The sequence below is a fragment of the Pelophylax lessonae genome (assembly GCF_965119305.1).
Source record: "Pelophylax lessonae genome assembly, chromosome: 12".
In the NCBI taxonomy this organism is placed as follows: Eukaryota; Metazoa; Chordata; class Amphibia; order Anura; family Ranidae; genus Pelophylax; species Pelophylax lessonae.
In genome coordinates, this window is record NC_138779.1 from 128,750,682 (window position 1) to 128,821,431 (window position 70,750).

The following is a 70,750-nucleotide window of genomic DNA, read 5'->3' on the forward strand; positions in this document are numbered from 1 at the left end:
CTGCACCTTCACACCTCAGGTCACCCCAATTCCTGCACCTTCACACCTCAAAACAGCCCCTGGTAGGCTGGCACTGGCAGCAACAATTTTATTCAAATCAGGATTTCTTCTGCAAATAGGCTGGCATCAGAGTCAGACAATTACCAAAACCAATGTCATCATGACACATGATCAAAAAAATGAGGAAAAATAAGGATTTCTTCTGCAAATAGCCTGGCAGTGACATCATCAGATCAGACAAGGCACTGGCAGGCATTGTACTAGACTAGTACTATGCCTGGCTGCCAGTGCCAGGCCAGCCTATTTGCAAAAGAAATCCTGATTTGAATTAAATTGTTGCTGCCAGTGCCAGTATATTTGCAGAAGAAATCCTGATTTCTTTGAATAAAATTGTTGCTGCCAGTGCCAGCCCAGCCTATTTGCAAAATAAATCCCTAAGTAGAAGTCACTCCTCTCTCCAGTCCTCCACTTACCTTGGGTGTGCTGTGCGGTGTGGCTGCAGAGTGTTCCCGCTGGACATAGTACAGGAGATGGTCAGAGACTGCAAACATGATACAAGAGATGGTCAGAGACTACGGACCTGATACAAGAGATGGTCAGAGACTGAGGACATGATACAGGAGATGGTCAGAGACTGAGGACATGATACAGGAGATGGTCAGAGACTGAGGACATGATACAGGAGATGGTCAGAGACTGAGGACATGATACAGGAGATGGTCAGAGACTGAAGACATGATACAGGAGATGGTCAGAGACTGAAGACATGATACAGGAGATGGTCAGAGACTGAGGACATGATACAGGAGATGGTCAGAGACTGAGGACATGATACAGGAGATGGTCAGAGACTGAGGACATGATACAGGAGATGGTCAGAGACTGAGGGCATGATACAGGAGATGGTCAGAGACTGAGGGCATGATACAGGAGATGGTCAGAGACCGAGGGCATGATACAGGAGATGGTCAGAGACCGAGGGCATGATACAGGAGATGGTCAGAGACTGAGGGCATGATACAGGAGATGGTCAGAGACTGAGGGCATGATACAGGAGATGGTCAGAGACCGAGGGCATGATACAGGAGATGGTCAGAGACCGAGGGCATGATACAGGAGATGGTCAGAGACCGAGGGCATGATACAGGAGATGGTCAGAGACCGAGGGCATGATACAGGAGATGGTCAGAGACCGAGGGCATGATACAGGAGATGGTCAGAGACCGAGGGCATGATACAGGAGATGGTCAGAGACCGAGGGCATGATACAGGAGATGGTCAGAGACTGAGGGCATGATACAGGAGATGGTCAGAGACTGAGGGCATGATACAGGAGATGGCCAGAGACTGAGGGCATGATACAGGAGAAGGCCAGAGACTGAGGGCATGATACAGGAGATGGTCAGAGACTGAGGGCATGATACAGGAGATGGTCAGAGACTGAGGGCATGATACAGGAGATGGTCAGAGACTGAGGGCATGATACAGGAGATGGTCAGAGACTGAGGGCATGATACAGGAGATGGTCAGAGACTGAGGGCATGATACAGGAGATGGTCAGAGACTGAGGGCATGATACAGGAGATGGTCAGAGACTGAGGGCATGATACAGGAGATGGTCAGAGACTGAGGGCATGATACAGGAGATGGTCAGAGACTGAGGGCATGATACAGGAGATGGTCAGAGACTGAGGGCATGATACAGGAGATGGTCAGAGACTGAGGACACGATACAGGAGATGGTCAGAGACTGAGGGCACGATACAGGAGATGGTCAGAGACTGAGGGCACGATACAGTAGATGGTCAGAGAGTGCAGACGTGATACAAGAGATGGTCAGAGACTGCAGACGTGATACAGTAGATGGTCAGAGAGTGCAGACGTGATACAGTAGATGGTCAGAGAGTGCAGACGTGATACAGTAGATGGTCAGAGACTGCAGACGTGATACAAGAACTGGTCAGAGACTGCAGACATAGTACAGGAGATGGTCAGAGACTGAGGGCATGATACAGGAGATGGTCAGAGACTGAGGGCATGATACAGGAGATGGTCAGAGACTGAGGGCATGATACAGGAGATGGTCAGAGACTGAGGACACGATACAGGAGATGGTCAGAGACTGAGGGCACGATACAGGAGATGGTCAGAGACTGAGGGCACGATACAGTAGATGGTCAGAGAGTGCAGACGTGATACAAGAGATGGTCAGAGACTGCAGACGTGATACAGTAGATGGTCAGAGAGTGCAGACGTGATACAGTAGATGGTCAGAGACTGCAGACGTGATACAAGAACTGGTCAGAGACTGCAGACATAGTACAGGAGATGGTCCAGAGACTGCGGATGTGATACAAGAGAAGGTCAGAGACTGCAGACATGATAGAATATAGAAGGACACTAGGGGGGCTGGAGAGCACAGGGAAAGCAGATAGCACTGGAGGAGCTGAAGGGCAAGGGGGGGGGGAACTGGAGAGAATTAAGGGGGGGTTTGGAAAGCATTGCAGGGGGGTTGGAAGGCGCAGGGTGTGGATAGCACTGGGGGGGGGGGTTGGTGGGCAGGGAAAACCAGGGGGATGGAAAGCATGGGGGGGGGGGCTGGAAATCACTTAGGGGGGAGCCAGGGAGCACAGGGGGGTGGAGAGCACTGGGGGAGCCAGAGAGCATAGGGGGAGATGAAAAGCACTGTGGGGACTTGAAGAGCACGGGGGGGCTAAAGAGTACAGGGGGTTTAAGAGCACTGGGGAGGGGGGCTACGATCACTTGGGACGGGGGCTACGATCACTGGGGAGGGGGGCTACGATCACTGGGGACGGGGGCTACGATCACTGGGGAGGGGGGCTACGATCACTGGGGAGGGGGGCTACGATCACTGGGGACGGGGGCTACGATCACTGGGGACGGGGGCTACGATCACTGGGGAGGGGGGCTACGATCACTGGGGACGGGGGCTACGATCACTGGGGACGGGGGCTACGATCACTGGGGACGGGGGCTACGATCACTGGGGACGGGGGCTACGATCACTGGGGAGGGGGGCTACGATCACTGGGGAGGGGGGCTACGATCACTGGGGAGGGGGGCTACGATCACAACACTGGGGGGGGGCTAAGAACACGGGGGGGGCTAAGATCACTGTGGGGGGCAGTAAAAGAAGTTGAATAGGAGGGGGACGGGACAGCTCAGCTGCATATAGAGAAATTGATATTTCCATATCTCTCCTGCAGCCGCAGAATGCCTGCAGAAGGGAGGAGAAGAATCCATCCATCCAGCGGCATAAGGAGACATCAAATCCTCTCTATATGCAGCCGAGCCGCCCCACCCCCCTCCTATTCAGCACAGGCTGCAGTGGCAGTCACTTACCTTCTCTCCCCGCAGCCGCCCCCCCGCGAGCAGCCCGAAGTCGGGCTGAAGGAGCTCCCATCTACGGCGGCTTCAGTGATCATCGGCGGCCGCGCGGGAAGGAACACACAGACACACACTGACTACTTGACTTCCGGACCGGCTCCGCGGCCAATCAGCCTTCTGCTCAGGGGGGGGTGTGACCCACACCCCCCCTGAACAGAAGGCTGATTGGCCGCGGAGTCGGTGTAGCTGGCAAGTACACCGGGAATGTCTTCTAGTGTCTGTGAGTGAATCTGATGACTCTGAGCGCTGTCATCAGATTCTGCCCGGTCCGGCCCTGGCTGACAGTGACACGGGGCCCCTGGACATTCGGGGGCCCTGGGCATTTGCCCAGTTTGCCCCCCCCTAACGCCGGCCCTGATTGCAGCCACAATGCGAGCTTATCCCATCACATGGAGCCCACACATCCTTCATACAGAGGGGGTCTGCTGGCTGTACAGTCCCCTCACATCACCTGTACTGATATTGGAGGAGTCCTCCCCTCACTACAGAGGATGGGGGGCATGTGTAGTACTATACATACTCGGAGAGTACTATACCTGTGGGGGGGGGGGGGGGGGTGTATACAAAAAAAAAAATGTTATTTTTTTAACTTTCTGCTATAGAACATTGCCAAAAAAAATAAAATAATTGTTTTCATCCTTTTAGGCCAATGTGTTTTCTGCTGCATATTTTTGGTAAATAAAATCCCAGTTTGCGCAGAAGTTATCGCATCTACAAACCAGGGGAAAGATTATGGCCCCTTTCACACAAACGATCCGATCCGCCTGTCAGTTTTTCGAGCGGATCTGAAAGGATGCCCCATGCATCTCTATGGGGCAGCGGATGTCAGCAGAGACATGTTCGCTGCCATCCCCATCCGATCCTGTCTGTGAAATCTGGACGGATGGAAACCCTATTTTCCATCCGTCCAGGGGATCGGATCTGATGAGAATGGACAGGCGGTACGCTCTCATCCGATTCCCCCACAGAGAGCAGCGGGGCTCTGACACCTCCCCCTCTGCACACAGAGCGGAGAGGGAGATGTCACCTGCCTGCTCAGCGGGGATCGGCGGATCCATCCCCCGCTGAGCAGCACGGAGTCCACCAACGGAGGCAGACCGTGTGAAAGAGCCCTTATGTAACTTTTTTTTTTTTTTACTAGTAATGGCGGCTATCAGCAGGACTGCGACATTGCGGCGGACAGTTCGGACCCCTAACTGACATTTCTGACACTTTTGGGGGGACCAGTGACATTACTACAGTAATCAGAGCTAAAAATATGCATTGTTACTGTACTAATGACACTGGCAGAGAAGGGGTTAACCTAGGGGTCAAATTAATTGTGAGCCTAGGGGGTGTTTTCTAACTGGGGGAGGGACTTGTGAAATGACCATAGGGACCTGTGTTCCTATATAGAAGGATCACAGGCGCTCTGTGATCATTGCAGAGAGAACAACCGTCAGCTGTGTTTACAACAGCCGACTGTCCTTCTCTCTCAGCGGGAAGCGATCGCAGTTGTCCGGTGACAATCGGTGGCGCTGGTCCCATGGGTCGGTATCCCCGCTGCCTAGTGGGGGTGGAAGCGCAATTGCCCCCAAGAGCGCTTCCGCGGATCGCCATACAGGTTCAGCGATTCGCGAAGCTGAGCCAGCCTGCCGCAGTATATATGCGGCGGGCAGTCAGCAACTGGTTAAAACCAAACACATAATAATTACACAGCTGATTAAGGTGGCTGTGGCTGATTAAGGTGGTAATAAACTCACTTGGTGACTAGGGATGCCTCCTCATCCCTTTAATCCAGGACACATATCAATTACACAGGTTCTGAGGCTGATATAACGCATTTAAGGCACCAAGTGAGTTTACCACCTTAATCAGCAGTGGCGGCCGGTGTGTTGGGGGCGCCCCCCCCCTATCCGGACGCATGAAGTTCAATGGGGCTTTATTTTTTTTTTTGCATCACCTGATTAGAACCAGAGGCTCTAATAGGGCGATGCAAAGGGTGGACCCAGGGCGCAGAGTAGTGCGCCCCGACTCCACCCATTGTGTGACAATAGCGAATTAAAATTCGCTATTGTCACACGGATCCTCCTCCTGGCCAATCAGGGAGAGGGTCTAATTCCTGATTGGCCGCAAGGCCAACCCCATGCCATTGGCCGAGGAGGAGGCGGGAGCGGGAGGACCCGAGGAGATGCGCCGGGGGACTGAGGAAAAGCCGCGCCCCTGCTGCTGCTGATGATGATCCAGGTAAGTGCACTGGATTGAAGGGGGCACGCACGCTGGTCTCTGCATTGAAGGGGGCACGCACGCTGGTCTCTGCATTGAAGGGGGCATGCACGCTGGTCACTGCATTGAAGGAGGCATGTATGCTGGTCACTTCATTGAAGGGGGCATGTACGCTGGTCTCTGCATTGAAGGGGGCATGTACGCTGGTCTCTGCATTGAAGGGGGGCATGTACGCTGGTCTCTTCATTGAAGGGGGGCATGTACGCTGGTCTCTGCATTGAAGGGGGGCATGTACGCTGGTCTCTGCATTGAAGGGGGCATGTACGCTGGTCTCTGCATTGAAGGGGGGCATGTACGCTGGTCTCTGCATTGAAGGGGGGCATGTACGCTGGTCTCTTCATTGAAGGGGGGCATGTACGCTGGTCTCTGCATTGAAGGGGGGCATGTACGCTGGTCTCTGCATTGAAGGGGGCATGTACGCTGGTCTCTGCATTGAAGGGGGCATGTACGCTGGTCTCTGCATTGAAGGGGGGCATGTACGCTGGTCTCTGCATTGAAGGGGGGCATGTACGCTGGTCTCTGCATTGAAGGGGGCAGGTACGCTGGTCTCTGCATTGAAGGGGGGCATGTACGCTGGTCTCTGCATTGAAGGGGGGCATGTACGCTGGTCTCTGCATTGAAGGGGGGCATGTACGCTGGTCTCTGCATTGAAGGGGGGCATGTATGCTGGTCTCTGCATTGAAGGGGGGCATGTATGCTGGTCATTGCATTGAAGGGACATGTACGCTGGTCACTGCATTGAAGGGGGCATGTACGCTGGTCACTGCATTGAAGGGGGCATGTATGCTGGTCACTGCATTGAAGGGGGCATGTACGCTGGTCTCTGCATTGAAGGGGGCATGTATGCTGGTCACTGCATTGAAGGGGGCATGTATGCTGGTCACTGCATTGAAGGGGGCATGTACGCTGGTCTCTACATTGAAGGGGGCATGTACGCTGGTCACTGCATTGAAGGGGGCATGTACGCTGGTCTCTGCATTGAAGGGGGCATGTATGCTGGTCTCTGCATTGAAGGGGGCACGCTGGTCAGGGTTTTGAAGGGGGCACGCTGGTCACTGTGCATTGAAAGGGGGGCACGCTGGTCACTGTGCATTGAAAGGGGGCACGCTGGTCTCTCTGCATTGAAAGGGGGCACGCTGGTCTCTCTGCATTGAAAGGGAGCACACTATACCTTAATTACTGGAGGCCCCTTTTGCGACCTCAAAGTCACGCAATTTTTTACAGCGTTTTTTGCCGCAAATCAATGCCTATTAAATTTTTCTGTTGGCGCCCCCCCAAAAATTTTGAGCACCGGCCGCCACTGTTAATCAGTCACAGAACCTGTGTAATAATGCGTGTCCTGGTTTAAAGGGATGAGGTGGCAACCCTATTGGTGTCTTATCTGTAATAAATTAGCCTCAGAACCTGTGTAATGCATATGTGTTTGGGTTTAGCAAGGGATGGGGTAGCAACCCTAAGCAGTGAATGACGTGTCCTCTGACAACTGCCAGCATCCGATCCGGTCTGCTAATAACAGAAGAATGGGGATCTGTTCCCTAATCATCCATCAGATCAGATGACAGTCGAATGAAAACAGACATGCAGTCCGTATCCATCCGACCACCCATAGAGGAGAGCAGGCTGTGTCTGTGTCCGCTCTGCATAGTGAGGCAGACACGGACCTGTCATTGGCCTGCTCAATGGAGAACAGCTGACAGATCCCTTGCTGAGCAGGCAGATCCCGTTGGCGGAGTCCGCCCCGTCTGCGAAGGCGCCAGCGCTCTAAGTTTGAATCCCGAGTAGTCGTAGAGCACGTGGTGGTAAAAGGCAGTAATAATAAATGCTAAGTAAGGTACTTGCAGTGGAACTTTACTCATCACAATTTGATAAAGAAAAATGTTCTTTAGCAAGGAACATACACTCCACATTAATATTTATGCTACCAAAATTAGCTGTGCTGTAAATTGCCTTCAGCATTGCTCCTGTTTCTTCTTACTGGAGGCTGCCATTTTGCTGAAGCCCCAGCAGTAAGTCATAAAGCGGAGCTAAACCCAGCGAATTATTGGTTTCAAAAAAGTTACATTCCTGGAATGCCGGGATTGCTAACTGTCACATTTGCTTGTGTCCTCAACCAAACAGTAATCAAATAGCTGGTGTCATAACTGATCACATGTGCAGCACCATGGCAGTTGAAGATCAAACAGAAGCAGCTTCCTTGGCTGTGAAGGATGGGAGGGTTTAATTCTGTGGTCAGCGGATCGGCCTCTACAAACCCAGCAGTGCCTAAAAATAGAGAGTAACTGAGCATGTGCAAAGCAGGGTTAGACGCTGTATTACTTTATTTTAAACAGTACAGTAATCCCCCGCTACATCGCGGTTCAGTTTTTGCGGTCCCGGTAATTCACGGTTTTTTTTGTAATGTTATTTTACTATATAAATCATTAAAAATGAAAGATTTTTGTGTTTTTCATAGCTCTTGCTCTGTCTCTAAGTATCTTTTATGTGTTTAAATGAGTTTCTATTGTTTTAAAAGTGTGTTTAAAGACCTTAAAATGCTTCTACACGTACAGTGACAGTAAAAAAAATCATGCCTACAATGCATTTTAATAGGGTTTTTCTATTTCGCGGAATTTCACTTTTCGCGGCTGGGTCCGGAACGTAACCCCCGCAATGGAGGGGGGTTTACTGTATAGACACTTATTTTTATTGTTTTACCTTTATCTTCTTCCATAACTCACCACCAGAACGGTCCACCAAACACCCACTGTCTGTCCTCAGTCCTCCTGTCACTACTGTGTCTGCCACCGCCCTAGAAGATCCAGCCTTCCCTGCGTGAGATGGAGTGCGCTGATGTCTGACATCATTGCGCACACCACGATCACGAGAGGGACGTTCGCTGGAGGAGACACTCCACCTCCTCATACTCATCTGCTTGCACCACAGTTGGCAGTATAAAATGGGGAAATGCCGCCTGTATCGCGTCGCAAACTGATGACACACAATACTGCTGGAAAAAAAAACTCCAGAGTCAATTTGCTGCCCCTCTCCATGTTCTGCCTGGGACCAATGGACCCAGTGGGACCCATGGTAGGGCTGGTTAAGGATAAATACAATGCTGTTTTGAATCACACTGTTGGTGAGTGAGACTCTGACACGGAGTGGCACCTGAATCTTTACAAGAAAGAATCACCAACACTAGCACTTTGCTTGGACTGATGGACTTTTTTACTGTTTAATGATTGCACTTTTTTACTTATTATTGATAGCACTAGCACTTTATATATATATATATATATTCTTTAGCACATGTGTTTAGTATGTGGAAGCAGCGCTAAGTTTAAATTCTTCTGTACTGTATTCACTTTTAATGTATGTATGGGAGATAATGGATGATGAAGGCTTGGTTGGCCACTGCCTTACCTCCTCTGTGCCTTCTGGCTGCTGGTCTCTTTATAGCTGCACAGGAACAATTTCTGCCTCTTCCTTTGAGTCTCCTAGACATAATGTCAATGCGGGGGCTTATTCCCAACTTTCCTTATCAGCTATGGCAAGAGCTGGATGTGGGGGATTTTGTGTTTGGGTGCACTGGGAACTGTTTTGTTTCTATGGGCTAAACTGCATCACAGTAGTGATATAAAGGGATATTAAACCCGCGCTAAACTAAAAAAGGGTGTAGTGATAAATAAATAAGTGAATATTGCAGCTGCTGCTCACCAAGTAAAAAACTCAGAAAACATATATAACCAAATTAACACAGCGCTTGCATAAAAACATAATAAATCAACCGTGAATAAAGAGTTGACAAATAAAGTGCAAATAGTCCCTTCCTAACCCTGGCCAGCAAGTCTAGGCTGCAGGCTCAGATAAAAGAGAAGTATGGCCAAAACTTTTTATCTATACTTCTCTTTTGGGTCACAGGCCCTTCACATGGCATCTTAATGCGTTCTTGTCAGGTAACCCTGAAATAGTTATAACTAGAAGAGAACTTACACTTGCGCTAACAACATTCCCCCAGAAACTATGCAGCTTAGCTATTTAGCTTTCTCATATGACTTTATATACATGGCATCATGATCCCACTAATCTCCCCCAGACTAAGAATGAATGAGCCACAATGGTTGACTGGTCTTTAAATCCCAAGTCTGAACACATCTGTTTTTTTTTCTCATTTTAATCCTCACAAAAAGCTCCTATGTTTATTATTTCCTCAGAAGCCGTGCTGAGAGCTCTTGATATGTACAGCAGGGAGCCACACTTCTGGCTCCCCAATACATTGGAACATTGCCCATGATCAAGACATTTCTGGTGTTGTGCCTCCGCCCGCCATTCTGCTGTGCCATTCACAAAGCACAGTACAGTGATGTTTGCGCTGCACTTTGTGAATGGCGCAACGTGTTTGCAGGTGTTAGTGTCCCTGATTTAAATCCCCCTCCTGTGGTAATGTAGTTGGTGGATATATAGGATATGTGGTTCCTGCGCTATCGTGGATTCTCTCCCAACCACCCTAATGCTGCATCACAGAGACTGGTACTATGAAACAGTTACAGATATCGATTTTAGGGGGGGTTGTGATGCGCTTCGGGGTGTTTTGAGTATATAAAATGCTTCTATGTGATTTTCAAATAATCAATTATCTATGTAAATTAATTTCTATATTCCTTTTGCATATGTTTCATTCCCAAATTCATAAATGCATCATTGATTCATATAAATATAAATATAAAGTGCAGGGAACCCGGAAGTGACGTGCGGTACGGGACAGAGCTCCCACTGCGTTTTTCTAACACTAGAAAAGGCGGTTTTAAATGTAAGTCTGCTATGCTTTATTTAAAAAAATATTGGAATACTGCACAATGATGACCCCATCATTTTTATGAGCCCTAAGGAGGTGACATACACCCAAAGAGATCGTACACAAGGGAAGGCACTAAAAGGTCCCCACAGACAGCACAAGATCGGGAAGGAACAAAGGAACCCCTGGGAGGAGAGTGCAGCCACCAGACACCACGCTGGAATATAGGAGGAAGAGGAACCACCGTCCACCCAGGCTAAATAATACAGGCGTATTATCCTCTGTTTTGAGGTGAGATCAGTGGCGTAGCGTGGGGGGTGCAGGGGGGGCCGGCCGCACCGGGCGCAACATCTGGGGGGGCGCATCCTCAGTGTCACTCTGTCTGACTCTGACATACACAGTTCACACACTGTCTGCGGCTGCCTCCATTTTTAGGCTGGGAGATGTCCAGCGCGATCGCCCTATGGCTGAAAATGGCGGGTCGGGGTGGGGCTGGACTGTGCCTCATCTGTGCATTGGTGTAGGGTGGGGTGACGTTGAAAGCCAAGCCCCGCCTATGCCGCCTCTCTTCACTGCTCAGTCAGTTTAGCAGCGAGTTAGTCAGCAGCCTGGCTGCCTGGTCCGAGACCCACTTCCTGATTGGCCGAAAGGCAAACGCATGTCATTGAAAGGGGGCACGCTGGTCTCTCTGCATTGAAAGGGGGCACGATGGTCATTCTGCATTGAAAGGGGGCACGCTGGTCATTCTGCATTGAAAGGGGGAACGCTGGTCATTCTGCATTGAAAGGGGGCACGCTGGTCTCTCTGCATTGAAAGGGGGCACACTGGTCATTCTGCATTGAAAGGGGCACACTGGTCTCTCTGCATTGAAAGGGGGCATGCTGGTCATTCTGGATTGAAAGGGGGCATGCTGGTCATTCTGGATTGAAAGGGGGCACGCTGGTCATTCTGCATTGAAAGAGGGCACACTGGTCATTCTGCATTGAAAGGGGGCACGCTGGTCATTCTGCATTGAAAGAGGGCACGCTGGTCATTCTGCATTGAAAGGGGGCACGCTGGTCTCTCTGCATTGAAAGAGGGCACGCTGGTCATTCTGCATTGAAAGGGGGCATGCTGGTCATTCTGCATTGAAAGGGGGCACGCTGGTCATTCAAACTTGTATTTAGATGCATTTTACTTTAATTACATCAGTATTTTCATAACAAACAATACATGTGGTTAGGGGGTAAGGGTTACTTTACTAATCTAGTGGAAGAGACTCGAGTGCTAAAATTCCGCGGGTTAGGGGGCAAAAATTACTTGCCTTGCCCCGGGTGCTGACAACCCACGCTACGCCACTGGGTGAGATATAGCACACCTAGAAGTGGAATCACAGCAGAAGTTGGAGGAAAAGAAATTGCACGACCCAATCACCGTTATTTAATAGTTTTTCTGTATATCAAGCTATCTGGCGCAGCCAGTCAATATTGAGAACTGTTTGGTGCACTATTTGGATCGGACACTCATTGATATGTGTATTTGCTCATTTGCACGTATGTGATATATTAGTTTTTACCGTTGAAATTTAGATTTATATTTATTTATATTGGCACTGGAAGCACAGAGCACTTTTTTACAAGAAGCACTTATAAGAAGCACTTATTCACTTTTAGTAATATTATTGGAATAAGATATTCACACATGCACTTTATATTTACAGTGCCTTGCAAAAGTATTCGGCCCCCTTGAACTTTTTGACCTTTTGCCACATTTCAGGCTTCAAACATAAAGATATAAAACTGTAATTTTTTGTGAAGAATCAACAACAAGTGGGACACAATCAAGAAGTGAAACGAAATGTATTGGATATTTCAAACTTTGTTAACAAATAAAAAACTGAAAAATTGGGCGTGCAAAATTATTCAGCCCCTTTACTTTCTGTGCAGCAAACTCTCTCCAGAAGTTCAGTGAGGATCTCTGAATGATCCAATGTTGACCTAAATGACTAATGATGATAAATAGAATCCACCTGTGTGTAATCAAGTCTCCGTATAAATGCACCTACACTGTGATAGTTTCAGAGGTCCGTTTAAAGCGCAGAGAGCATCATGAAGAACAAGGAACACACCAGGCAGGTCCGAGATACTGTTGTGGAGAAGTTTAAAGCTTGATTTGGATACAAAAAGATGTCCCAAGCTTTAAACATCCCAAGGAGCACTGTGCAAGCGATAATATTGAAATGGAAGGAGGATCAGACCACTGCAAATCTACGAAGACCTGGCCGTCCCTCTAAACTTTCAGCTCATACAAGGAGAAGACTTATCAGGGATGCAGCCAAGAGGCCCATGAGCACTCTGGATGAACTGCAGAGATCTACAGCTGAGGTGGGAGACTCTGTCCATAGGACAACAATCAGTCGTATACTGCACAAATCTGGCCTTTATGGAAGAGTGGCAAGAAGAAAGCCATTTCTTAAAGATATCCATAAAAAGTGTTGTTTAAAGTTTGCCACAAGCCACCTGGGAGACACACCAAACATGTGGAAGAAGGTGCTCTGGTCAGATGAAACCAAAATCACACCATCCCCACTGTCAAACATGGTGGTGGCAGCATCATGGTTTGGGCCTGCTTTTCTTCAGCAGGGACAGGGAAGATGGTTAAAATTGATGTAAAGATGGATGGAGCCAAATACAGGACCATTCTGGAAGAAAACTTGATGGAATCTGCAAAACACCTGAGACTGGGACGGAGATTTGTCTTCCAACAAGACAATGATCCAAAACATAAAGCAAAATCTACAATGGAATGGTTCACAAATAAACATATCCAGGTGTTAGAATGGCCGAGTCTACTACCGCGGCTACGAAGTCTACTCGTAGCTTTAGTAGGAGGAGACTAAAGCCCCGTACACACATACCGATCGTCGGCCGAACGATTGGCTGTCCTTTGTCCGAGGGCTGTCTTGTCTGTTGAAAAGTGCAAAAGACTGCACACGAATTTTGTCGGCCAACAACAGCCGACTGCACAAGTGATGTCATGTGATGGTTAACTTTCCTTGTCTTTTTTCTTTTCTGAGCATTCCCAGTCTTGCTAATCTGCTGTCTGTCGGCCGAAATCTGTACTGACTGGCGAACAATCGGCCGTTCGGGTGTTGGCCAACAAAAATTTTAATGCCTGCACGACAGATTCTGTTCGGCCGAAAATGCGCTGTCGGCTGTCGGAAGCATCATACTAACAAGCCTACAATCGGCCGAGCGGTCTTCGGCCAAATTTTTACGGCCGACAATCGGTACGTGTGTACGGGCCTTTACTGAACAAGCTGAAGTTAGAAGCTGCCATGCACAGCTGCACCAGATTCTGAGTGCTAGTTTAGTAACCCCCCCCCCCCCCCCGATAGTAACTAGCCTGGAAGCAGTTTATTTACATCTTCTCTTACATGTAGCAGTTTAGCAGTTGCTCCAAACCACCACTAAAGAAAACAATCACTTTGCAAAAAATACCAGATGACCAATAAGGCACTTTGCAGCACATGTACAGTGGGTATAGAAAAGAATCGCCCCCTTTAACCACTTGCCGACTGCCGTCAGTAGATTTACTGCGGCAGTCAGCCCCTCACAGGCAAAGTGACGTAAATTAACGTCACTAGCCTGCTAGGCTCCCGGTCACTCGCAATCGGCGGGGGAGAGGGAGAAAGGCAGGCAGCTTGTGTAAACAAGCTGCCTGTCAGTTCTCCCTGTGTAGAAACACTGATCATACAGTTCTACTATGTAGAATCGTTGATCAGTGTAACTACAGCTCAACAGACAGCCAATCACAGTTAGAATCACGCCCCTAGGGACACACACCACCCCTCCCTCTCAAATAAAGTTAACCCCTTCACTACTAGTGTATTTTTACAGTAACAGTGCATATATATAGCACTGATTACTGTAGAAATGTCACTGGTAACCCCAAAAGTGTCAAAAATGTCAGTTAAGGGTCCGATCTGTCCACCCCAATGTCGCAGTACCGCAAAAAAAATCGCAGATCGCCGCCATTACGCGTTAAAAAAAAAAGCAACAAAAATGAGAAAAATCTTTCCCTTTGTTAGTAAACGCAATAACTTTTGTGCAAACCAATCAAAATACGCTTTTTGCGATTTTTTTTACCAAACATATGTAGCAGAAAACAAATTGGCCGAAAATGTTAAAAAATTTTGATTTTTACTTTTTTTTTTGGGGAATTTCATATAAAAAAATTTGAAAAATATTGTTATTTTTGCAAAATTTTAGCTCTTTTTTTGTTTATAGCGCGTGATCAAAAAATCGCACAGGTGATCAAATACCACCAAAAGAAAGCTCTGTTTGTGGGAAAAAAAGGACGTCAAATTCGTTTAGGTACAGCGTCGCACGACCGCGCAATTGTCCGTTAAAGTCACGCATGTGCCGAATCGCAAAATACCCCCTGGTCTTTTAGCAGCCAAATCCTCCGGGGCTTAAGTGGTTAACCACTTGCTTACTGGGCACTTTCACCCCCTTCCTGCCCAGGCCAGTTTTCAGCTTTCAAGGCTGTAGCGCTTTGAATGACAATTGGGTGATCATGCAACACTGTACCCAAATGAAATTTTTTATCATTTTTTCACACAAACAGAGCTTTTGATGGTATTTAATCACCACTGGGTTTTGTATTTTTTGCTAAACAAACAAAAAAAGTTTGAAAAAAAAACCCCCCAAAAAACATATTTCATAGTTTGTTATACAATTTTTCAAACAGGTAATTTTTCTCCTTTACTGATGTGCATTATTAGGCTGCAATGAGGGGCACTGATATACTGCACTGATGGGTACTGATGAGGTGGCACTGGTGGGCACTGATAGAGTTCCAGGTTTGCTGTTTTAGGTCTAAGCTGCCCTAGGGAATGGGCGCCAACCTCTCAGGAAACAGGGCCCCAATACTTAAAAAAAAAAACTCAGAGATGGGATCCTTTTTTTTTTTTTTTTTTGTTGTATTAGGACATCTAATCCTCACAGTGCTGGTTTACTATATAGGCAGAGTAGGCACTGGCCTATGGGCCCCAAGCCATTTAAGGGCCCCATGACAACGAATCAAAATAATATTGATTTGATCTTAAAAGAAAATTACAATTAAGCATACTTAAATTGTTTACCAAAGATAGAAAAAATGAATCAACTAAATGAAACAAAAACTTTTTATTATAAAAAGATGCTAATTTCCCTTAAAGAAGCTCAGCATTAGCAGCGCTGAAAAATAAATGATTAAAATAAAAAGTCCATTTAAGAAAAGTCCATAACATGAGCCAAGAAAGAGGAAGATGAATAGTCTCTAAATGGTGAAATCAACCACAGGTGCAGGAAGCTGAAACTGAATGTAAAGCTGTGACCTCACCTAGTGAATTCCTCTCCCCTTAAGAGTCGGTTCACACTATGGCGACACGACTCTGTACTACTTCGGGGCGACTTGTGAAGTCCCGTGCACTGCGACTTGCACGGACTTCATATTATGAATGTCTATGCAAGTCGCTCCGAGGTTGCCCCGAAGTAGTACAGGACCCTTTTTCTAAGTCGGAGCGACTTGTGTCGCACCTATTAGAACGGGTCCTGTAGCAGTCAATGGACCGCAAGGGAATCGAGAGTGAATCAAGTTTTAGAGTTGCACGCACCAGAAATCAAATTGTCACAAGCCCATCAACATGATAATGATATCAAGCCTGGATGAATCACCAATAAGGACACCTTCCTCACATATAGCCCTGGTACTCAGAGATGGCAGCTCGAACAGGATTACTCCAGATGGATGTATATTAGCCAATCAAAACGAGCCATAGAAGAAAGGGAAGGATCGCACATAGTGTAAAGCAGGCCATAGACGATTCGAATTTCGTTCGAAAATCGTAAATGGCAGTGTTATCGAACGATTTTCGTATCGTTAGTGTGGTATGTAAAACGTTCGATTTTCGTACGACAGCAAAAATTCACATATCCAACATGTTGGGTTTTTTTGCGAAAATCGGCCGAATTTCGTATCATTAATGGGGGAGTTGTATGATTTTGCCTAACAAAACACAGAACAGTAGGGAGTGTGTCCGGTAGAGATGTGGTTAAAAGGCACAAAAAATAGTGTTTTGTCGTACGATTTTCGGCTCACATTGATGGTACACTCGATGATGTGCACGAGTGCCGCTTTCGTTTATCGAACGATAAATCGTACGAAATTCGAATCGTCTATGGCCTGCTTAACTCTGTAAACTTTTATTGATCCCTTAAACAGAAAACCCCCCTTCATACAATGCACTCACATGGCATAAATAAAAGAATTGCATAACAAATGGTCATCAGCAAAACCTCCTGATCACCTGCCTCTCCCAATCGGCTTCACCGACCTGCAGCGTGTCCTCTTTCCTGGCTCATGTTATGGACTTTTCTTACATGGACTTTTTATTTTAATCGTTTATTTTTCAGCACTGCTAATGCTGAGTTTCTTTAGGGGAAATTAGCATCTTTTTATAATTGTGCGATTCTTTATATAGTGGCCGCTGTTATGTCTTTTATGACTGTTACACCATTGATTGATTCACTATAGCGCTGAGTGGAAGCATTCACTTTTGGTGTTTTTGCTCCCCTATTTCTTACAAAAACTTTTTATTAATAGAGAAAATACTATATTGGGCTCGGTTCCCACTGGGGCGACTCGTCACTTGACAAGTCGCACTCCATTCAGTGCAATGGAACCGTACCATAGAGATCATTGGGGACCTTCAAGTTCTTCATGATCCGGCTACATCTAGCCTAGCTGCCTACATTTGCTTTAATTAAACAAAGAAGTATACTACAAATGTTTTGCTTCCCAGATCAAGTTCTCCTGCGTTTAAATGTACATGCGTTTCATGTGTTTAGACTCAATCACAGTATCTAATCTGCCCCTGGAGATACAGAATTCATCTGAAATCGCACAATTTCAAAGCTGCATGTCAGTGCGACTTCAGGTGCAACTTTGAAGACATCTGTGCGGCTTCATGCACAGATGTCTATGCAAGTCACACCCGAATTTGCCAAAAGTAGAGCAGGAACAACTTTTTCAAATCAATGCCGCACCACAAAGTCGGTGTCACATGGATTTAAACATGGCCATAGCCAACAATAGGGTGCGACTTGTCATGCGTTTTGACCTGTCAAATGTGAACCAGGACTTAGGCCCCTTTCACACTATCTGTCCGTTGAACGGACTCCGTTTTTCTCAGCGGGGGATCGATCTGCCGATCCCCCGCTGAGCAGGAGAATGACAGCTGTTCTCCGCGCTGTGTGTGGAGACACAGCTGTCAGTTCCCTATACATCTCTATGGGGGAATTGGATGGGAACGGACCTCCTGTCCATTCTCATCCGATCCGATCCGCTGGATGGATGGAAAATAGGGTTTCCATCTGTTCAGATTTGACGGATCGGATGTCAGAGGACATGTCTCCGCTGACATCCGATGCCCCATAGGGATGCATGGGGGGACCGTTCAGATCCGTCAAAAAAACTGACAGGCGGATCTGAACGGTCAGCCTGTGTGAAAGGGGCCTAAGGCTGGCCATACATGTTCAACTTTTGTTGTACAATTTTCTGTTAGATCTACCACAAACCACATAATGTGAGGTCAAAGCTAAACAACACATTCACTTGTATCTAATTAGGCAGGCCTTCTTACTACATACTTGAAGGTAAATTTCAAGAAAATTGGACAGAATATTGTAAGAAAATTGTATCATGTATGGCCAGCCTAAGGCTGGCCATACACTATACAGTTTTCTTGTTCAACTTTCCTTTAGATTTACCAAAACCATGTAATATAGGGTCAAACCTAAACACTTTCAATTTGTATGCAGTCAGGCAGGCCCTTGCACTACATAGTTTAAGGTAAATCTAAAGGAAATTGAATAAGAAAATTGTATAGTGTATGGCCAGCCTAAGACATCTCAGGCTTTGTCATTTTGGCATTTTAGACCAGGTGAGTGTAATCAGGTGTGGATTAGTTTATACTTGCTGTAGTGTAAAGTGGCTCCTACACCTTTTTTTACCACCAGTAAGCCTTGTGTGTTTTAGCCATATTCATTATCGCGCAAGTGCTACCCGCATTTGGAGTGCCATTAAGAAATAAGCGCGTTGCACGTTTTTCACGCATTTGCAGGAGCTTGCAGAAACATGCGTTTCTGCTCATGTTTACAGAATGCTAAGGTGAAGTGAATGCAGCCTTAGGGGTCCACTGTAAATATGCCAAACATTTAAGGATTTTTATTACATCAAAAGTTTTGGGGAACTGTCACATTCCTTTTTATTGTTTTACTGTTATTTAAAAAGGAGAAATATTCATTATATTATCTTATATAGCAAAACCAAATGCTACGTAATTCCTGAATAACAGTTATCATTTTTAAAAAGAATTACAGTATATTCAGATTTCATGCCGACATCCAACTGACAGTTGAATTCAGACTGACCCTTTAAGTGTGAAGGGGAGGGATCTACATGTGACCATTAAAACACCTGGTCATCAAAGGCTGCTGACAATCTTTAGACTCCTCTCAGAATAATGATGCTACACTTAGCTAACAGAAGCAAGTATGAACATCTTCATTTATCAACTGCTTTAGAAGACTGGGACATGATGGAAGAACTGAATCAGTGCATTACTATAGATCAGTACTTTGCTGGTAAGCACGCTTTACTCCTAAAAATGTTTGAGCATCAATGGTCTGCATAACCTGAGATTAGGGTCCTAGTCATATGGGTGGAAATAGCAGGGATTTAGGAAGCATACTGAAGCTTGTTAGCATCTTTGTGATAGCATTCCTATTGAGACCTGTGCTTAAACTGAAGCATAAGATTCTATTTTTAAAAATGGTTTATATTATAACTAACCGCATGAGAGAGCTTTACACCCAATAACATTTGGGTTAGGGTTCTAACCATTTGCCTACTGGGCACTTCACCCACTTCCTGCCAAGGGCAATTTTTAGCTTTCAATGCTGTCGCACTTTGAACGACAATTGTGCTCATATAAAATGTTATTCTCTCCACCCCCCCCCCCCCTTTTAAATAGAGCTTTCTTATTATAGTATGTAATCCCCACTATGTTTTTATTTTTTGTTAAACCAAAAAATACCAAAAGACTTCAGGAGGGGGGGGGGGTTTCTTTATTTCTGTTATAAAATTTTGCAAATAGGTAACTTGCCATCTTCTTCACTGATGGGGGGCTGATTGACAGCACTAATGAGAACTGCTGAGGTTGCCCTGATAATCAGGATACTGATGATCAATGCCCTAATATATCCATGTAGATGTCTCCTTTCACACTTGACAGCCAGAGGAAAGGAATGCCGATAACCGGCAACAGTTTTTTTTACATTGTGATCAGTTGTAAAGACACAGCGATCACAGAGGGGGCGTGTCAATAGACCCCCCCTCCCAGAACTGGATGACTGCGCTGTTGCGGCCATTCGGCTATAGCGCGGTTGGCAAGTGGTTAAAAGCTAAGTCCACCTTTTGCAAAATATTAATAATTCATGTATATTTGCAGAAAGATTGAATGTTATTTATTTCTTTTTTGCAAATAAGCTTTCAAAACATTGTAACCATGATCAGTAGATTATGGGCTCTTTTATCCGCTGCGGGACTTTCACTTTTTTTCACAGAGCGGATGACACTTGTGTCATCCGCTCCGTAAGTCCGCATATCATCCCATCCGTTTGCGGATGATATGCGGACATAATGTATGTCTATGGGCATTGCGGATGTCAGCGGATGACACCGCTGACATCCGATTTTCCTTCCTTTCCGTTTTTTACACGGAGGAAAAATAGGGTTCTGTTCCGTTACAAAAAACGGAACAGAACTGAAAGGAAGAAAATCGGATGTCAGCGGATGGTATTCCGCTGACATCCGCAATGCCATTGACTTACATTATGTCCGCAAATCATCCACAAAAAAATAGGATAATTTGCGGACAAGCGGAGCGGGAGTGTGAAAGAGCCCTATGGGTGCAATGCCAAGCTCCTGCAGACCCTTCTCCAGCTCTGTTTCTACCGAGTTATGGACTTTTCAGATAAAGTGTTAATGAACTATGAGGTCAGTGATTTGTGTTCCATTGTGAGCTGCAAGTCCCCCTGCCATAGGACTTGTAGCTTATTCATTCAATGATCTCTGTGAATGAGTGCTGCGGGTATAGTCATGCCGCTTTTTCAAGTTTGACAGAGAAGAGTAAAGCCCCGTACACACGTACTGATCGTCGGCCGAACGATCGGCCGTCTTTTGTCCAGGGCTGTCGTGTCTGTTGAAAACTGCAAAAGACTGCACACGAATTTTGTCGGCCAACAACAGCCGACTGCAGAAGTGATGTCATGTGATGGTTAACTTTCCTTGTCTTTTTTTCTTCTCTGAGCATGCCCAGTCTTGCAAATCTGCTGTCTGTCGGCCGAAATCTGTACTGACTGGCGAACAATCGGCCGTTCTGGTGTTGGCCAACAAAAATTTTAATGCCTGCACGACAGATTCTGTTAGGCCGAAAATGCGCTGTCGGCTGTCGGAAGCATCATACTAACAAGCCTACAATCGGTCGTCGGACGAATATTTACGGCCGACAATCGGTACGTGTGTACGGGGCTTAAGGCCATGTTCTGTATGGCCTTAAAAATGGTGATAGCCTTTAAGGTTGTTTTTTTTTTTTTTCTCTTTCTATGGCTTTGGGATCAAGTTAGGGGGTGTGAGATTTTTTTTTTTTTTTTTTTTTTAGACAGATGAGGTTCTCTATGTAGTGTAGTCCTATCTGGGCTGTAGATAAAATTCTGTACCTCTGCTGTGTGTGCTCACTTCTAAATGTAGTAATAATGTGACTTCCTCTTACATGCTCTGCCTTGTAGCTCTGACAATCTGCGTTGCAGTCTTTGAGTTGTAATGTAGACCCCTTTCATTTGTACCTCGCTGCTGACTCCTGATCCGCTGTGTATTGTGTTATCAGCATGGGCTGGCCAGCGATTAGCAAACATTCAGGAGGCAATACGCTGCCTCCTGCACACCTGTTTGATTTTAGCATAAAATCCCTCTTTACCATGACACAATCGCATCCCTTAGATGTGGTTGCATCATATTTGCCGTGCATCCCCATTAACCTCAACAATTAACATTGAGTTCCTGAGTTTTCTTTTGGCGGGGTTCAACCACTGGTTCAGTGTGGTATAAAAGGAGCAGGGGGTTTGAGCTTGGAGGGGACCTAGGAAAAAACCTAACCTGCTGTTCTGCCAGAGTCTGATAATCCAGTGATGTGTGGAAGTCGGGTGTTCCCACTGCCCAGGAGGATTGCTGGGGCTTGAAGTCCCTCCTGAACACACCAACCATTAACTTTGCCAAGAATGGACTCTTGCCTGTGCAGGTATGCTGGGGCAGCCACAAGCCTGAGTTAGGGATTAGGAAAGTAAAGGAAATGTCAGCACTTTATTTTGGACTGTGTTTGTCATCGTGTTCATTATTTAACCTCCCTGGCGGTCTGATTATGTCAGGATTTCTGTGCTAAAAGCATGACCTTGTTTTGCATGGAAATCTGTTGTTCATCAGAATCGTTGCGGTCATCACTTTCCATACCTGATGACGCTGGTGTTTGATTGGCTGTTTGAGTGCAGGTGTTCGATGTGTGAGATGGAGACCCTAACCTAAGTGCCTAGCGTAGCCCAGAAGAACCCACCCGGGGGTAGGCCTCTCATTTGACCCTTGCTTGGCACCTAATGAGGAGGGAAACATGCAGCACATGACCCCCTACACCACATATCCTTTTTTTACCATGTTGCAGAGCACGGCTCTGCGGCTGCAACAGTGTGTATGGGGCTTTTTACAGATGACTGAGTCGAGTTAAATCCACTCCTGAACTACCAGAATTGATTGCACCGATATGCCAGTGTGAAAGGGCCCTCGCTGCAGTGGTTATTTAGGTTAGTGGATGGTAAGGTTGGAAACTGTACCCAAGGAAACTACTTGATCACCTACGAAAATGATCCATCTCTGTATTCTCCTCTGTACTAAGGTGAGCTGTGCTTGCCATGTTATATGCTACTAGGCATACAAAAGGATCAAAAATTTGTGGGGAATTTAACCACTTGCCTACAGGGCACTTTCACCCCCTTCCTGCCCAGGCCAATTTTCATCGCTCTCACGCTTTGAATGACAATTGTGCGGTCATGCTACACTGTACCCATATGAAATTTTTATCATTTTTTTCACACAAATAGAGCTTTCTTTTGGTGGTATTTAATCACCTCCGGGTTTTTTATTTCTTACAAAAAAAAAAAAAGACAACATTTTGAAGAAAAAAACTTTTTCTTATTTTCTGCGAGTAAATTTTGAAAATAAATACATTTTTCTCCTTCACTGATGAGGCGGCACCGATAGGCTGCACTGATGAGGTGGCACTGATGAGGAGGTACTAATATGCCGCACTGCTGGGCACAGAGGTGGCACTGACGGGTGGACACTGACGGGCAGCACCATCAGTGCCCACACTCAGTGCCTATAGTGCTGCTAGTCAGTGCCTATATGAGCAGGCACTGACTGGCAGCACTATGGGCACTGGGGGGCACTGATGGAGGATGGATTTACTGATGGATTTACCTCTTGTGTAATCAGGGCACTGGTGATCAGTGCCCTGATTACATTTTTCTGTGTCCCCTAACTGCTGATCGGCTTTGCTCTTCCTCACACGCAGTTTCTGTATGAGGAAGGAGAGCTGGCAATGAGAGATGATCTCATATGTTTACATTTGAGATCATCTCTCATTGGACGTTCCGATCAGGTGGTAAATGGCCGCTGTTATTGGCCATTCACCACGATCTGTGATTGGCTGTGTCCAAGGGACACGGCCGACACAGATTTTCCCCGATGCGCGATCGCGGGAGCGCGCGGGGAGCCTGTCACGGAGGCCGTTTAAGACTGCCTCCCGGAAATTAGAGCCCGCGCTGTAGCCGTATTTCGGCTATAGCGCGGGCGGGTAGAAATTAAAATATGTTTTAGCCAAGATCTGTGATTGTGTAGCTTTGCGTGCCCGTTCACATACGAGCGACGCTACTTCGCACCGCGACCTCGGAGGTCGCAGTGCGAGCAGCGCGCCGCGACCTCGGAGCGGCCGCCACGGACTTCATAACATTGAAGTCTATGGCGGTCGCCTCCTGGTCTCCCCAAAGAAGCTCCGGACCCTTTTTGTCGCTCCTATTAGAACGTCGCTCCTATTAGAACGGGTCCGCAGCTTCCCTATGGGAGGCGACCTGTGAGGCGACCAGGTCGCCTCACAGGTCGCCTCAGTGTGAACCGGGACTGATCAGCTGGACTGCATTACACATGACCAAATTTGAATACATGTGGCTGCTGGGAAAAGACCTGATTGTAAAATATATATTTTACAAACATCAGAAAATACCAGATTCCAAAGAGTATCCCTCATTATTTGGACATGCCTGATTAGAGACGATCGAAATTTGACATTGATTATAAAGAGTACGTTTTTTTTTTTTTCCTTGGAAATGATGGATTATAAAGTGTATATCTTATAGGTGCTGAAGAGAAGATGGAACGTTGCTCAGGAAATTGTCCACAAAGCCTGGGAGTGGCTTCCTGTAAGTCCAAAGAGGCAATACCACAGGGTGAGTAAATTTTTTATTGTTCCCAACAGTAAGGCCCCTTTCACACTTGCGCGACTTGTCATGCGATTTGTGACTGCAAAATGGCGTGACAGGTCGTTCTCCATTATTTCCAGTGAGTACCATTGATATCTGTGTTACTTGAAGTCGCACCGACTTCAAAGTAGTCCCTGCACTACTTTGGCATGATTTTGATGCATTTTGAGGTCCAAAGACATTCGCCCAGTCATACTAATGGTAAAATCGTGCGACTTTTAAGTCACACAAGTGTGAAAGGGGCCTTAACCTTCTTTAGGTTAGGCATACATCCAGGATTTATTTTGTTTGCAGTTAGGATGTCATTTACAACTTTTTTAAAGGTTGTGATCTGGGCTGAAACCAGATTGAACGTGATCAAAAATAAGTGCAGAGAGTTTAGTCATTCATGTAGTTTGGCTGCCCAAATGAGCGCAGAGTCAATAGAAAGGGAAAGGTTAATGAAATTTACTATAGTCAAAATGTGCCAAAAAAAAAATTATAATCTGAAAAACACCCAGTATCCATCAAATTACCTTTTTTTTTTTTTTTTTTATTTTAAAGCTTTTTGTCTGAGTATAGATTTGTTTATCCCCAGTATGTTTAAATTCACTTAATATGGACTGATTCACTACCTCTGCTGGAAGATTGTTCCAAGCATCAACAGCAAAAAACAAATTACTGTATTTTCTGGCGTATAAGACTACTTTTGAACCTCAAAAAAATCCCCCATAAATGGGGGGTCGTCTTATACGCCGAGTACAATATCTCCAAGGTAACCTAAGTATAAGTATTACCGGTAGATGAAAATTAGGGGGGTCGTCTTATACGCCGGAAAATACGGTACTTTTATGGAATATAAATTACTCTTGGTCCTGGTTACTTCCTCTATTAGGGTGACAATGTTAACCACTTCTGGACCGGGCCTTTTTCCTGACACTTGTAGTTTACAAGTTAAAATCAGGTTTTTTTTATTTATTTTTTGCTAGAAAATTACTTGGAACCCCCAAACAGTTTTTATGTATGCATCACCCTACAGGTAGGTGCTAGGTATATGTATAGTGGGCTTTGTCTGCTTAACAGCAGGGCCATGATTTCTTTTAGTAGGGTGTCATGGTTTTCAGGTGTGTCTGCTGAAGGGGGGAGTCTCCCCACTGGCTCTGAGAGGCTTCTCATAGGGCAGTGGAGGAAACCCAATCAGGGATACATTCAGGCTTGTAACTACCCCAGAAGGGAGATTCTGCCACAAAGGATTCTGGGAGTGGTCATAAGTTTGATGGAGAGCATGACTCATTGTCTTTGGCGGGAAGCAGAGTCCCAGGAGGGAGAGGACGGCTGTCTCTCCTCCTGTCCGGGGAAGCAGATGTCTTGGGTGCTGCCTGAGAATCCAGAGAGTACTGAGTTGAGCTGACGGGATCCGGTGTGCCGAGAACCAGCGGAGAGAGAGAGGGGTCCAGTCCCAGAAAAGCCTACACAGGTCGTGAGTACTGCGGATTGCCCCTGGGGGTCTGCCTAGAGTCAGTAGGGACCACTCCGGAGAAGGTTCTAGGGAACCTAGGTTGAGGACCCTGAAGCAGTAAAGGGGGCACCTGCAGTTTGGGCCCTGAAAAGTTAATGCACAGTGTGAGTGCATCAGTTGAGAGTTGCAGCCATACAGGAATACACAGCAAGCTACCTCAAGCCAGGGCAAGGCAGGAGGGAGTAGTCAGTGACTTTAGCAGCGCAAGCAGTGTCAGATGTTCAAGGTTCTACAGTCCTGGATCTGCTAGACTTAAGTCCGGGTTCCAGCACAGCTTTCAGAGATGCAGTGTGTTCAAAGAGTTAGTAAGCGTTGGCTGGTGTCAAGATAGCGCTAACGGGCATTTTTGCTACAAAAGTCCCAGAATTGTACATGGTCAAGCCAAAGGAGTATCCCACTCATTCCCTTCTCCCATCCCCTATAACTTCAATAAAACAACCAAACTAAGATGCCGGAGTTGTCAATGTGTCAGTTCTCACACCCAGGGCCGCAGCTCACATGGGCTGGAGAGGTAACCAATATCAATGGCAGACCCACCTCAGGCCACAGGCCTGGAAACCTTGAGATATATATATATATTCTTTTTGCAGAGACTCTAGAGAATAAAATGGAGATCGTTGCAACTACTATTCCTTTACATTGGCTTTTGGAATTTACAAATGTAGCAATTTAGAAAATGGATAAAAGGTTTAGTCCTGGGAAACACTTTTTTTATAGATCTGTAGTGCATTTTATGTACAACTATATAGAGAAGACCAAATTGAGGGACAAATGAGAGAGGAAAGGGGGACAGAGGGACTTTGTTCCAAATCAGGGACAGTTGGGAGCTATGAGGGTGATCCCATGGCGAATCCGCTGCCGGGACCACCCGTCGTTTAAAAGTCCGGGGCTATCAATCTATCTGCTGCCATAACCCCGATATTTAACGTCAAAAGTACCAAAGTAAAACTGCTGCGGGCGGTCCGTAAGTGGTTAAACGCCTTTCAGTTAAATCACTGAAGGCAATATGACTACAAGACTGACTACACATTGAGGAGAAAGTTTATCAATGTTGTCACAGTTGATAACCCTCCTCCTCAATTCGACTTGACACAGGACCCACCCAGCTTCATGCTCAGACATCCTGATTGACTACAAAATGTTGCCTCCTCACTATGAAGAGGAGCAATTGAGGTGTCCAGCATTAGTGGGAAGTGACAAACTATACACACTCTTATTCTACTTCTAGCCCCAGTACTCTAAAGAGATCTACGGAGCAAAGAACAGGAATTCCATGTTCAGCACAAGGTTAGTTGGGGCAAAAAATTGTTGCCATGCATATACAGGGAGGAGCAGTGCTGTATCCTGGCCTAGGGCGGCACTTTGCAGGGGGGCAGCAAAAAAAAAAAAAAAAAAAAAATTTCATTATTTGTATAATGACTATGGACTTCCTATTTATTATACAAATAAGTGAAATAATCATGTAACTACAATCAGTGGCAGCAAACACAAGTCCAAATATCCTAAAAGAGTAATCTTACTAATCCCATGACATAAGGCTGTACTAATGGGCACTGATGGCCACTGATGGGGCTGCACTGGTGACCACTGATTAGGCCACACTGATATGCTGCACTGATGGGCAGTAAAGAGACAGCACTGATAAGGCTGCACCGATGAGGCTGAACTTATGGGAACTGATGAAGCTATGCTGATAGGCACTGACAGACTGTGGTTATGGTCTGTGGTTTACAGATGACAGGGTGGGTCATAAACAGGAAAGGGTGTGACCTTTACAGAAAGGGGTGGGTCATATTTAAATTAGGGGGTGCAGAAGTTTAGTCAGGCCTAGGGCAGCACAAAACCTAAATACACCACTGGGGAGGAGCGGAGCTTGTAAGGTATTTCAAAGGAAAAAAGGACATTTTGTTAAATAAGATGGGAAGAATAGGATCCAGTAAAAAGGTGGTAAGGTAGGAATCAATTTAGGACAAAACACAGCCTCGTTCAGTATTGACCATTCTCCTTTTTCTTCCTCTTCTTCCTTTTTTTTTTTTTCCCTTTTAGAACTTTCTTTTAAGCCCACGCTGTGGCTTGTTGTGGATCCCAACCTAGTGATTCCATGCCCTGATTTATCAACTTTGACTTCTAAGTCTTCTGTCTCAAATTCCTTCAAGCCCCCCACACCAGAGAAGCCACCAAAGTTTGCTCCAGACTGTTTGAATACGGAAGATTCTAAAGGGGAACCTGTGACATCAGTCAGCGAACTGGTAAAGGGTGAAACTTTCTGTATAGCGAGAGAGGGAATACTGTTCATCTCAATGAAGGTGCTCAATATGAAACCAAACTCAACTTTAATACACCTTTTGTTGAATATAAAGTTGTATAGATTGAAACCTGTGATATCTTAACCCCTTTGGTAGACCAGGTGTTGGGAAAGTGATATTTTAACCTATAAAACGTTTTCAATTTTACCAACAGCTAGGTATTGTGTTGTACTTGTTCAAAAAAACTAATATTTGTGTATTTTAAAGAGGCAGACATTAAAGGGTCATTCAAAAACAAAAAACAAACAATAAACGTGCCATACTTACCTGCTCTATGCGATGGTTTTGCACAGAGCAGCCTTGATCTTTTTCTTTTCAGGTACCCTGCTGGCGCTTCTGGTTAAGCCAGTGGCAACCCAATTTCTCGGGGGGCACTGGTGCATGCTCACTCCTGAGCCCCACTCTATGCATTTATAAGACACACAGAGATGTGGCTCAGCCCCACCCCCCCACTCTCCTTATTGGCTCACTGGCTGTGATTGACAGTAGCAGGAGCGAATGGTTCCCGCTACTGAAGAATGAGAGACCCAGGAGAAGCTTTTTAAACTTCATGATCCTTTAAAACCACTTTAAATATTTGATCCTGGAAAATATGAATTTTGAATTGAAATAAACGAGCAAATATCGTGTAACATAGAAAACTGCAGCTGCCACAGTTTTATTTCCAAGGGCTTTGCTTTCAGAAAAATATATAATTGTTTGGGGATTTAAAGTAATCTTATAGCAGAAAAATGCAAATTTTAACTTTTGCGCAAAAATAAATAAAAATCCAGAGTCCAACTTTTGAGTTGCTTATGAAGCAAATAGAACTTTTCAAAGTATAAAACTTTGTTAGTAATTGGCATGGAAATAATGTGCATTAGCAAGTTTTAACGCCAGAATGGAACAAAATATTAGCCTTGGCAAAGAAAACCATTCCACTTCTTTATACACTATATTGCGAAAAGTATTGGGATGCCTGCCTTTACATGCACATGAACTTTAATGGCATCCCAGCCGTCCATAGGGTTCAATATTGAGTTGGCCCACCCTTTGCAGCTATAACAGCTTCAGCTCTTCTTAGAAGGCTGTCCACAATGTTTAGAAGTGTGTCTATGGGAATGTTTGACCATTCTTCCAGAAGCGCATTTATGAGGTCAGGCATTGATATTGAAGTAAATTCCTGGCTCCCCGTCTCCACTCAAATTAATCCTAAAGGTGTTCTACCGGGTTGAGGTCTGGACTCTGTGCAGGCTGGCCAGTCAAATTCTTTCACCCCAAACTCGCTCATCAATGTCTATATGGACCTTGCTTTGTGCACTGGTACAAATCATTTAGTGGAGGGGGGATTATGGTGTGGGGTTGTTTTTCAGGTGTTGGGCTTGGCCCCTTAGTTCCAGTGAAGGGAACGCATTGCCCATCCAATGCCACCTCGCCAGTGTCCATCCAATGCAGCCTGGTGAGGTGAGAGCCAATGGATTACACAGTGGGGATCTCTCGCTTAGCCAGCGTGGTCGCTGTCATATGAAGTCCCACCTCCTGGACTGGCTCCTATAATGGACAGCACACTGGTGACGGCATAGGAGCCAGTCCAGGAGATGGAAATTCATATGATAGCGGCCACGCTGGCTAAGCGGGAGATCCCCGCTCTATGTAATCCATCAGCTCTCCTCTCTCTGCATTGCAGGCGGTATTGGATGAACACTGGTGAGGTGGCATTGGATGGACACTGATCAGGTTGTATTGGATAAGCACTGATCAGGCTGCATTCAGGGGAGGGCTGGCAGCCTTAGGCCTGGGTGGGCAAGTCCAGTCAAGTGGCCCAATAAACCACCGAATTGGCTCATCCATGCCCACCTGGTTTTCTAACAGATATATATTGATGTTATGAAGCAAGACAAATATGATACAATGTTTTAACATAATTTTAATGTTAAAGCAACAAAGGAGGTTTAACAAAAAATAATGCATCCGTGCAGCCTCACCAGTGCCCATCCATGCAGCCTGATTACTACCATCAATGCAGCCTCACCAGTGCCCATCCAATGCAGCCTGCAAAGCGGAGCAAGGAGAGCTGCTCGATTACACAGAGCGGTGATCTCCTGCTTAGCTAGCGTGGCCGCTGTCGTACGAAGCCCCACCTCCTGGACTGGCTCCTATGATAGACGTCACCAGTGTGATGTCTATCATAGGAGCCAGTCCAGGAGGCGGGACTTCATATGACAACGGCCGCTGGGAAAGAGGGAGATCCCCCCCCCCCCCCTCCGAGGCTGCCCAGCAGGACTCATGGTAAATTTAGCCATGCCCCCCCCCCCCCTCTACAGTTGGCAGCCGTGCCCCCGACCCGACTTTCTTCACAAAAAAATTTTTAGCGGGAGGCGGCCGCTGGCCGTTTTGAATATGTTAGGGCAGTCTGGGGGGAAATTTCCACCCCGCCCCTGGCTGCACTGGATGGGCTCTGGTTAGGGGGCATTGAGCATTATTTTTGTTTAAACCTCCTTTGTTGCTGTTCACAATAATTTATGTTACCACGTTGTATCATATGTGTCTTGCTTCCAGGGGCGTACCTAGAGCATTTGGCACCTGGGGCGGATCCGTGTCACGTGTAGCGCCTCCACGCACTGCAGCCCGGAACCCAAAAGGATCCTCCTCCCCCTGCTTCCCCCCCCCCCCCCGGCGACCAGGCCCCTCCTCCTCTGCAAAAATGGCATGACTGCCCCCCCATTGAACCCTTTACATTACACAGTTCCCCCCCCCCCCCAATGAAACCCTTTACATTACACAGCCCCCCATAGAACCCTTTACATTATACAGCCCCCCAATAGAAACCCTTTACAATACAAAGCCCCCGCCAATAGAATCCCTTTACAATACAACCCCCCCCCAATAGAACCCCTTTACAACACCAAGCCCCCCCAATAGAAACCCCTTGCAATGCAGACCCTACCAATAGAACCTCTTTACAATGCAGATCCCCCGCTAATAGAACTCCTTTAAAATGAACCCCTTTACAATACAAACGCCCCCAATAGAACCCCCTTGTAATGCATGCGCCCCTCCCCCTCCTACCTTAGAGCAGAGGAGGATGAAGTTTTTAAAGCAGAGAATGGGAGAGAGACTTAACGTCACTCACGAGCCCTGAATACACAGCTGTAAGTGGGAACTGCCGAAGTTAACTGCTAGTTAATGAGCAGGTGATTGGTTGGTTGATAGGCGGTCCTAGCAACCAATCGCCTTCTCATTAACCAGCACAGTTAAGTCCGGCAGCGCCCGCTGTGTATTCAGGGCTCGTGAGTGACGGTGAGTCTCTCTCCCATTCTCTGCTTTAAACAGTTCATCCTCCTCCGCGCTCCTGTGTCAGCAAGCGGCGGAGGTAGTCCTGCGGCCGGCCCTGGGTGTCACCCTGGGGCTCCCTGACACCCTCCTAATGTGTGGAACCCGGGGCGGACCCCCCCCCCCCCCCCCCTGTTGGTACGCCACTGCTTGCTTCATAACATCAATATCTGTTTATAAAACTAGGTGGGCATGGATGATGAGCGTTTTCGGTGGTTTAATGCAGTGGTCCTCAACTCCGGTCCTCGGGGCCCACCAACAGGCCAGATTTTAAGTATTACATTGGGGAGATGCAGACTAGAATACTGCAATCACTGAGCAGCAAATTAGATCACTTGTGATGTAATTTAGTTATCTTGCAAACCTGGCCTGTTAGTGGGCCCCGAGGACCGGAGTTGAGGACCACTGGTTTAATGGGCCACTTGACTGGACTTGCTCCCCCAGGCCTAAGGCTGCCAGCCCTCTCCTGTACATTGGCAAACCACCCTGCAAAAGAATGCTATTGCAGTACCAAAATTGGTAGCCCCAATGCTAGGAGAAACTTGGAAAGAAGGCATATAAAATTGCAATCAGAGTGAAATTTGATTTTTAACTGAATAATATATTTGTGCACCGCTTTGAAATGTTTTCTCCCTACTACAGAATGCTGACGATGACTCCCCCTATACACCCATATCGTCTCCACTCCATGTCTCAAGGTGTCATGGCAGGAAGGTCCGTGTACGGAGAAGTCTATCTCCATATGAAAAGTGGCCCCGGCCTCCAATCAATTATTGCAACTTAATATCCCTGGCACTAAGGAACAGTGAGGATGGAAGTCTAAATGTGCAACAGATTTACAGCTTTGTTAGGTGAGCTGATAATAGGACGTGTTGTGTTTTTTTTTTTTTTTTTTTTTTTGTTTTGTTTTTTCTCCCTCTTGTTACTGAAGCTCTGTTTCCAGTTAGGATACCAATATGGTTAACCACTTGACGACCATCCGCCGTAGTTATACTGATGCAGGTCGGCTCTGTTACGCAAATGACGTACCTGTACATCGTTTCGTGTAGCGGTTCATGTGGGTTTAACGCGCCGATTTGGAGGGGGATCCAATCAGCGGGTTTGGCAGACGTGATTGCTCCCCATGGATACAGAACAGTGGACTGCCAAAGTAAACACGGCACACCTCTGTTTTGTCAGTGATTAAACACAGGGATCCTGTGTTCCTCCTATTTAGAAACACAGGTCTCGGTGTACATCCCCTAGGCACACATTTAACCCTTTGATCGCCCCTGGTGTTAACCCCTTCCCTGCCAGGGTCAGTACAGTAACAGTGCATATTTTTAATACTGATTACTGTATTAGTGTCACTAATCCCCTCAGAAGTGTCAGGTGTGCAATCGGTTTGTCGCAGTACCGCTAAAAATCGCTGATCGCCACCATTACTGGTAAAAAAAAAAAAAATTCCATAAATGTAGCACTGCCCCCACAGGAACTGCTGGATACTATCTTTTTGGGCTCCCCTAGTTACCAGTACATATTTACTTAGGAAAGTCTCTGAATCCTTCCTGCTTCTCAAAGGCTCGACACACAAATGGAACAGTCTAGGGTGTTGGTTGTTTTGTTGTTTATATTGTTAATTTGGGATGGGAGAAGGGAATGATGGGATACTCCAATTGAACTATTCACATCGTTTGAGGACTTCTATCTTCTGATCTCTGTTGGTGGATCTGAAACAGCCAGGCTGTTGGTTCACCCTGCCACTAGGGTGAAGGGATTAAGTCTCTTGTTCTGCTGGCTCTCTGACAAGATGACTTGATAGACAATCTATCCTCAGGACACTCTCACTAGCATCCTCTTCCTGCTGACACCCGTACACTGACCATCCTAAGAGCAGGGGTGGCCCCCCCAGGTCAGGCCCCTTGACACAAGTTCCTGTAATCACGATACTGTAGAAACGGGTCCTCCAGGGTCTCCCCTCTGAGTCAGCTTCCCTGGACCTCCTGGGTTCAGCTCCTTACTGCTACTCTTCCGGCCCTCAGGACAACCTCCTGAGACCGCATGGCACCTCTACAGAGGAGGAGGCAGCTGCCCCCTCCCTCCAGGACTCCGTTCTCCGAAGAAAGACAACGAGCACATGTGCTCCTGGCTTTTATACAGTATACCAACATGCACTGAGGCAACTTGCCCTCTGCCAATCATCAGAACTGTATCAAAAGCCTATGCACCCATTCGTCAGGTTTCCTTCCACTGTCAAACATGCCTTCCTATAGGGTCAGCGTGAAACCCTCTCTAGATTGAATGAACTGCATACTGAGCACAATGAGCAGACCTCCTGCTCTCTGGTAGGCAGAGAATTACCTGCAGCCCCTCCTGGTAACAGACAAAGCTCAAAACTATACTTCTCACTATCACCTACCTAGGAGGGTGCTACATAAATCTTTCCCCTAGTTTGTAGATGCAATAACTTTTGTGCAAACCAATAAATATACACTTGATGGGATTTTTTTTTAAGCGCAAGAAAAAAAACCTGCAGAGGTGATCAAATACCACCAAAAGAAAGCTCTATTTGGGGGGGGGGGGGGGTGGGGGGAAAGGACATCCATTTTATTTTGGATACAGTGTTGCAATTGTCAGTTAAAATAACGCAGTGCCATATCGCAAAAAATGGCCTGGTCATTAAGGGGATAAAACTTTCCGGTCCTTAAGTGGTTAAACAAAGCTTTACAATATTTTTATATTTGATCCATGTAAGTATGTATCACAATATAGAGCCTAATGAACTCTGGTTCTAAAACAAAAATTGAGGCATTACCCTTCAGTGGACAATATAATAGCCTATTTGTACTCGCTGTAAATTTCTTGGAGTCCATTGAACGATATAGGAAGTCTTTTAACCTTTGGGCTAAAATAAAAAACAAAACCCAGGATAACCGCCTTCTACAAAACTTTTGAATACTATTCTCACCAAATGGTAAACGCTAATAAAGCACATAAGGGACGTAAATGGCATTCTAAGATGCTGCCAGTCTCCATAGAGAAATGGTTTAAAAATGTGTTGGAAAGATAATGTCTTTGTTGCCATAAGAGTTAAATAACTCCAAGACTGGAAACCACACTGGTAGAAGAAAGTGGCCAACCCGCTAGTTTTAGAGTAGTGCGTACTTCATCAATTAGTGCCGACACGTTCTTCTATAATTTAGGAGCAGCAAGGGCAGTAGACTGCGACTGACCCCATCAGTTAAGGACTAGAGCAATTTAGAATGAAATCCTATCCATCTCTGAGGCCCATGTCTCCAAATTCACTAAGGCCATGGGCGAATCGTGTATATTCCAGGGCTGCAGATGTTGGCAAATCTGAACACTGCCAGTAGCTGTCAGTGTAAGTTGGGGCCTCCAGTACAGGAGGACTATCCCTTTCTCCCCATGTCTAGAATCAGACCTGTTGCAACCATATGGCAGTAAGGCTCAGGGTAAGAGGTGAGGCCTTGACAGCTGGTAGAAAGTGAAGATCAGATAGCCAAAGATGACTAAAGTCACTGTAAGGGGGCAGCAGATTGGATTAAAGTTCCACTTCGCTTTTTTGCAACAGAAATGAGATGGTTCCTCAACAGTGTATTATGGGAAAGAGATCATAGATCGCACCCAAAACTTCACCCAGCTGATGACATGCGCCTCAACCGCACAGTGTTAACCCCTTTCTTAGCAAAGCCCTATAGAGCATAATCTTTGAAATAAATCGAAGAAAAACTATGCTAGTGTAGCACTACTCCCAAAGGAGCTGCTGATTACGAGTCCCTCTAGGTTACCATTAGCAACAGTAGAACAATCTGACATTTTCCAAGTGTTTTTACCTCAGACAAGAATCAGTCCAGTTTCTTTTGGTTTTTGTTTTATTAGGAACTTGGATAGGAGAAGGGATGAGTGGGATACTCCAACTTAACCACTTGCCTACTGGGCACTTATACCCCCTTCCTGCCCCAGCCAATTTTCAGCTTTCAGTGCTGTCACGCTTTGAATGACAATTGCGCGGTCATGCTACACTGTACCCATATGAAATTTTTATCATTTTTTTTTTTTTCACACAAATCGAGCTTTATTTTGGTGGTATTTAATCACCTCTGGCTTTTTTATTTCTTACAAAAAAAGACAGAAAATTTTGAAAAAAAAAAAGTTTTTCTTATTTTCTCCTTCACTGATGTGCGCTGATGAGGCGGCACTGATGGGCACTGATAGGCTGCACTGATGGGCACTGATGAGGTGGCACTTATGGGCACTGATGAGGAAGTACTAATATGCTGCACTGCTGGGTACTGAGAGGTGGCACTGAGAGGTGGCACTGATGGGTGACACTGATGGATACTGACGGGTGGCACTGATCAGCACTGATGGGCAGCACCATCACTGCCCACACTCGGTGCCCATAGTGCTGCTAGTCAGTGCCTAGATGAGCAGGCACTGATGGGCACTGACTGGCAGCACTATGGGCACTGATGGCGGGCACTGCGGGCAGTTGTGGCATTTTTTCCCCTCTTCTGTAATCAGGGCACTGGTGATCAGTGCCCTGATTACATTGATTTGTGTCAGCTTACTGCTGATCGGGCTCTCCTCTTCCTCACACTGCAGTCTCCGTGTGAGGAAGGAGAGCTGGCGATGAGAGCTGATCTCCCATGTTTACATATGAGATCATCTCTCATTGCACGGCCCGATCACGTGGTAAATGGCCGCTGTGATTGGCCATTTACCACGATCTGTGATTGGCTGTGTCCAAGGGACACGGCCAACACAGATTTTCCCCGATGCGGGAGCGCGCGGGGAGCCTGTTACTGGGAGGCCGTTTAAAGACGGCCTCCCGGAGATTCGAGTCCGCGCTGTAGCCATAATTCGGCTATAGCGCGGACCGGAAGTAGTTAACAAAACTATGCACAATAGGCAGGGACGACTTGAATAAATGCCGGTTAACACTGAAAAAATTGAGCTAGTCACGGCTAGGGTGCTGGTTTCAGTCTGTCACTAGCTGTGACGCAGAACTGAAGTAATTCTGAGGTAATCTGTACTCTGAAGCAATCTTTACTCTGAAGCAACTGAACTGTACTGTTGAACAACGTCAGGGCCCTTCCTGGCACCCCCTTTGTTCCTAATCTTCAGGGTTCACTACACAGCACCCCCTTTACTGTAACACTCTTGAGTGAGCTGGCTCCTTGATCCTCTGACTTCTCTGGAGTGGTCCCCTCTCTTAGGCAGATGCCTTGGTACTCGCGATACTGTTTTTCCCAAAGTCCTCTGCCCAGCAGCTCGACTGGTCAGCACACTGGATCCCCTGCAGCCCAGCTCCACTCCTGGTCCCTAGGCCGACCGCCTGGACATTTTTCCTCGCTCTGCAGGAGGAGAGACAGCCGTCCACCTCCTCCTGGGACTTTGCTCCCGCCAAAAAACGCCCTGTCACATGCTCCCCGCCCAATTAATCGCCAATCCCAGGATGCATTGCCACATGCCCTCCCACTGGGACTGCTATGAAACAGGATGTGTCACTGGCTGGGTTTCCTCCACTGTCAAACAAGCTCCCTCATTGGATACAGTGGGGACACTCCCTCAGACCCTGTAAATCACACCTGGAAACTCAGTTTAATTGGGCAACTATGTGGCAGATAAAGTTTAATGTTGAATGTAAAGGTATGCACTGGGGGGGGCTGAAAATGTGCATACATCTTGCATACTAGGTGGCGTACAACTGCAGAAATTAATGGTGGAGAAGGATCTGGGGATTTTGGTAGATCCTAAGCTTAATAATAGCACGCACCAAGCTGTGGCTTCCGAAGCAAGCAAAATCCTTTCCTGAAAGACTCTATGGCAGAATGCGTATGGGTTATTCTCGCCTCCCCTATAGGACCTCACTCCCATAAATCTTTGCTCTGAGCCAGAGGCCGCGTTCCTTTTTTGTCCTCCTAAGGACCAGAATGGTTGAAGTCTTACCTTGGATGAAGTGTCCACGATCCAGGTCTCGTTCGGCAAGCTGTGCCCCGGAAGATGGAGTCTCCAGCTATTAGCAGGGTGGAGAAGGGCAATGGATATGGTGCCATGAAGAGCTTAAGCCTGGCTATTGGCAGGCAAAGCGGCAGTGTGGTCTAAGAGCCTTGCTATTAGCAGGTGGCCATAAATGCCCTGGGCCCGTGCAGCAGCGTCTTCCTGATCAAGGCATGGTCGTTGGGGGTGCCGGGTGCAGTTATGTATACTTTTATATTGCATATTCCATGGCAGCAGTTGTGTGTTGTCTGTTTTTCTTCCCTGGCTCTAGTGTCTTCCAGCCCATGGCGGCTGGAGCGCATTTGCATTCCACGCTGCTGCTCTCTTCTGGCCTGCAGTCCCTGGGTTACTCCTGCCCAGGGACTCGGCGCATGCACGCTGTGGGGGGCAGTGGTTTCATTACAGTGGAGAAATTCAATCAGCGGTCAGTACTGTTGATATTGTTTTTTCTTGGTGGGAAGCTTGCCGCAGTTTACCTAAATGCTGTATGCAATCATCAGATATATTCTCTGCAAGAACACTCTTGTGTGATCCTGATGGTTCGAACACCTGTGCAGGTTGGCTGTCTGTGCAGTTTCCACACTACGGGCGTAACGCCGCCCCCCCCCCCCCCCTTCTGGCCAGCCCTTGTGTAGCAGGGATGAGATGGTGTGTTTAACCCTTTCCTCGCTTGCCTGGTTACTCCTTTTGGGTTTTTAACCCTTTCCTGTCTACCCTGTTTTTGTTTTTCTTTTTAGGCTTTGAAGCCCTTCTAGGTCAGATTGACAATACACGTCACGAGATGATATAGACCTCGTTATGTCACTACATCAGCAGTCTTCTTCCAGACTTATGCCTCGTACACACGCAACGATTATTGGCCGACCGATCGTCCGACTTTTGTCCAGAGTGGTGTTTTGTTGGTTGGAATGTGCCTAGACTGCACACGAATTTTCTCGGCCAATAAAAATCTACTTCAGAAGTGATGTCATGTGCTGGTTTACTTTCCGTGTGTTTTTTCTTCTCTGAGCATGCCCAGTCTTGCTCATCAGATTTTTGTCTGCCGAAATCTGTACTGACTGACGGAAAATCAGCCGTTGTGTTTTGACAGCCAACAAAAATTTTATAGCCTGCACACCAGATTTTTTTTCGGTCGGAGTCGGTTGTCGGAAGCATCATACTAACAAGCCGAAAATCGGCCGATCGGACGTTGGCCGAAAATTCACGGCCAATTATCGGCGCGTGTGTACGGGGCTTTAGTCGTCATTGGTGACCGTCAAGGCCCAGCCTTCATTGCAGAAGCTCTGAATCCTCCTTTAGGCATCACATCCACAGCCATGTCAGCTGCTGAAGGAGCCTGCAGGGGATGCAGGATTTAGGTCCCAGAGGCAAGTCTGTGTGAGTCATACTAAGCCCACGTGGTTGGAAAAGGGGATGGTGAATTCCAGCAAATGGAATCTCTGAGGCGTGTAGTACAGAAAACCCTTAGAGTGGGGTACAAGCCACACGCAAAGTTTAACAGCTGTTACGGCATGTTCTCCCACTAGGGACGGCCAGGAAGAACTGTCTTGAAGAAGAAGAGTCTCCTGCAAAGCCAGAGGAAGTTCTTTAAGCACTTTACGACCGCCCGCCGCAGTTGCACTGCGGCAGGCAGCCGCTCCTGGGCAAACCGACGTAGCTTTTTTTTTTTTTGTGTTTAGCGCTTTAAAATGGCACAGGTGATCAAATACCACCAAAAGAAAGCTCTATTTGTGGGGAAAAAAAGGACATCAATTTTATTTAGGTACAGCGTCGCACGACTGTGCAATTGTCCGTTTAAAGTAACGCAGTGCTGAATCGCAAAATATCGCCTGGTCATTAATGGGGCAAATCGTTCGTTTTGAAGTGGTTAAGCACCTCCAAAAGCGTTCTAATTTCCCATTCCTAACGGATTTAAGGGACATCATTTCGGATGAGTGGAGCAAGGTCGTGAGATATACCTCCCTTCTGAGCAGGATGGCCAAGCTCTATCCATTCAGACATAAGGATGTGAAGCATCTATAGGTTGCCTCTCTAGTTAAGGCATTGATGAGGCAAACAAGCATGTCGCTCTTCCTTGGAAGATGCATTGAATGGCCTGAAAGTTGGCCTGGGCTCTCGTGGCCATGTTTAAAGTGATGGAAACATGGAAGGAGAATGTGGATGCAGTATTCAAGAGCGTTTTCAGAAACTCTGTAGCTCAGGAGCTGGAGTCAGTTTCCGTGGTGAGGCTCCAATGGCATCATCCGCATAGTGGCTCGGTTTTTCTCCCGTCAGTTACGGCAAAGTGAATGCTATGGCTGGGGCCTGCGCTTGCTGATCCCGCCTCTAACATGCCTAGTGTAAGATTCCTTTAGGGAGCTTCATCTTTTGGCAAGCTGGACAGCACTGTAACCCGGGTCACAGTTGACAAGTTGGGGTCTTGCCTCAGGACCAGTGCCTGCTAGGCCGAAAGACGACAGTCTAGAGGACAAAGTTCAGAGCAGGTCTGGATTTTAGGAAGAGTTGGCCAAGAGGCCAGATATCCCCTCAAAAGTATACTAAAAGTTTGACCTCCGGTATCCAAGAAGCGGAGTTTGCACCTCAGACTATTGGAACGTCTTTTCAGGACACGCATAGTCCATCAGAAGTCCTCCTCATCTTGGATTCGTTTCCACGGATTTTGCCTCACTCTATGATAAAATGAGACCTATACTCTTGTATTATGTAAAGTCACTGGTGTCGTAAAGTGCTGCTGTGCCAGTCCCAGGGTGCGAGCGATTTCAGGGCATGTACTCACGTCTCTGGTTATGAAGAGGAGCAGCTTGCAGGGCCAATTTTTTTTTTTTTTTTTTTTTTTTTTTTTTTTTTTTTTTTAGACCTCGCGCACCTAAACCAATTTTTCATCAAAAGAGTTCAAGATTTTAACCATTGTCTCTGATTCACAGGGGGTCCAGCCAGGTGACTAGCTTGTTTCCAATAGACCTTAAGAGGCTTACTTTCATGTGCCTATTGTAGAAGACTTCCCGCAAGTTCCCTTGGTTCGCCATAGGTCAAGACCATCTCCAGCTTGCTTGATCACCATTTGGCTTTCAACATCACCCTGTGTATTTAAAGGATCTTATTGGTTGTTAAGGGCTTTATCAAAGGAAGGAGCATACGCCTGCATAGTTACTTGTGTAGCACCCTCCTAGTCAGGTGCTAGATAGAAGATATAGTTTTGGCATTTTCTGCTTAACAGGAAAACCATAATTGCTTCATCTGCTTATCAGAGCAGCTTGATCTTTTAGTTAGGCCTGCTCAGTGTGTATTCATCTGGTCTGAGGGAGTTTCCCCGCTGTGTCCAATGGGGGGAGGGGGGGCTGTTGGACAGTGGAGGAAGCCTGGCCAGTGATACACAGGCTTTTGTAACCGTCCCAGTGGGTTGGTACCTGGAGAGGTGCATCGTAGGATTGGAAATAAGTGGATAGAATCTGAGGCAGAGGGTCTTTTGGGGGGGAGGTGGACGGCTGTCTCTCATCCTCCTGAAGTGAGGAAGGCGGTCCAGGCAGTCGGCCTAGGGACCAGGGGTTCAGCTGTGCTGCAGAGGATCCAATGTGTTGACAAGTGGAGCTGCTGGGCAGAAGACTTCAGGAAAAACAGTATTGTGAGTACTCAAGGATCTGCCCAGGGGTCTGCCTAAGAGAGGGGACCACTCCAGAGATGTCAGGAGATCAAGGAGCCAGTGAACCCAGAGTGTTACAGTAAAGGGAGTGCCAAGTAGTTAAGCCCTGAAGGTTAGGGATAAAGGGGGCTCCAGGAAGGGCCCTGAAGTTGTTGAGCAGTACAGTCTACTTCAAGTTTCAGCTTGCCTTAGGAAAGGATTACCTCTGGCTTAATGACTCTTTCACAGCCAAGGGCCAAGTGAAACAGCAGCAAAGCTATGACTAGCTAACCAGCGTAAATCAGCATTTTTCAGATCGTCCCTGCCTATTGTGTATAGTTCAATTCAGATGGACTATCCCACTCTCCTATACAAGTTCCTAATAAAACCTAAAAACCAAAGAAACTGGACTGATCCTTGTCTCTGAGGTAAAACACTTGAAAACATGCCAGATTGTTCCACTGTTGCTAATGGTAACCCAGGGGAACCCGTCTTCAGCAGCTCCCACTTGAATTTCTCCTACTGTCCCAAGAAAGAGGGCAGCTGCTACTCAAATTTAGGCTGGCGGCTGATTCTGGAATAAACACCTGGAGCCCACTTAGTCTCATGTGTCCCTTGAGGCTCCGTTCGATATAATCAAGAGGACCATTGCTTAGTCTCTGGATCCCGATGTTCTGGAACAGAATACTCCTTGGCCCTGTCGTCTTCCCACCTGCACGCCTTTTAGTGTCTAAAATGATCAACCCTATGGTGTTTACCGATCTGATGGTCAAATGGATGCTCCAGAGAAGGCTGCCCTTCCAGAAGGGGTTTCTCCAGCAGTGGGAGCCAGGAAGCAGAATTCAGGTCCTCTACATAACCTCAGTCATGAGTGAGTGCCCTGGTGGCTTCAATGGAGAAACTGGCTCATTTGCCATTCCATTGCCCCATTTCCCAGTTCACAATCGCGTCTGATACCACCAACATGGGATGGGGGCCTTGCTGCCTGTCAGGGATAGCTCAAGGAAGGCAGGCAGGGCTGTCAATTTCACAAGGTTGTGTTGAACATTCTGAAACTACGGGCAGCATACTGCACCCTACAGGCCTTTCACCATATAACGAAGAGAGCGTCCGTGCTCTTAGGCTAGTCGACAGTACGGCGGTCTCCTACGTTAAAAGGCAAGGGGGGGGGGGGACTCGCAGCCTGTTCTCTCTACTGGGGAAGCGGAGCCAATTATATCTTGGCTCAGCCTATATCTTAGAGCAGTGATCTTCAAACTGCGGCCCAGGGGCCGGATGTGGCCCTTTTGCCTGTGTTATCTGGCCCTTGAGGCACTATTTCATTAATTGACACCAACAATGGGGCACAATTCCTCCCAATGACACCAACGATGGGGCACAATTCCTAGCAATGACACCAATGCTGGGGCTCAATGACAGCAATGATGGGACACAATTCCTACCAATGACACCAATGATGGGGCATTGTTTACTCCAACTGATGCTGGGACATTTTCTACTCCCGTTGGCCACAGCCTGGCCCCCCTAAACTCTGAAGGACAGTAACCTGGCCCTTTTGTTTAGAAAGTTTGGAGACCCCTGTCTTAGAGGCTTATTTCCCCCAGAGTCAAGAATATTCGAACAGACTTCCTTTCCAGTGTCCAGTTGGACAACGAATGGTCTCTACATGTGGAGGGTTTTTTTTTTTTTTAGGTGCAGATGCCCTGATGGATCATTGGAAACCGGGTCCTGTGTAAACCCTGAACAGAAGTTGTGCCGGTAGTGGCAGTGGAAGCCTTATTGGCCAATTAGGCCATGGTTCCCCTTGCTAGCACTGTTCAGCTACCGGAGCCCAGTGCCCCTTCTCATCAGGCCAGACCTTCTTTCACTGGGGGCATTTCTACATCCATGTCCAGCACGGTTATGTCTGATGGTCAGGACTTGACCCTGGGGGAGCAGCTGAGGACCTCCAATCCCATCTCTCTTGAATGCTAGGAGAGTGAACACAAAGTTTATGGGAGAATCTAGTCAAAGTCTGTGCAATACATGTCTGCTCCTGACAGATCATGTACTGATCTAGAAGTTCTAAATATTCTGGGCTTCCTCCAGTCAGATTCAGATCTGGCTCTATCGATCAGCTGCCTCAGAGTACAAGTGTCAGCTTTATCGGCCTTTACAGGTGTTTCCAGGTCTAGGCATCTTTTACCGTCCAACAATTCTTCAAGGGAGCAACTAGGCTCAGACCTCAGAGTAAGCAGAGGCTTTCAAAATGAAATCTCCCCCTCGTTCTCAACCACCTCTCAGGAATTGGAGTTGAGTGTTCTAGGGCAGTCTCCATTAAAGGCCATTCTGTCATGTTCGCCTTTCTCCTGGCTATCAAGTCGGCATAAAAAGTCTGAGATTGATTCACCAGTCCTGGAGAATTTTTTCTTAATGTTCTTTCAGTTTGAGCAGTGCTTTTACCTATGCTTGACTCAATTTCCAAGGGTACGTCAGTCTTTCATGGGAACTAAGAAATTATTCTACCAACCTTTTTGGAGTAGTAACTTGCATCCTTTAGACGTGGGAGAGGTCGCGCTGTGGCTTAGTTGGTTAAAGTGCATGCCTAGTAAACGGGAAATCCTGAGTTTGACTCTCAGCAGGTGGTTCCCAATGTAGGGTAGGGCGGCCTTGTGGTTCCCGATCAATACATTTATGGCTCATTGTGTAGTGCCGGCCTCTTTATCTTCTGTTAATGTTTTGGTTTACAAATCCTGTCGGTTGAGTGTCAATTAAACCCTTTTTTCTTTTGTTCTGCAATTGCCCATCTGGGTGTGTACGGCTAGTTATTTCCCATATGTATGCTGCCATGGAGTCTAAAACTGAAAATTTCCCATCAAATACTTACCATAATTTTTTCCTTTTGATTGACTTTATGGCAGCAGGAGTTCCCTCCGAGTCATGAGTAGGCTAGTTACGGAAGGTGACCTCTTGGCTCAGAGCAAAGATTTATAGGAGTGGGGTCCTATAGGGGAGGAATGGTTAACCCATACATATGTTGCCATGGAGTCCATCAGGAAAGGAAAATTACGGTAAGTATTAGGAAATTATCAGTTTTTATGCATTAGGAGAGGCATAGACTCCAGAGAGAGAGAGAGAGAGAGAGATGATTTTTACCCCTGTAAAAATAATTATTAAGACCTCATCTGGAATATGCAGTTTAGTTTTTGGGCATCAGTTCTCAAAAAATGATATTGGAGAACTGGAGAGTGCAGCAAAGGGCAAAAAAGTTAATGGGCATGGAGGAGCTCACCTATGAGGAAAGATTTGGGAAAAATTATATGATAAAATAAAATGTATAATGGCTGCGCTCAACCAATTAAATTAATTAAATATGTGATATAAATCAAATATAGTGACGAGTAATGTAAATTTAGTAATTGATGTCAAATGCTATAGATATGATTAATTCAATTATGTGATATAAATAAATAATGGGATATAATGACAAATAATAAATAGATTAGCAAAACCCAAGTAAATGGTGTCAAATACTAAAAATAACAAGTGCAATAACTCTCATATGATTAAATGTGCACATAAATCTAGGTAATATATTATTAACCGCTTACTACCCGCCGTCAAATGACGGCAGAGCGGTGTACCGATTATCCTGGGGCGCCGTCATATGACGGCGCACCAGAACAACCGCGCCATGTTGCTAGGACACGGCGCGATCCCGGTAAAGAGTCAATGACATGACTCTTTACCCATGTGATCGGCTGTGTCCAATCACAGCCGGTCACATGTAAATGAGGAAGTGCCGTTATTCGGCTCACACTGTCAGCGGCTCCTCCTCATAAGGAACACAGAGAAATGTAATCAGGGCACTGATCACCAGTGCCCTGATTACACAAGAGGGAAATAAACTGCTATAACTGCCCCCCCATCAGTGCCCACAATCAGTGCTCATAGTGCTGCCAGTCAGTGCCTGCTCATCTAGGCACTGATGAGCACTGACTGGCAGCACTTTGGGCACTGATGGTGCTGCTCGTCAGTGCCACCCGTCAGTGTCCATCAGTGCTCATCAGTGCGGCATATTAGTACCTCCTCATCAGTGCCACCTCATCAGTGCCCATAAGTGCCACCTCATCAGTGCAGCCTATCAGTGCCCATCAGTGCTGCCTCATCAGCGCACATCAGTGAAGGAGAAAAATGTATTTATTTTAAATAAAATTTTATTTTTTACTCACAGAAAATAAGAAAAACTTCAAAATTTTCTGCTTTTTTCATTTTTCATTTTTTTTGTAAGAAATAAAAAACCCAGAGGTGATTTAAATACCACCAAAAGAAAGCTCTATTTGTGTGAAAAAAATGATAAAAATGTCATATGGGTACAGTGTAGCATGAGCACGCAATTGTCATTCAAAGTGTGAGAGCGCTGAAAGCTGAAAATTGGCCTGGGCAGGAACGGGGGTGAAAGTGCACTGTAGGCAAGTGGTTAAACAAATGAATAATTATAGTCAATAAATGATGGTACAATAAAGTGCAAGGTGGCTAATAAATAAACAAGCAGACAAGAGTCCCAACAATGGAGGTATATGGACCACTGAAAACAGTCCAAATAACACCATCCAAGATATATGGAATGACTGAGGGATCCTATAATAGTGCTTCTTCTGATAGCAACACCTCCACCAAATAGCAGGACCCCTAAATTATAGGGGGTCAGAAGCTTTTATCACAAATATGACAGGGTAGATAGCCAATTCTCACTGTATTCATCCAACCGCATCTATACCATCCACCTTGGAGTATTATACAGGATACAGAGCTCTCATAAATCATGCAGAGATGACAAGAGAGAACTCCATGGTGAAGTATATCGGTACAACGAAAATTTATTAAGAGAATAAAACTTGCAATATAGATTCTTGGTTCAGAGCGGATAAAAGACAATGAATGCCGAATACCAGGTGAACGCTGATTCCGCGTTCCGGTTTGCGTTCCACCCAGAGCCAGAAATGACGTGGCAACATGATTGCGATCAGACGTTCCGACGCATTTCATCAGCGTGCAGCTGACGTTTTCAAGGGTCATGTGATCGCACTCGCGTCGTGGGTATAAATAGTGGACAGCCGCAATTGGACAGCCAATCCGCCTCTGGTTATCAACAATGGCCCGCCCACCCATACATAGCGGCGCCATCTTTTTGGTTGTAAAAGCCCATAAATGCCTAGTATTGTATAATAGGTGGCGATAAAGCAAATACAGATTCAAATAGATAATTTTGACTGTATATTTTTTATATTTAAATTTTTTTTTTATATACAAAATACATTTTTGGATATATATTTTATATAATTGAATATTTAGGTTATTTAATTCAGTTTTTATAAATTCATTGTGTTCAATACAATGGGGACATCATCACCTCATGGACTTTCACCATTCCAGCCAGTCAAAATTATGTATTCGAATCTATTTGCTTTACCGCTACCTATTATACAATACTAGGCATTTATGGGCTTTTGCAGCCAAAAAGATGGCGCCACTATTTGTGGGTGGGCGGGCCATCGTTGATAACCAGAGGCGGATTGGCTGTCCAATTGAGGCTGTCCGCTATTTATACCCACGACGCAAGTGCGATCACATGACCCTTGAAAACGTCAGCTGCGTGCTGATGAAACGCGTCGGGACATCTGATAGCAATCACGTTGCCACGTCATTTCCGGCTCCAGGTGGAACGCAAACCGGAACGCGGAAGCGGCGTTCGCCTGGTATTCGGCATTCATTGTCTTTTATCCGCTCTGAACCAAGAATCTACATTGTAAGTTTTATTCTCTTAATAAATTTTCGTTGTACCGATATACTTCACAATGGAGTTCTTTCTTGTCATCTCTGCATGATTTATGGGAGCTTTGTATCCTGGATAATACTCCAAGGTGGATGGTATAGATTTGGTTGGATGAATACAGTGAGAATTATAGATCTACCCTGTCATATATATTTGTGATGAAGGCTTCTACTGACCCCCTATAATCTAGGGGTCTGCCATTTCTGGTAAGCAGTTTGACACACCAGGTGGTCCTGCTATTTGGTGGAGGTGTTGCTATAAGAAGAAGCACTATTATAGGATCCCTCAATCATTCCGTATATCTTGGATGGTGTTATTTGGACTGTTCTCAGTGGTCCATATACCTCTATTGTTGGAACTCTTGTCTGCTTTATTTATTAGCCACCTTGCACTTTATTGTACCATCATTTATTGACTATAATTATTTAATAATATATTACCTAGATTTATGTGCACATTTAATCATCTGAGAGTTATTGCACTTGTTATTTTTAGTATTTGACACCATTTACTTGGGTGTTGCTAATCTATTTAATATTATTTGTCATTATATCACATGTATTGATATCACATAATTTAATTATATCTATAGCATTTAACACCAACTACTTAAATTTACATTACTCGTCACTATATTTTATTTATATCACATTTAATTCATTTAATTGGTTGAGCGCAGCTATTATATTTTTATCATATAATTTTCCCATATCGTACGTGTTTATACGGTTACGCTGGGGCTCCCAATTTTTGCATTTTGTTTTTTTGTTTCTTCCAACAATCTTAATTACACAATATTTGTTAATTTCCTTTCCACTGCACGGGATTGTTGGTGCTTAACACCAATATTTCTCATATGAGGAAAGATTAGCTGAACTGAATTTATTCTTTCTTGAGAAGAGATGAATGGGAACAAGATCAACACTTATAAATATAGAAGTGGTCCATATAGTGAACTCTGTGATGAGTTTTTCACTTTAAGGTCATCGGAGTGGACAAAGGCGCACTCTTTTGTCTAGCAGAAAAGAGATTTCATCTCCAAGTACAGAAATGCTTCTTCACAGTAAGAGCTGTAAAAATGTGGAATGGACTCCCTCAAGAGCCAGTTCCGTCCAGCTCAGTAGTTTGCATTTAGGAAAGAATCCAGGCCTTTCTTAAAACAAACTAAAAAACAGGATACCGCTCGGCTTGCTACCACAGTGACATAGAAATGGGAGTAAACTGGTTGCATACTGCAGTTGTAATCCAATAAAACATCCTTTTATATCTTCAAACATGGGACAATAGCGCAGGATAGTTACAGTAGACATGTTTCACACATAGGAGTGCTTAATCACTAAGCACTCCTATGTGTAAAACATGTAAATTGTGACCTATCCTGTGCTATTGTCCCATGTTTGACGAATAAAGGGCATTTTATTAGATTACAACTGCGGTGTGTGACCACCAATTTCCTAATTTCTTTCCTAAATGCACATAATATAACTGGATACTAATCTTTTATAGGTAAAGTTGATCCAGGGAATATTTCCTCTTGGGGGCTCTTTTCCCCGCTGGTGCAGATTGAATCCTGGTTTAGGGGGGTGGGGAATTTGCCTTCCTCTGGGCCAACTGTAGGTATTGGATAGTGTGTGTGGGGGTATTGGATTGTGTGTGTGTGTGTGTGTTTGACTATGAGGAGAACAAGCATTGCTGAATGAATAGCTATAGGTCTGACTCGCCAGACTTGCACCAATGCAGAGAGCCTGCGCTTTTGCACAGAGGGCAATGTTGCTTCTCTGCAGAATATTGCAAGTAAGGGACTTTTCAGCTTGGGCTGAGGATCATTAACCTGAAAATTGACTAGCTCTAGTCACGTATTATGTCCCAATTGAAGTCCCAGCCCCAATGCAGGGTATAGCAAAATCATATGTTACATTTAGACACAAGTACATATCTACATATCTCAGTAGGGGAAAAACGACGCAGGAGTTCTTAGTTTCCTGCTTTTCCTCTACAAGTATTTTAATGCTTCTTTCTTTACTTTTCAGGGAGCACTTTCCATTTTTCCGTGCTGCTCCAGATGGTTGGAAAAATACTGTCCGGCACAACTTGTGTTTCAGCAGCAGCTTTGAGAAGATCTCAGGTTGGGTGTGTGCTGATGGACACCGGCGATCTTGCCTGTGGAAACTAACATGCCAGGGTCGTAAAAAGTTCCGCACAGAGATGCATGCCTTATCAGATGAGCTACTGCGTATATTACGAAGGAGCATGAACAAACCAGGTACAACACAATACCGTGTTTTTTTTTTTTTTTTTTTTTAAGCACTTGATTAGAGCCAAATGCTCTAATAGGCTCCAAAAAAGGGTGGGCTCGGGGCACGGAGCACTGCGCCCTGAGCCCACCCAGTTGTGTCACTAGTGAATGAATATTCCTTATTGCCACACTGATTCTTCTCCTGGCCAATCAGGATGCGGGTCCTGAGACCCGTTTCCCGATTAGCCGAAAGGAGAAGCCATGCTTTTGGCCAAGGAGGAGGGAGGAGACGCAGGGAAAGCCACCACAGCTGCCTGCCCTAGAGGTGAGGGAGCCGGCGACTGGGGGGGGGGCTGTTAGGTGTAGGGGTGGGGTATGGTGTGGTCCGTCTGCCGCCCCCCGGCCCATGGAGCACCAGCCTCCACTGAGTGATGCCTCGTACACACGCAACGATTATCGGCCGACCGATCGTCCGACTTTTGTCCAGAGTTGTGTTTTGTTGGTTGGAATGTGCCTAGACTGCACACGAATTTTCTCAGAAGTGATGTCATATGCTGGTTTACTTTTCGTGTGTTTTTTTCTTCTCTGAGCATGCCCAGTCTTGCTCATCAGATTTTGTCTGCTGAAATCTGTACTGACTGACGGAAAATCGGCCGTTCTGTTGGACGGCCAACAAAAATTTTATAGCCTGCACACCAGATTTTATTCGGCCGAAAAGTCGGAGTCGGTTGTCGAAAGCATCATACTAACAAGCCGAAAATCGGCCGAATAATCGATGCGTGTGTACGAGGCATAAGGGTTTAAAATCTCAACCCAATCTTGTCTGAGAGGCATAGTTAGAATGAGTAAACTGATTGGTTCTCTGTGCTGATTCTTAAGGGCCATACACACTATAAGATTTTCTGAAGACTTTTTCCTTCAGATTTACCTTTTCTATGTAGTGCAAGGGCCTGCCAGATTGCATACAAATTGAAAGTGTTTAGGTTTGACCTCATATTATATGGTTTTGGTAAATCTAAAGGAAAAAGTCTTCAGAAAATCTTATAGTGTGTATGGCCCATTACTCTCAAGCTTAAGCTCTGCTGTGCAGGGACTGCAAGTGGCTTATACGAAGTCAAATTCAGTTATGTTCTGCTCGCATTTAATAATGTATTCATGACTATAGGGTTCATTCATTTTTGTAATTTTATATCTGCCTAGAGTTCAGCTTTAAGCACCTGGGCACACTAACAATTAAACTTTACTCTGAAATATACATGGGGAGTTCGTTTTGATTTGGTATTTACATAAATTTGGTTTAGCTAAATTTATTTAACTTGTTTTCGAAAAAAAATATATATATTTTTTTCTAATTTTTTTATATTTGAATGTTCCGAATTTGGAAAATATTAATCGGTTCGAATTTAATTCCATTTGAAATCCAATTTTTTTTTTTTTTTTTTTTTTTTCTATTCGAATTTTGGAAGGTGGTTTAGTTCTTTCTATTATATTCTTTTATTTTCTGTTCTATTTTCTATTTAAATAATTTGAATTTCTGAAAATGGTTCTATTCGTTCTGTTATGTTCTATATTTTTTTTTTTTGTTTTTTTGTTCTGTTCTATTTGGAATTTTGGAAGATGGTTATGTTCTCTCTATTCTGTTCTTTATTTTCTGTTCATTTCTATTCTATTATAATATTTTCTATTCAAATTTTGAATGTATTCTCTTTTTAAGAAGATAACTAGAATCTTTCTTTTCCATTCTATTCCAATTGTGTTTTTTTTTCTTTTTTCTATTATCCTTGTGTTTTTGAATAAAAAAAGAAAATTGAATTTTAGAAGGTTACATTCCTTCTATATAAATTGCATTCTATTCTATCTTTTTCTTTTTATTTTCTGTGCTATTCCTTTTTTTTTTTTTTTCAATTTTCTCCTATTTGAATTTCAGAAAACGTACCGTATGTTCTTTCTATTCTATTATTTTCTATTTTATTTTCTGTTCTTTTCTATTCTATTTAAAATGTATTTTACATTCCAAAAGAGGGTTATATTCATTGGGTTTTTGCTATTTTTATTATGTATTCTGTTCTGTTTTACTCTATTATTCTTTTTCTGTTTCTTCTAATTTTATTCTTCAGAAATTTTTAAATTAGATTTGAAAACTATTCGAATTTCGTCCATAATTTTGGTTTATCTCATGCTATTCGGATACATCCGAATTTCCTCCCTCATAATGAAAAAATGTGTCCAAATTTCAATTTGGAACTACATAAGCGGTCTGCTCTGAAACAAACTGAAGGAAGAAATGGTTTTAAAAACCTGTCCCCAAGTCTGCCCAGCATGGATCAATTATTGAAATAACACTTATTAAAAAATTACAGTAGTGAGTAATATTGGTGTTTTTTTTTTTTTCTAGCACTCATGGAGTTGATGTTTGGGATGTGAAGAATTCAGTCGGATGTATATTATTCTCCTTAAGAAATTTGTATTTTTTCTGTCCCTTATGGGGAATGATTGTTTATGTATTCATATAATCCTGAATTTTAAGGATAAAAATTCAACACTTTTTTTGGTGTTATTATTCTGTTCTGAAGAATATTTTATTTCCTTTTCTGTTCTTTTGCCAATTTTTGATTCCTGATGTAATCCTAAATGTAAAGCCTGACTCCCAGAAATGCTATGACGGTAAATAGTTTGTGTGGGCCCAACTGCCCTAAAATAAACTGTAAGTAGCATCAGCTACATGTGGTATACAGTGCTGTGTTCGACAGTGGTTTTGAAGACTACTTTTGTTCTGTTACCGAACAAAACTGTTACCGAACAAAACAGAAATGGACTGAGTGCTGCTCAGCCATTCACAAGAAGCCTTGTATTTTTATCAATGAATACAAGGCTACTTCTGATTGGCTAAGGTGTATGATGTCCTATTCCTCACCTCAGCCAATCAGGATGTCTTGTATTCATTGATAAAAATACAAGGCTTCCTGTGAATGGTGGAGACAACTGACTCAATTTTTTCATGGATAGTAGGTCCCTGTACTGTTGCCGCAACACACTGTATGTACTAGCCACTGCTTCAAAGTTTTTTATATAGTGCTGGCAGCTATTAGATTGGTAAAAAGAAAATGGCTGGCCCAAATTAACTATTTAAAGTCATAGTTTTCCTAGAGTTAGGCTTTAAGGATAAAAAGAAAAATGAACACTTCCTTTTTCATTTTGTGCCAATACACATGTTCTTGTTATATCACAAAAAATAACATGGAAAGCACTCTCTAATGTTTGCATTTCACTTTGTCTTATTTATGATGTATGTCCTAGTGCATGAGGACCAAGTTTCCCCAAAACTTCTGCCATATGGCAAATTGTGGGTCTAAAAACCAAGGATTCCCTGTCCTATTGATGTATAGATGACTTTCCATGAACAGGTTTTTGGATTTACCATTATTTAAGATACAGAAATAAAGTTTAAATTAAGAAAAAAAAAAAAAACTTTTGATGTTGCATTACTATAAGAGTCCATAAATTTTTAAATCCTTTATGGAACCTCTAAAGCAGTAGTAAACACCATTTGCTGAATTGTGCGCTGCTCTCTGAAGACACGGCATACTGAGTGTGCCGTCCCTTACAGTGCTGTGCTATGATCGTGCCCAGGAGTGAGGTTATCATGGCTCAGCCATTCAAACAGTCAGAGCCGTGAATGCGGAAGGCAAACCAGTTGAAGATGGAAGCCCTATCAGTGGTGACAACAATCCTCTGGGAGGGGGGGGGGGGGGTTTGTTTTAAGGCAAGTCTTTCATAATGTGCTTCCCAGTTGACATGAATTGGCCTGACTGTGTAGGGATGAATGGGACACCTGTGCAAACATGGCCCTCGCAAGGTGTATGCTTAAAGTGTTCACGAACCCCGGACCCTGTATTCACTATAACTGGTATCCTACAGTACATAGAAATGCAATTATTTTAGTAAAAATAAACTCAATGCATTTTCTCATCGGCAGAATATAGCAGTCTTGTGACTCTATATTATTGTCTGGTTAAAAGTTTGTAGAAGGAGTTTTAATTCTCCTCACTGTCCTATAAGGCTGCAGGATTACTGATCATCTGTCTGGACAGTGCTGATTGGCCCTGTGCTGATCACATGCCCCCTCCCAAATAAAAACCCCTCTAACAATAAGGTTAAGCTTTCTAATGGATCCCCATGATGGATTCTAACAATTCCTCTCAAACGAATGAAGGAAACATTTTGCATTGACATACTGTACACTTAAGAATATGTAAATACTTTGTCTATATGTCTTCCCCAGACCCTAATTGACCCACCACCAAACTGGTCATGCTGAATGATGTTACATGCAGGATTATGTTCTCCAGACCCTTTCATGTCTGTCACATGAGAGCAGGTTCCCCCCCCCCCCTGAGAACATCTGTGAAAAGCACAGGGCGCCAGCGGCGGACCTGCCAATGCTGGTGTTTGATGGCAAATGCCAATCGAGCTCCACAGGGCCCAATAAAGGACGTCGGGCCCTCAGGCCACCCTCATGAAGTCCTGTTTCTCATTGTTTGGTTCAGGCCTGCTGGAGGTCATTTTGTAGGGCTCTGGCAGTGCTCATCCTGTTCCTCCTTACACAAAGGAGCAGATACCGGTCCTGCTGATGGGTTAAGGGCCTTCTATGACCCTGTTCAGCTCTCCTAGAGTAACTGTCTGTGTCATGGAATCTCCTCCATACTCTTGAGACTGTGCTGGGAGACACAGGAAACCTTCTGGCAATGGCACGTATTGATGTGCCATCCTGGAAGATTTGGACTGCCTGTGCAACCTCTGTAGGGTCCAGGTATTGCCTCATGCTACCGGTAGTGACACTGACCCTAGCCAAATGCATAACTAGTGGAAAACAGTCATAAAGAGGAGTAGGGGAAAAAGTTTCAGTGGCCCCACCTGTAAAACTATTCCTGTTTTGGTCGTTATCTCATTGCTGCCCATCTAGTGCATCTGTTGTTAATTAGTTTCATCTGCTTTGGTGTTAATTAACAGCCCCCCTCTGCTACTTAACAGACCAGGTCAATATCACAGGAGTTTAAATGACTTGATGCTATACTCTGATTAAAAAGTGTTCCTTTAATTTTTTTGAGCAGTGTGTGTGTGTGTGTGTGTGTGTGTGTGTGTGTGTGTGTGCATATATACAGTATCTCACAGAAGTGAGTACACTCCTCACATTTTTGTAAATATTTTATATTTTCATGTGACATCATTGAAGAAATTACACTTTGCTACAATGTAAAGTAGTGAGTGTATAACAGTGTAAATTTGCTGTCCCCTCAAAATAACTCAACACACTGTCTAAACCGCTGGCAATAAAAGTGAGTGCACTCCTTAGTGAAAATGTCCAAATTTGACTCGATTTAGCCATTTTCCCTCCTCCGATGTCATATGACTCGTTGGTGTTACAAGGTCTCACGTGTGAATGGGGAGCAGGTGTGTTTAAATTTTGCGTTACCGCTCTCTCTTACTGGTCACTGGAAGTTCGACATGGCACCTCATGGCAAAGAACTCTCTGAGGATCTAAAAAAAAAAAGAATTGTTGCTCTACATAAAGGTCTAGGCTATAAGAAGATTGCCAAGACCCTGAAACTGAGCTGCAGTACGGTGGCCAAGACCATACAGCAGTTTAACAGGACAGGTTCCACTCAGAACAGGCCTCGCCATGGTTGATCAAAAAAGTTGAGTGCACGTTCTCAGCATCATATCCAGAGGATGGGTTTGGGAAATAGACAGACATATGAGTGCTGGCAGTATTGCTTCAGAGGTTGAAGGGGTGGGGGGCCAGCCTGTCAGTGCTCAGACCATATGCCGCACACTGCATCAAATTGGTCTGCATGGCTGTTGTCCCAGAAGGAAGCCTCTTCTTAAGATGATGCACAAGAAAGCCCGCAAACATTTTTTTTAAGACAAGCAGACTAAGGACATGGATTACTGGAACCATGTCCTGTGTTCTGATGAGAGCAAGATAAACTTATTTGGTTCAGATGGTGTCCAATGTGTGTGGCGGCAACCAGGTGAGGAGTACAAAGAGTTTAATTTATTCATAAATGATCTAGAGGAGGGGATATCTAGTACAATCTCAGTATTTGCAGATGATACTAAACTAGGCATGCCAATATCTTCTATGCAGGATGTGGAAACCTTGCAAGCAGACCTGAACAAAATAACGGCGTGGGCAACTACATGGCAGATGAGGTTTAATGTTGAAAAATGTAAAGTAATGCACTTGGGTGCCAGAAACCAGAAAGCAAGCTACTCACTAGGGGGGGAACCTCTGGGTGAGTCTAGGATGGAAAAGGACTTGGGGGTACTGGTAGACAACAAGCTTGGCAGTGGCATGCAATGCCAAGCCGCCGCAAGCAAAGCCAACAGAATACTGGGATGTATAAAAAAGGGGATTCACTCCAGAAATAAAGAGATTATTCTCCCACTCTACAAGACTCTGGTCCGGCCACATCTGGAGTATGCTGTCCAGTTCTGGGCACCGGTCCTCAGGAAGGATGTGCTGGAACTGGAGAAAGTCCAAAGAAGGGCAACAAAAATAATTAGGGGAATGGAGGACATCAGCTATGAGGAAAGACTACAAGCACTGAACCTTTTCTCTCTGGAGAAAAGACGATTGAGGGGGGATATGATATCAATGTACAAATACTGTACTGGTGACCCGAGCATAAGGAACAAACTATTCAGAGAAAGGAGATACAATAAGACACGTGGCCACTCACTAAAACTAGAGGAAAGGCGGTTTAACCTTAAAGTGCGTAAGGGGTTCTTCACTGTAAGAGCGGTAAGGATGTGGAATTCTCTTCCACAAGCAGTAGTATCAGCAGGGAGCATTGATAGTTTCAAGAAACTATTAGATGGACACCTTAGAGACCACAACATACAGGGGTATACAATGTACGGTTAACAGCAAACACACACACGCATCATGGGTTGAACTGGATGGACTGATGTCTTTTTTCAACCTCACTAACTATGTAACAATGTAAAAAAAAGTGTGTCTTGAATACAGTCAAACATGGTGATGGGAGTGTCATGGTCTGGGGCTGCATGAGTTCTGCAGGCAAAGGGGAGCTAATTTCATTGAGGGAACCATGAATGCCAACGTACTGTGACATACTTAAGCAGAGCATGATCCCCTCCCTTCGGAGACTGGGCGGCCGGGCAGTATTCAAAAGTGATCACGACCCCAAATACACCTCAAAAACGACCACTGCCTTGCTAAAGAAGCTGAGGGTAAAGGTGATAGACTGGCCAAGCATGTCTCCAGACCTAAACCCTATTGAGCATCTATGGGGCATCCTCAAATGGAAGGTGGAGGAGTGCAAGGTCTCTAACATCCACCAGCTCTGTGATGTTGTCATGGAGGAGTGGAAGAGGACTCCAGTGGCAACCTGTTAAGCTCTGGTGAACTCCATGCCCAAGAGGGTTAAGGCAGTGCTGGAAAATAATAGTTGCCACACAATATTGGCACTTTGGACATTTTGACTTAGGGGTGTACTCACTTTTGTTGCCAGTGGTTTAGACATTAATGGCTGTGTGTTGTTATTTTGAGGGGGCAGCAAATTTACACTGTTATACAAGCTGTACACTCACTACTTTACATTGTAGCAAAGTATCATTTCTTCAGTGTTATCACATGAAAAGATATAATAAAATATTTACAAAAATGTGAGGGGTGTACACACTTTTGTGAGATAGTGTGTGTGTGTGTGTGTGTGTGTGTGTATATAATGTATGAGAATATCAAAGGGATTGTTGCACATAGAATGTCTGTTTGATTGCATTTTTCCAATAAGTTTTTTTAATTTTTTGCAAGGGTTAACATTTCACTTTTATTGCACGGATGGACATTTTTATTTTTTTTTATTTTATTGCACTGATTGACTGACATTTTTATTTTTTATCATGGTTTGACATTCTAGTTTGCACGGATTGACATTTTCACTTTTTTTTCACAGATTGAGATTTCATTTTTTTTTTCATGGATTGACTGACTTTTTTTTACTTTGCATGGATTGAAATTTATTTTTTTCACAGATTGACATTTCTCATGTGTTTTTGCACGGATTGACATTTTTCACTTTTTGCATGTATTGAAATTATTCACGAATTGACTTTTTTTGCACATATTGACATTTTCACTTTTTTGCACAGACTGATATTTTGTTTTTGCATGGATTGACATTTTTACATTTATTGCACGGATTGACATTTTCACTTTTTTTTTGCACGGATTGACATTCTTTTGTTGCACGGATTGACATTTTCACTTTTTTTGCACGGATTGATATTTTGTTTTTGCATGGATTGACATTTTTACTTTTTTTTGCACGGATTCACATTATTTTTTTGCATGGATTGACATTTTCACTTTTTTTGCACGGATTGACATTCTTTTGTTGCATGGATTGACAGAACTGAGCGAATGAAGGACTTTTTCCCATGCTGCTGCCACAAAGAGAGCAGCCAGCAGCTTGCAGCATTGGGAACATGCTACATGTTCCACCCTAAAAATGTAATCTGTTCCCAAAGGTGAACTTATTATATAATAAGTCTGATCTGTGTGCTTTACTGCTGCCAGTCTGCATAAACATCCTTTTTATCCTAGAGACGAGAAGTTTCTGGATAGTAGGTGTGGGACTGTGCAGATGGCAGCGTGAATATTGATGCAGTCCTGGTCCAGAGAGGCATGTTCATAGTCATGAAGGTGGCCCGGATGGACATATTTTATTTTTTTTTTTGCACTGATGACATTCTTTTTTACATGGATTGACATTCTTTTTGCACAGATTTACATTATCACTTTTTTTTCACAGATTGAGATTTCATTTTTCTCAAGTTGCCTTTCAGGACAGCACCTGGAGAGTGTGCAGTTCCACCCAATTCACAGGAAACCCTGCAAGATAAAACTCCTCCTCTTCCACCATGCCGCAGTCATTGTGTTTCCTCCGCCATGGTGGAAGCATTGCAGGAGCTGTGTGGAAGGGCTGCGCTCTCTCCAGGGGGAGAAAAAGTTGGTGCCCATTTGTGTGGTGTGTAGTGAGGACCATCCCAGCTCCCCTCCCTGGGTGCAAAGGGGACGCTCCGGAGCCACTGACCTCGCTCGCTCAAGGGAGCAGAGACCCATCGGAGGATCCGGTCCGGGTGTCGAGGGTCCGCGGTTTGGCTGACTGTAGCAGGCGGGGAGTCGCTTTTGACTTTTCAAATTCCCCGCATTTTCGGACCCTGATCCCGGTGACGCGCGGCGTCAGTTCCGGTGGATGGGACTTCCGGTGGGGGCGTGGCGGCTGTAGCTCCGGCCGTATTGGATGCAGAGGTCAGGGGCAGATCGAAGGTCGGCCCTTCCGCTTATGGTCCGCAGTGGAGGACGCAGGAAGCGGTATTTAAATTTGCACCAGTCGGTGCAGAGAGATCTGCCAGTACGCTGCGCTTTCTGACATGGGACTGCAGCATCGGTGGAAGCAGGCACCGTCCGCCAGGCTCAGGTAGGAGAGGTACAGAGGTGCCTCTTTTCTCTTTACAATTTGAGCTTTATTGGGGTTTTTTCTTTGCCTCCTTGGGAGCCCGCCCTGCAGCACTGAGTATACTGTTCTCAGTCTGACAGGATGTGTGTGTGTGTGTGTCTGGGAGTCTTTTTACTCTTATCCTTTGGATGTGGGTCACTGCTTCTCCCTTGTAAAAAATCACTAGGTGGTGGTTTTCCTTAGTGTTTATTGGGGATTCATGGTGGCTTTTTCTTTACTAGGTTAAAGCCACAGTGAAAACCAGGGCCCCAGCATCAGGAAGGAAATGGCCCTTCATGCAAAAACCCGCTTAGAGATTCCTGGGCGAAACCACTCTGCAAAACTTCATTCAAGGAACTTACAGACACCCTGTCCTCAGTTCATTCCCTGTTGTCCAGGACACCACCAACTAAAAGATTCCCAACAAACGGGTGGAATATCTTCTCAGCCATCCACTTCTAACTCTGCAGTATCCAGTGACTCAGAGGATGAAAGGGCAAGTGCTCTCTGTTCCCTCAAGGATTCAGAGGATAAAGAAAAAAGAGGTGGCTAGATCTTCCAGATACAAATTATCATTGGAAGAAGTAGAGGAATTACTTGGAGCGATTTACACCATGTTGGAAATCGCAGAGGAAAAAGTTCAAGTGTCAATCCATGACAAAATGTACCAGGGCCTAGAACAGACAAAACGCAGGGTTTTTCCTGTTCATAAAGTCCTTACGGAGTCTATTGAGAGAGTGGAAGGACCCGGAGAGGGCCCCATTTTTCTCTAAATCCCTAAAAAGGAGGTTCCCTTTTGAAGATACGGCACATCTGTGGAACAAAAAGCACAGAGTTGATGCGGCTTTCTCTCAGTGGTCTCGCCGCACGGATTTGGCGTTTGAGGACATGGGTATACTAAAAGACGCCATGGATAAAAGGGCAGATTCTCTCCTTTAAAAAGGCTTGGGATTCCACTACGTCAAGCCGGCCATGGCCTCCACAGTGGTAGCCAGAAACCTAGAGTGTTGGCTCGAACAGCTCAAAGGGCATGTGGAGGCTGGAACAGCAAGGAAAGATCTCTTGGAGTCTTTTCCGCTGCTCCTAAAGGCAGTGAAATATATGGCCGATGCTTCTGCTGAATCAATTTAAAATGTCTGCCAGGTCGGCAGCCCTTGTCAACTCTGCCAGGAGGGCAGTTTGGTTGAAAACTTGGTCGGGTGATTCAGCTTCTAAGGTGAAACTTTGTGGTTTACCTTTTGCCGGTGACTTGCTTTCTGGGCCAGAGTTGGAAGCAATTCTTGACAGAACGGCGGATAAAAAGGCCTTTCCGTCAAAAAAGAAATCGCCTCCTAAAAAGATATTTTGTTCTGTTCAGCAAACCAACAGAGGACGAGAACAAGATCAGAGATCCAGATGGGCCTCCCAGAAAGGCAAAGGGAAAAGTGGAGTCCTCTTCAGACCACCTGATCAGGCGGCCAAAAGCAAGTGACAGATGTCTTCCAGTGGGAGGAAGACTGTTATGGTTCCTCCCACGATGGCAAGAAGTGACCGCAAGCCCCTTTGTAAGGAACATCGTGGCTCAGGGATACAATTCTCTGAGACTCCTCCAAGCAGATTCTTTGTTACTCCCCGTCCAAGGGATTCGGAAGAGGCTTCCTCAATGATGTCTCTATTGCAAGAGCTGATTCAACAGGAATTTCTCATTCAAGTTCCCAAGGGACAACAAGGCCGTGGGTTTTATTCTCACATTTTCCTGGTAAAGAAACCCTCCGGCAAGTATCGGATGATCCTAAATTTGAAGATCCTGAACAGATCAATTCGGTACAAACACTTCAGGATGGACACCATCTATTCAGTGACCAAACTACTGTCCCCAAACTGCTTCATGGCATCTTTGGATCTGAGGGACGCTTACCTGCACATCCCAATAAATCAGGATTGCCAGAAATTCCTAAGGCTGGCGGTCAATCTGGGGGAATTGGTCTGGCATCTACAGTTCAGGGCCCTCCCCTTTGGCCTCTCATCCTCTCCCAAGGTGTTTACCAAGGTGATGGCGGATGCTCTGGAGCCGTTAAGGCTGAAGGGTATTTCCATTGTCCCTTATCTGGACGATCTGCTAATTTTTGCATAATCCAAGAGCCAGGCGTTGGTACACCTCCAGGAGATTAAGGACCACCTAGAGAGTCTGGGGTGGCTCATGAATTTGGAGAAGTCCAGCTTAATTCCATCTCAGCAGATAAAATTTCTGGGATACAGGATAGATTCAGTCCTCCAGAAGGTCTTCCTACCTCAAGAGAAGATAGTGAAAACTCAGAACGCTGTTGCCCAGATGCAAACCAGTCATCAAGTTACTGTCAGGTCGGCCTTGGCAGCTCTGGGCTTGCTCACAGCCGCTATCCCTGCCGTACAGAGGGCAAGGCTACATTCTCGTCTTCTCCAGAGAGACATTCTGCAGAGATGGTCACATCCAGAACCCCTGGAGAAATTAATCAAAATTACCACAAAAGCAAAAAGATCTCTGTGGTGGTGGAGAAATTCCAGAAATCTGGAAGGTCTGCAGTGGTCTTTCCAGCTGAACAAACGTCTGACCACGGACGCCAGTGCGTGGGGCTGGGGAGCCCACTTGGATGGTCGGACAATGCAAGGAACATGGTCCAAAAGCCGAGGCCAGGAAGTCATCCAACTGGCGGGAGTTGAAAGCCATCCTTCTAGGTCTTTGGTCCTTTCAACAGGCAATCAAGGGCCTTCATGTTAAAGTTCTATCGGACAAAATGACAGCGGTGGCCTATGTGTCAAAACAGGGAGGCACAAGAAGCAGGCAGCTTTCAGATCTGGCAATTCAGCTACTCTACTGGTCGGAGTAAAATCTGGCCTCCTTGACAGCTGTGCATCTAAAAGGATCACAAAATCTTCTGGCAGATTTACTAAGCAGAAGAAAAGTGTTGGAATCAGAATGGAGTCTGAACCAAGAAGTATTTGCGGAGATTGTGAAAGCTTGGGGTCTTCCCCAGATAGATCTGTTCGCTTGTCAACAGAACGCCAAAGTCCAAAGATTCTTTTCCCTACACAGGGAAGATCAGGACTGGGGCTTGGATGCTCTCGCCCATCCGTGGGACTTCCCTTTTGTCTTATGCATTCCCTCCGTTCCAACTGATTCCGTTGGTTCTCAAAAAATTCAGGGAAGAAAGGACCAACTTAATTCTGATCACACCTTTCTGGCCAAAGAGACCTTGGTTTGCTCTCCTGCTGAATCTAGCCTCAGAACCTCCCTGGAGACTCCCGTCCAGGAGGGATCTTTTAACACAGGGGAACCTGATTTATCCGGAGCTGGACCGTCTACAACTGACAGCGTGGTTTCTGAGGAAGACCTCTTAAGAGCCAGAGGCCTGTCGGAGAAAGTCATCTCTACCCTTCTCTCCAGTAGAAAGAAGGTGACCAGGGCTATTTATATGAAAGTCTGGAAAAATATAACTCCTGGTGTTCCAGCAAGAATTTTGAAATAAAAAATTTAGTCTCAGTGCTGGAGTTTCTCCATGAAGGAATGGAGAAGGGGCTGGCAGCCAGCACTCTAAAAACGCAAGTGGCGGCTCTTTCAGTTTTTTTCGAAAGGACTTTGTCCCAAGAGACTTTAATTATTAGAATTTCAAGGCATTAGCCTGCAATAGGCCAGTAGCCCTCAAAGTATTTCCCAAACGGGATCTGTCCATTGTGTTGCAAGGTTTGACTACGTTTCCTTTCGAACCCTTAAAAGAAGCTTCTCTGAAAAATTTGGTTTTGAAGACTATCTTTTTGATAGCAATAACCTCGGCCAGAAGAATCGGCGAGCTTCAGGCCCTCTCAGTTTCGGACCCCTTTCTGACAGTTTTTTTCAGATCGAGTAGTTCTGCGTACAGACCCAGCCTTTCTTCCAAAGATTGCTTCATCTTTCCACAGGTCACAAGAAATTGACCAACCAATCTTCTCCTCAACTCCTAGTAATACTCGGGAAGAATCCTTTCATTCGTTGGGCGTGAGGAGATGTTTACTTCAGTTCCTCCTCGTAACTAAAGAATTTAGAAAGTCCAATGCATTGTTTGTCATCTTCTCAGGATCTCGTATAGGAGAAAAAGCATCTAAGAGCACTTTAGGCAAATGGTTCAGATGGGCAATTGAGCAGGCTTATGTAGCTCAAGGGGAAGAACCTCCAGAAGGCATTTTAGCGCATTCCACAAGGTCTGTGGCAACCTCATGGGCTGAAATGGCCGGTGCTTCGCCTGAACAGATCTGCAAGGCAGCTACCTGGTCTAGTTTTTCAACCTTCCTTAGACACTACAGGTTGGACTTGTTGTCAGCTACGGATCAAGCCTTCGGCAGAAAGGTTCTGCAGGCAGTGGTCCCACCCTAAGTGTAAGTTACTCGCTTATACTCTCCAGGTGCTGTCCTGAAAGGCGACTTGAGAAAACCTTAGTTAGACTTACCGGTGACTGTATTTCTAAGAGCCTTTCAGGACAGCAGCAGCTACCCTCCCTGGTTTTGTTTATAATATATTTGTAAATGTTTAACCTGTGGTAGTTGTTGTTGTTTATGTTCTGTTTTCCAGCATGTCGGAGGCTACTCTATGACTGAGGCATGGTGGAAGTGGAGGAGTTTTATCTTGCAGTGTTTCCTGTGAATTGGGTGGAGCTGCGCTCTCTCCAGGTGCTGTCCTGAAAGGCTCTTAGAAATACTGTCACCGGTAAGTCTAACTAAGGTTTTTTTCACGGATTGACATTCTATTTTGCACGGACTTACATTATCACTTTTTTTCACAGATTGAGATTTAATTTTTTTTCACGGATTGACATTTTTTACTTATTTTGCATGGACTTATATTTTGTTTTTGCATGGATTGACATTTTTACTATTTTTGCACGGATTCACATTCGTTGCACAGATTCACATTATTGCACGGATTCACATTGTTTTTTTGCACGCTTTCACATTGTTTTTTTGCACGGATTCACATTTTTTTTGCACGGATTCACTTTGTTTTTTGCACGGATTCACATTGGTTTTTTGCACTGATTCACATTGTTTTTTTTTTTTTTTTGCACGAATTCACATTGTTTTTTTTTTGCAGGGATTGACATTTTTTGCGCGGATTGACATTTTTTGCGCGAATTGACAATTTTTGCGCGGATTGACATTTTCAATTTTTTTGCATGGATTGACTTTTTTTGCACGGATTGACATTTTCACTTTTTTGTGCGGATTGACATTTTTTGCACGGATTTGCGCAGATTGACATTTTTTACTTCTTTGCGCGGATTGACATTTTTTGCACGAATTGACTTTTTTGCACGGATCGACTATTTTGCACGGATTGACATTTTTACTTTTTTTGCACGGACATTTTTCACTTTTTTGCACGGACATTTTTCACTTTTTTGCACGGATTGTAATTTTTTTGCAACGGATTGACATTTTCACTTTTTTTGCATGGATTGACATTTTTTTGCACAGATTGAAATTATTCACTTTTTTTGCACGGATTGTCATAAAAAGCACGGATTGACATTTTCACTTTTTTTCACGGATTGACTTTTTTTTCACGGATTGACTTTTTTTCACGGATTGACTTTTTTTCACGGATTGACATTTTTTTTCATGGATTGACATTTTTACTGTTTTTTGCATTGATTGACTTTTTTTGCACGGATTGACATTTTTTTGCACGGATCAACAGTTTCAATTTTTTTTCATGGATTGTCATTTTTTTCACGGATTAACATTTTCAATTTTTTGGCACGGATTTTCATTTTTTTGCACGGATTGACATTGGTTTTTTGCACTGATTCAAATTGTTTTTTTTTTTTTTTTTGCACGAATTCACATTGTTTTTTTTTTTGCAGGGATTGACATTTTTTGCGCGGATTGACATTTTTTGCGCGAATTGACAATTTTTGCGCGGATTGACATTTTCAATTTTTTTGCATGGATTGACTTTTTTTGCACGGATTGACATTTTCACTTTTTTGTGCGGATTGACATTTTTTGCACGGATTTGCGCAGATTGACATTTTTTACTTCTTTGCGCGGATTGACATTTTTTGCACGGATCGACTATTTTGCACGGATTGACATTTTTACTTTTTTTGCACGGATTGACATTTTTTGCACGGACATTTTTCACTTTTTTGCACGGACATTTTTCACTTTTTTGCACGGATTGTAATTTTTTTGCACGGATTGACATTTTCACTTTTTTTGCATGGATTGACATTTTTTTGCACAGATTGAAATTATTCACTTTTTTTTGCACGGATTGTCATAAAAAGCACGGATTGACATTTTCACTTTTTTTCACGGATTGACTTTTTTTTCACGGATTGACTTTTTTTCACGGATTGACTTTTTTTCACGGATTGACATTTTTTTTCATGGATTGACATTTTTTTTCATGGATTGACATTTTTACTGTTTTTTGCATTGATTGACTTTTTTGCACGGATTGACATTTTTTTGCACGGATCAACATTTTCAATTTTTTTTCACGGATTGTCATTTTTTTCACGGATTAACATTTTCAATTTTTTGGCACGGATTTTCATTTTTTTGCACGGATTGACATTTTTCACTTTTTTTGCACGGATTGACATTTTTTGCACGGATTGACATTTTTACTTTTTTTTCACGGATTGTCATTTTTTTTTCACGGATTGACATATTTTGCACAGATTAACATTTTCAATTTTTTGCACGGATTGACATTTCACTTTTTTTGCACGGATTGTAATTTTTTTTCCGGATTAACATTTTAAATTTTTTTGCATGGATTGACATTTTTTGCACGGATCAACATTTTCAATTTTATTTACGGATTGTAATTTTTTTGCACAGATTGTCATTTTTTTCACGGATTAACATTTTCAATTTTTTTGCACGGATTGTCATCTTTTGCGTGGATTGACATTTTTCACTTTTTTTGCACGGATTGACATTTTTTTTTTGCACGGATTGACATTTTTTGCACGGATCAACATTTTCTATTTTTTTCACAGATTGTCATTTTTTTCATGGATTGACATTTTTTTTCTCGGATTGACATTTTTTGCACGGATTAACATTTTCAATTTTTTTGCACGGATTGTCATTTTTTTGCATGGATTGTCATTTTTCACTTTTTTTGCACGGATTGACATTTTTTTGCACGGATTAACATTTTCATTTTTTTGCACGGATTGTCATTTTTTGCACGGATTGTCATATTTTTTTACGGATTGTCATTTTTTACATTTTTTGCACGGATTGACATTTTTCACTTTTTTTGGACGGATTGTAATTTTTTTGCACGGATTGTCATTTTTTGCACGGATTGCCATTTTTCACTTTTTTGCACGGATTGTCATTTTTGCACGGATCAATATTTTCAATCTTTTTTTACAGATTGTCATTTTTTTATGGATTGTCATTTTTTTACGGATTGTCATTTTTTGCACGGATTCACATTTTCACTTTTTTGCACGGATTGACATTTTTTTGCACGGATTGACATTTTTTTGCATGGATCAACATTTTCAATTTTTTTGCACGGATTGTCATTTTTTTGCAGGGATTGTCGTTTTTTGCACAGATTGACATTTTCACTTTTTTTGAGCGGATTGACATTTTTTGCGCGTATTGACTTTTTTGCACGGATTCACAACTGCACGGATTGACATTTTCGCTTTGTTTTGCATGGATTGTCATTTTTTGCACGGATATACATTTTTTGTGCGGATTGACATTTTCACGGATTGACATTTTTTCATTGATTGACATTTTTAAATTTTTTGCATGGATTGACATTTTCAATTTTTTGCACGGATTGACATTTTTCACTTTTTTTGCATGGATTGACATTTTTTTGCACGGATTGACATTTTTTTTCACGGATCAACATTTTCAATTTTTTTTACGGATTGTCATTTTTTGCACGGATTAACATTTTCAATTTTTTTGCATGGTTTGTCATTTTCTGCACGGATTGACATTTTCACTTTTTTTGCATGGATTGACTTTTTTTGCACGGATTGACATTTTCACTTTTTTTTAAATGTCAATCCGTGCAAAAAATTAAAAATGTCAATCCATGCAAAAAATGTAAAAATGTCAATCAATGAAAAAAGGTGACAATCCGTGCAAAAAAAGTGAAAAATGTCAATCCGTTCAAAAAAATTTAAAATGTTAATTCGTGCAAAAAATGTCAATCCGAGAAAAAAATGAGAATCCGTGCAAAAAATGACAATCCGTGAAAAAAAATGAGAATCCATGCAAAAAATGTCAATCCGTGCAAAAAAAATGACAATCCGTAAAAAAAAGATTGAAAATATTGATCCGTGCAAAAAAAGTCAATCCGTGCAAAAAAAGTGAAAATGTCAATCTGTGCAAAAAAGTGAAAATGTCAATCCGTGCAAAAAAAACTGAAAATGTTGATCCATGCAAAAAAATGTCAATCCGTGAAAAAAAGTCAATCCATCCACTTTTTTTGCATGGATTGACATTTTTTTTGCATGGATCAACATTTTCAACTTTTTTTGCACGGATTGTCATTTTTTGCACGGATTGCCTTTTTTTTTGCACGGATCAACATTTTCAATTTTTTTCACAGATTGTCATTTTTTGCACGGATTGTCATTTTCACTTTTTTGCACGGATTGACATTTTTTTGCATGGATTGACATTTTTTTAACGGATTGACATTTTTTTAACGGATTGACATTTTCAATTTTTTTGCACGTATTGTCATTTTTTTGCACGGATTGTCATTTTTTGCACGGATTGACATTTTCACTTTTTTTGTGCGGATTGACATTTTTTGCGCGTATTGACTTTTTTGCACAGATTCACAATTGCACGGATTGACATTTTCGCTTTGTTTTGCATGGATTGTCATTTTTTGCACGGATTGACATTTTTTTGTGCGGATTGACGTTTTCACTTTTTTTTGCATAGATTGACTTTTTTTTCATGGATTGACTTTTTTTCATGGATTGACATTTTTTTTTGCACGGATTGACATTTTTTCACGAATTGACATTTTTTTGCATGGATCAACATTTTCAATTTTTTTGCACGGATTGTCATTTTTTTGCACGGATTGTCATTTTTTGCACGGATTGACATTTTCACTTTTTTTGCGCGGATTGACATTTTTTGCGCTTATTGACTTTTTTGCACGGATTCACATGGATTTACGGATTGTAATTTTTTGCACGGATTTACATTTTTTTGTGCGGATTGACATTTTCACTTTTTTTCACGGATTGACATTTTTTCATTGATTGACATTTTTACATTTTTTGCATGGATTGACATTTTCAATTTTCTGCACGGATTGACATTTTTCACTTTTTTTGCATGGATTGACATTTTTTTGCACGGATTGTAATTTTTTGCACGGATTATTTTTTTTTGCACGGATCAACATTTTCAATTTTTTTTGCACGGATTGTCATTTTTTTGCACGGATTGTCTTTTTTTTGCACGGATTGTCATTTTTGCACGGATTGTCATTTTTTTTGCACGGATTGACATTTTTGCATGGATCAACATTTTCAATTTTTTTGCACGGATTGTCATTTTTTGCACGGATTGACATTTGTTTGCACGGATTGTCATTTTTGCACGGATTGTCATATTTTTTTACGGATTGTCATTTTTTACATTTTTTGCACGGATTGTCATTTTTGCACGGATTGACATTTTCACTTTTTTGCACGGATTGACATTTTTTTGCACGGATCAATATTTTCATTCTTATTTTACTGATTGTCATTTTTTTTCACGGATTGTCTTTTTTTTCACGGATTAACATTTTCAATTTTTTTGCACGGATTGTCATTTTTTTCACGGATTAATATTTTCAATTTTTTTGCAAGGATTGTCATTTTTTGCACGGATTGACATTTTCACTTTTTTGCACGGATTGACATTTTTCTCTTTTTTTGCATGGATTGACATGTTTTTCATGGATTGACATTTTTTTCACGGATTGTCATTTTTTGCACGGATTGACATTTTCACTTTTTTTGCATGGATTGACATTTTTTTTGCATGGATCAACATTTTCAATTTTTTTGCACGGATTGACATTCTTCACTTTTTTTGCATGGATTGACATTTTTTTGCACGGATTGACATTTTTTTTCATGGATTGACATTTTTGCACGGATTGACTTTTTTTGCACGGATTTACATTTCCACTTTATTTTGCATGGATTGACATTTTTTGCACGGATTGTCATTTTTTGCAGATTGACATTTTCACTTTTTTTTGCATGGATTGACATTTTTTTGCACGGATTCACATTTTTTTTCATGGATTGACATTTTTGCACGGATTGACTTTTTTTGCACGGATTGACATTTCCACTTTATTTTGCATGGATTGACTTTTTTTTCATGGATTGACATTTTTTGCACGGATTGTCATTTTTTGCACGGATTGACATTTTCACTTTTTTTGCGCGGATTGACTTTTTTGCACGGATTCACAATTGCACGGATTGACATTTTTGCTTTGTTTTGCATGGATTGTCATTTTTTGCACGGATTTACCTTTTTTTGTGAGGATTGACATTTTCACTTTTTTTGCATTGATTGACTTTTTTTGCACGGATTGTCATTTTTTTGCACGGATCAACATTTTCAATTTTTTTTCACCGATTGTCATTTTTTTTCACGGATTGACATTTTTTCCATGGATTGACATTTTTTCCTTTTTTGCACGGATTGTCATTTTTTTGCACGGATTAACATTTTCAATTTTTTTTCATGGATTGTCGTTTTTTTCACAAATTGTCAATTTTTTGCACGGATTAACATTTTCAATTTTACAGACATCATACACGATAATAAATAGAATCATCATATATACATGCAGAGACACTAAATATTACATATGAAAGAAAAAAAGAGAAAACAAAAAATGAAAGATCGATCATAGGCAGATGAAGATAATCTAGACGAAAATTCATCCTAAAAATTCATCCTAAAAAGAGTAGAAAAGCCATTAAGTGACCAAGGAGTACAACATGTTTCCTAGCAAGGTGTGTGTATATATATATATATATATATATATATATATATATATATATATATACATAGCATATCGCTGAAAACAGCGTTTGTATATACAAACTTCAAGATGCATAGACATAGATATAAAGTGGCAAATTTGAGATAACAAGAGAGAACCGAAATTAAAATAAACAAAAATGAAGCAGACAATCCCTCACATGTCATCCAAAGAGAGAATGACGGTGGAAAGTCAAAAATACGTATACAGTCCGCATTGTTGAGCATAAACAGTGAAAAGAGATGTACACGTATATGTGCACACAGCCATACGTAAACAGATAAACACAAAAAAAAAAAATTTTATTAAAGAAAAATTCTTATTTAAGAATAAATTTTTCTTTAATAAAAAAATTTTAATAATAAAATTTTTTTTGGTGTTTCTGTGTTTTTTGTGCGTCATTCTCTCTTTGGATTACATGTGAGTGATTGTCTGCTTCATTTTTGTTTATTTTAATTTTGGTTCTCTCTTGTTATCTCAAATTTGCCACTTTATATCTATGTCTATGCATCTTGAAGTTTTGTATATACAAACGCTGTTTTCAGCAATATGCTATGCATAGATATATTTCCTGGCTCTGCGTCATGCCATCATACTACGGGTCAACTCCGCCCCTCTGACCCCCATAGGACATCCCTGAAATAGCATAAAAGTCAGGCAGTACCTGGTGGAGGTGTTCTTTTTTTTTTGTCCTCGCTCTGGACACCTCAAATGTTATCCTTCCTTGTGGCCTTCCCAGGTTCAGCCTCTCCTGGGTAAAAAGACCCCCTCTTATGGGCTGAAAATCTCCCTCGATGGTGGGTTCCCCTTGGTGCCGGGGTTAAGTTACATTGCAGTATAAATTGCTGCATTTCATACTGATACCATTACTTGACAGCTAAAACTGCCACAGATGCCGTATTCCAGTTTTTAATTCCGGAGGTTATTTCCTCGCTTTGGTTACAGTATGAATGATGATATGAAGCTGGCTGGGGATTTTTTTTATCGTATTTTTCTCACCCTAAACATGCTTGTTGGCTCTTGTAGTTCACTGGAGATGGTGGTTTTGCATGCTCCAGTGTGGGGGTAGGGGGCCAGCCCAGGCTTCCTCTGATCACTAGGTTGCTTTTAATCAGTGGAGGCAGTCTGCAGGTGCAGCTGGCTTCCTTTTCCTCTGTAGCCAATACATTGTGTGTAACTAGGTCTCTGCTGCTCTCACTGTGAGTACATGCACATCCTGGTCTACTTTGCCTGTGTTGAAGCTTGGGGTATTTTTGTCTAA

At 43.9% G+C, this 70,750-nt stretch overlaps 1 protein-coding gene across 1 annotated transcript; it reads left to right on the plus strand.

Annotated features, from left to right (window-relative positions):
- Nucleotides 1–18,992: 18,992 nt before the first annotated feature.
- Nucleotides 18,993–51,327, plus strand: FOXR1 (forkhead box R1; the record flags this gene model as incomplete). The annotated part of the gene is made up of 6 exons (XM_082274688.1): nt 18,993–19,113; nt 23,992–24,081; nt 27,659–27,861; nt 31,873–32,081; nt 48,698–48,930; nt 51,299–51,327. 6 exons carry the CDS (start codon nt 18,993–18,995, stop codon nt 51,325–51,327), a joined length of 885 nt encoding a protein of 294 aa, XP_082130814.1.
- Nucleotides 51,328–70,750: the final 19,423 nt, after the last annotated feature.